Raw genomic sequence first — 71,446 nt, 5'->3', positions numbered from 1 at the left:
TTAGGCATAGATGCATGCTGGATGGCGGTCTATGTTCTTTGTCGTAATGCCCTAAGTAAATCTCATAGTAGTCATCATGATATGTATGTGCATTGTTATGCTCTCTCTATTTGTCAATTGCCCATCTGTAATTTGTTTACCCAACATGTTATTTATCTTATTGGAGAGACACTACTAGTGAACTGTGGACCCCGGTCCATTCTTTTACATCTGAAATACAACCTACTGCAATCATTGTTCTCTTTTGTTTTCTGCCAGCAAACATAATTTTCCACACCATACGTTTAATCCTTTGTTTTCAGCAAGCCGGTGAGATTGACAACCTCATTGTTAAGTTGGGGCAAAGTATTTTGATTGTGTTGTGCGGGTTCCACGTTGGCGCCGGAATCCCTGGTGTTGCGCCGCACTACACTCCTTCACCAACAACCTTCACGTGGTCTTCATCTCCTACTGGTTCGATAACCTTGGTTTCTTACTGAGGGAAAACTCGCTGTTGTACTCATCGTACCTTCCTCTTGGGGTTCCCAACGGACGTGTGCTTTACCGTCACAAGCAGTGGTACGCTAATTACCCAGCTTCGGAACACCTGCTCGAGGATAGGGCCTACTGCTGCTTGTCTGGAATTATCTGGGCGCTTTCGCGTTGTTACAATGGGTTGTGGTTGTGCCTCTAGAGCTCACAGGATCCGGCTTATAAAGGCGCCAGGATCTAGGGTTTACATGGAGATTCTAGTCGGATTACAAACTTGTCTAACTACGGAACATTACATTGCCGTGCACGTCAAGGATCCGCCTATCCCTATACGCCGTACTGGATCCGGCTACCCCTGTTGGGCCAGACCGGATCCGACTTCCAGAGTAGGTCGATGGATCCGGCTCCTTGTTCCTGGGCTGGACTTCCTCCATCCTGATCAACAGCAACTGGACCGTCCGATGGGCCGTATGCCACCATCACCATCTGTGGACCACCCGAGCTTGCCGGATCTAGCCACTGTCGAGGTACACCCATGAAGTATACCCACAATAGGCCCCATTCATGTTGCTCCACTTCTCATAGCCACAAGATCGACGCGTGTCACGCGGGTGATCCCACACCTGAATACTAGAGTTTTCCATAAACCGGGCCAATAATCAGAATTTTTCTACAGGTTAGCCCCAACTCTGTTGCGCATTATCCCCACTTTTCGACGCTTTCGTGTGTGGACCCGACACTAGCGCACCGCTATCTTCCGCAACAAGATCCTCTCTCGATTAGCAAAAAAATACTATTGCAAAAAATCATCACAACATTCTTTCTAAAAAGATGTTACAGCTGCTAAAAAATCAAAATATTTAAAAAATGCAGGGCAAAAAAATTTCGCAACATTGTTTCTTAGACTATTAAGAAACAATCATAAAAATCACAATTTTTTAAACTATGCCAAATAGTTTCGCCGACTGGCTTGAACCCTCTCACGCGGCCGACTTAGTACCGTGATCCGCCTTCCGACAGCTCACTCCGGCTGGCGGGAGCAAAAGCTTAAGGATCCGGCACGCGAAAAATAACTAAGGGAAAGAGCAAAAGCGAGTCGAATCTCATCCAAACTCTGCCCCCTTGGCTGAAATATTGTCAGCCTCAATCAGCAGCCCACTCTTGACCCAGCTATAGACCGCAATTCAGTTGTCCGGCTGGCAAGAGCAAAAGCCAAAGGGTGGGACGGATGAGAAAAAGCAAGCGCGTGGAGGAAAAGCGAGCCGGAGCGCAAAATGATTAACAAACACACTAAGGTGCTGCATAATAAAAACATAGTAATGTTGTCTTTACAGCTACACCCGGCATCCCAGGGATTTAATGATTGTCTTGTTGCAAGCCAAAAGAAAAAGACATGTAAAATTTCAGACGCCGGCTAGAGAAGGACCAGCCAGGGGAGCCTCCGAGCCGGCAGCCGGATCAGCCTCGGGCACAGCGGCCTCCTCCGCATCAGCCATCTCCTCATCTTCTCCCAGCCCCTCTTCAGGAAGGTCGGGGTCGTTGACGAAGGTGTTCTGGTTGACGTAGTCAGCGATGACGCATGCCCTCGTAAGCCGGCGGGTCTTGGTCTCCGCGTTGAGCGTGTCTTCCACGCCGGCTCGACGAGACTCTAGCTGGTCCAAGTCGACCTCCTCGTACCAAGACATCACGAAGGAGAGGGCCAAGTTGGCACCAGCGCGGGCGGCGGATTCCTTCCAGTCCAGCAGGCGGTCGGGCGCGTTCTCGGTCGGCCAGAGCATCTGGTAGAGATCTTCGGCTGTGGCCCGAAGCTCGTGTCCCAGCATGGTCATCGGAGTAATCATGGAGTGCATGGACACCAGGTGATCCTCCATGCTGAAGAACGGCAAGCTCTCCTCGCCGGCTGCTCGGCGCACCTCCCGCGCCCTGCCCATTGCCGCCAACGCCTCCTCCTGAATCTCGGGGAAGGCAACTGAAAGAAAGAAAAATAAAAAAACATAAGAAACTTGTGTATCCGGCTGAAAGCAACCGACAGAGCCCTACCACCAGTCTCAGCCGGAAGCCGAGGAAAGGACAGAAAAATGCAAATTTTTGAAGTCGAAGTCAGCCTGGTGCCAGCCAGCAAAGAACTTGCCGCCTACCACCAGCCGGAGGCTGGGAATATTTGAAGTCTACAAGTCAGCCTGCCGACAGCCAGCAAAATGCCAGCCGCCAGCCGCCAGCCAGAGGTCGGGGGATATCTCAAAGTTTTCCATTTGTCGGCTGATGGAAAAATTCTGTCGCCAGCCGCCAGCCGGAAGCCGGCAAGAGGAAGGATAAAATATAACTAACTCAAGATTACCTGCCATGCCGCGGTCCAGCGCGCTGATATCCTCGACCCAGCGCTTGGACGTCTCGGAGAGCACCTTGCACTGGGTAGCCATGTCGCTGCTCAGCTTCTAGCACTTCTCGTCCACCTCGCTAGGCGCTGGTTCAAGCTGTTCACCTTCTCCTGCTCAACCCGTTTGACAGAGTCGAGCTCGACGATGTGGTTGGCCTCCAGCCGGCGCAGGCGTGCCAGCTCCCCCTCGGTCTCCTTGGCCTGAGCGGCCAAAACCTTGGCCGTCTCCTGGCTCGCGGTACACTAGGCACGCGAGAGCTGGAGCTCCTCTTGCAGCTGGGGGACCTGGGTGGCGACAGCTGCAAGCCGGCAAAATCAAGGCGTCAGCCGGCAGAAACAGGAAAAACGGAAAATCCACAAGACAACTGAAAAAAAAAGTAAACGTACCTCGGGCGGCTTCCAGCTCGCGCGCCATCTCGGCACGCTCGGTCTTGGCCTTCTGCTAGCTACCCACGAGCCGGTTGTACAAGTCGGCCCACTTGTCGGTGATCGTCTGAAGAAAAAGAACAAAGTTAGCAAAGGGCGAAACCCAAGCCAGCTCCACGGCAGCCGGCCCGTGCCTCGGAGGGATACCAGTACAATACCAATTGCAAAAAATGAACTCGGTCAGGAATGAACCTTGGCAACCTTATCAACCCGCTTGAGGCGGTTGTTGGCTTTAGTGGCGGAGGCGGCTAGGAGGGAGCGGTAGTCAGAGAAGAACATCTCCATGGAGGCCACTCCCTTCCACCCCCGGCTCATCACCTCGTGGCCATCGGTGTCACGCCACTCCTTCTCCATGGTGCCCACGGAGCCCAAGCTGGAGTCGGAGGCGGAGAGGACATTCGCCAGCTGGATAGTCGGAGCCACGTGCAGGCTCACCAGCGGCTGCGAAGCCCCCTGAGGCTCCACCGCTAGCCCCTTGGCCTTGACCAAGGCCCTGGCGTTCGCGCTGGCCGAGCGCGTCTAATCCTCCCTGGCCGGCTCCGAAGCTGGAGGCGGCACGACCTGGCCTGCCGGGTCTGAAGCCAGCGGTGGCACAACCCTTGGGCCCGAGCCGGCACTGGCTCCAGGCGCGGCCCCACCTGCTCCAATCGGCGGCACCTCTGAGGGCACCGATGGTCGGTCGGCTGGTGCGGTGAGCCGGCTCGTCCTGGGAGCCGGAGCTGGAGCTGGCTGGAGGCGGCGCAGAAGAAGAAGTCCCCGCTCCCACAGAGGGCAGCGGGAAGACCGGTGGCGTGCGCGCCCGCTCCCGAGCCAAAGGCTACGGGGTCAGCTCCCTCCTCGCCCGTGGCGGAACAGGCGGCGGTGAGACGACGTCGAAAGCCTAGCCGGCCCCCGTGCCCTTGGAGAATTCGATGGAGGAGCTACACCAGGAAAGAAAAAAAGAAAGAAAAAAAGATATGCAAGAAGATAGCAAAGTGGAGGGAAAGAAAAGGAATCAAACAAGTTTGAGAAGAAGAACTCACCCGGCCGCCTTCGGGACCTGCTTCGGCTGCAGCCGGCGCTACTTCTTCAGCGCGGCCTCCAGCTGCGCGGTGGTCCTCTTCCGCGCCCGGAGCGGCTGCGCGTCGTCAGTTGCTGGAGGCACTTCGGCTAAGGGAGTCACTCAGAGTGGCCCCACAACGGTAACCTCCTCGTCGTCCGGTTGCGGGGGAGATGAGGGCTCACCTTGCTCCTCGCCGGCTGGAGGGTTGACCTCCAGGTTCTCGTCCTCCCCGGCGGCCTGGTCCCTCTCGTCCTTGGGGCCAGCATGGTCGCCCTCCCACACCTTCTCCGCCAAACCGCCGTCTTCGACGATCATCCGCGGGAAGTTCTGCAGCCGGCAAAAACAACAAAGCTATAACAGCTAAACGAAGCAAAGGAAAAATAGCCACAAGCCGGCCAAAATATTGATGACTTACCAAAGCGGGAGGCTCACGCCGGCTGAAGGGCTCCATCCCCCAATGCCAGTTGTCCGACAGCTTGGCTTGGGAGATGGCGTTCACCCGGCGCGCCACGCCCTCGAAGGTGAGCTGGACCTTGGACGTCCGGGTCGGGTCGAGCCGGCTACTCATGTAGCAGATCTTGTGGGCCCGCCGCTGCAGCGGCAGCACACGCCGGCTGACGAAGGTGCAGAGCAGGTCCGCAGCCGTCAACCGGTCCTGCGTGATGCAAGTCCACAGGAATTCCAGCAGCATGTTGACCTCGGTCACCCGGTCAGTCGGCTTGAGGAAGTAGCCCATATTCATTTTGGTGGGCGGTGCCAGTGAGAACGACGACATGTTGAGGAGATCCCTGGCCGGGTTCTCGTTCTTCACGTAGAAGAACGAAGCCTGCCACTTCTTCACCGAGTCCACAGTCGGGATCTTCGGGATGAGTATCTGGTGCGGGTACAGAGAAGCCGCCCCACACGCACGCAGCTCACCATCGGTGGTCCGCGCCTTGATGTAGAAGAGGAGGCTCCAGAAGTCGATGTTGGGCCAGACGCTGGCGTAGCCCTCGCAGAAGGCCACGTAGCAGGAGAGTGTGACGAAGGCGTTCGCTGGCAAGTGGTGCGGCTGGAGACCGAAGAACTCCAGGAAGCCCCGGAAGAACAGGCTCGCTGGCAAGCCAAACCCGCGGTCGAAGTGCGCGACGAAGACGACGCGCTCGCCGGGCTGCACCACCGGCACCGTCTCGTCCCCTGGCATCTAGAACACCACCCCCGTCGGGATGCGTTGTGTTCGGTGGAGGCGCTGGATCTCGTCGATGGTGGTGGTGGTCCCCTCCCAGGATCCGCTCGTGTGTGCCATGTCCTCCTCTGACGACGGCGTGGACGACGGTGTGGCGGGCGGCGGAGAGAAGCGGGGCATCGAGAAACGAGCTCCCCAAGCGCCGAACCGGCTGCGCGGCGGCGGCGTGTCGAAGAGGAGGCTCCGCTGCGTCCGGGTGCAAGTTCTCGCCGGAGTTCACCGGTGGGAGCGAGCTCTACGCGAGGAAGAACGGAGAATAGGAGAGAGAGGCGCGCGGCAAAGATCAGAGGAGGAAGATCCTCGAAGCCTCCCCTCACCCCTATTTATGGTGGCCGGTGAGTGGGGATCGTGGGCGGCGACATGGGATTAACTTCGCCCATGATCTCCACTAACTCCGTGCGTTACGAGTAACTACTCGTGGAGCCGGCGGACTTTCCGGGGGCCACGTCAGCCCTGGCCACAAAAGATCTTGGGCCGGCAGCGACGTGACAACACACTGGGCCTGGCCCAGGGAATCTCACAGAGCCGGTCGTGTCAAGGCCCGCGCCCCGAGGCAGCACTGAATTTGGAGCAGGTGAGTCCGAGTCGGCCACGTTGTTCTAGAACCAGCCGACACCTACTCCATCAAGCTGGAAACTTCTCCAATACTTAGAGCAAAGAAACTCTACAAATCGAGCCGGCATCTGGCTCGAGGATAGTCGGACTGCGCAAGCCGGAAAGGGTGCAGCCGACCGGAAGAAATTCCCAGCCGGCCCCTTCAAGTGCTTTTCAGCAAGATCCATGAGATCAATAACGAACGGTCAGGAAAAACCTGCCCAGGCCCTTCTCTACGCAGGGCCTCACCAGCTTCAGGGGCTAATGTCGGGGGGAAGACCCCGGGTATGGCAAAAGACTGGAAACAGTTGGCTCAGGGCCGGCTAGCCCGCGGCAAGGCCGGCTGAGGAGCAGCCTGCTGGAGCCGTGGCCGGCTGCCTTGTGGGCCGACTAGAACCAGGTCTACGCCGGCTTGATCATGGCCGGCTGCGCCGTGGTCTGGGCCAGCTTCAACATGTCATATCCGGCTTGGTTCATCTTTCGCCTGGTCGGCTCAAAGCTGGTGATCCTTGCAGGAGAAGGCTCCGAAAAGGTCATCCGGGTCCAAAAGTCCAGCAAGGACATCAAATCCCGCAGATCCTGGAACACTGTAGAGCAACAGTGGTCCGCGTCTGGACATGCCATCATGGCCCGACTTCTACGGGAGCCGTAGGCTACGGCCGCAAGCTAGATCCGGCCTACGGCACGTCGCTCGGCACGTCCTGACCCTGCCGGCCGCAACAGGAAGTACAAGACAGGCCCGACAGCCGGGGGATTGATGCGTGTAGTTGACACGTCCGTTGGGAACCCCAAGAGGAAGGTGTGATGCGCACAGTAGCAAGTTTCCCTCAGTAAGAAACCAAGGTTTAATCGAACCAGTAGGAGCCAAGAAGCACGTTGAAGGTTGATGGTGGCGGAATGTAGTGCGGCGCAACACCAGGGATTCCGGCGCCAACGTGGAACCTGCACAACACAACCAAAGTACTTTGCCCCAACGAAACAGTGATGTTGTCAATCTCACCGGCTTGCTGTAACAAAGAATTAGATGTATAGTGTGGATGATGATTGTTTGCAGAAAACAGTAGAACAAGTATTGCAGTAAATTGTATTCAATGTAAAAGAATAGGACCGGGGTCCACAGTTCACTAGAGGTGTCTCTCCCATAAGATAAATAGCATGTTGGGTGAACAAATTACAGTCGGGCAATTGACAAATAGAGAGGGCATGACCATGCACATACATGATATGATGAGTATAGTGAGATTTAATTGGGCATTACGACAAAGTACATAGACCGCTATCCAGCATGCATCTATGCCTAAAAAGTCAACCTTCAGGTTATCATCCGAACCCCTTCCAGTATTAAGTTGCAAACAACAGACAATTGCATTAAGTATGGTGCGTAATGTAATCAATAACTACATCCTCGGACATAGCATCAATGTTTTATCCCTAGTGGCAACAGCACATCCACAACCTTAGAACTTTCTCGTCACTGTCCTAGATTTAATGGAGGCATGAACCCACTATCGAGCATAAATACTCCCTCTTGGAGTTAAGAGTAAAAACTTGGTCGAGCCTCTACTAATAACGGAGAGCATGCAAGATCATAAACAACACATAGGTAATAGATTGATAATCAACATAACATAATATTCTCTATCCATCGGATCCCGACAAACACAACATATAGCATTACGGATAGATGATCTTGATCATGTTAGGCAGCTCACAAGATCCGACAATGAAGCACATAAGGAGAAGACGACCATCTAGCTACTGCTATGGACCCATAGTCCAGGGGTGAACTACTCACTCATCACTCCGGAGGCGATCATGGCGGTGAAGAGTCCTCCGGGAGATGATTCCCCTCTCCGGCAGGGTGCCGGAGGCGATCTCCCGAATCCCCCGAGATGGGATTGGCGGCGGCGGCGTCTCGCAAGGTTTTCCGTATCGTGGCTCTCGGTGCACGGGGGTTTCGCGACGAAGACTATATGTAGGCGGAAGGGCAGGTCGGGGGCCACACGAGGGCCCCACACGCCGTGGCCGCGCGGCCAAGGCCTGGGCCGCGCCGCCCTGTTGTGGCGGCGCCTCGTGGCCCCACTTCGTAAGTCCTCCGGTGTTCTGGAAGCTTCGTGGAAAAATAGGCCCCTGGGCGTTGATTTCGTCCAATTCCGAGAATATTTCCTTTGTAGGATTTCTGAAACCAAAAACAGCAGAAAACAAGCAATCGGCTCTTCGGCATCTCGTTAATAGGTTAGTGCCGGAAAATGCATAAATATGACATAAAGTATGCATAAAACATGTAGATACCATCAATAATGTGGCATGGAACATAAGAAATTATCGATAAGTCAGAGACGTATCAGCATCCCCAAGCTTAGTTCCTGCTCGTCCCGAGCGAGGTAAACGATAACAAAGATAATTTCGGAGTGACATGCCATCATAACCTTGATCATACTATTGTAAGCATATGTAATGAATGCAGCGATCAAAACAATGGTAATGACATGAGTAAACAAATGAATCACAAAGCAAAGACTTTTCATGAATAGTACTTTCAAGACAAGCATCAATAAGTCTTGCATAAGAGTTAACTCATAAAGCAATAAATCAAAGTAAAGGTATTGAAGCAACACAAAGGAAGATTGAGTTTCAGCGGTTGCTTTCAACTTATAACATGTATATCTCATGGATATTGTCAATGTAAAGTAATATAACAAGTGCAATATGCAAGTATGTAGGAATCAATGCACAGTTCACACAAGTGTTTGCTTCTTGAGGTGGAGAGAGATAGGTGAACTGACTCAACATAAAAGTAAAAGAAAGGCCCTTCGCGAGAGGAAGCATTGATTGCTATATTTGTGCTAGAGCTTTAGTTTTGAAAACAAGAAACAATTTTGTCAACGGTAGTAATAAAGCATATGTGTTATGTAAATTATATCTTACAAGTTGCAAGCCTCATGCATAGTGTACTAATAGTGCCCGCACCTTGTCCTAATTAGCTTGGATTACCGGGATTATCATCGCAATACACATGTTTTAACCAAGTGTCACAAAGGGGTACCTCTATGCCGCCTGTACAAAGGTCTAAGGAGAAAGCTCGCTGATACGTCCAAAACGTATCTACTTTCCCGAACACTTTTGCTATTGTTTGGCCTCTAATTTGTGTATTTTGGATGCAACTAACACGGACTAACGCTGTTTTCAGCAGAACTGCTCTGGTGTCTCGTTTTTGTGCAGAAATCCAACTTTCGGGAAAAACCTCGGAATTTATGCGAAGGCCCTATTTTCCCAGGAAACTAACGGAGCCAGAAGGGCAATTGAAGTGGAGGCCCGAGGGCCCCACACCATAGGGCGGCGCGGCCCAGGGGGTGCCCGCGCGGCCATGTGGTGTGGCCCCCTCGGCCGGCCTCCGACGCCCCCCTTCGGACTACTTATTCGCCTCGACCTAAAAACGCACAGGGAGAAGTGGAAGTCGCCGTAAACCCTCCGAACGCCGCCACATCGCGAAACTCCGTCGCGGGAGCCGAAGTCTCCGTTCGGCACTCCGCCGGGACGGGGAATTGGAGGAGATCATCACCGCCATCACCGCCAACGCCTCTCCATCAACCAGCAATGTTTCCCCCATCCATGTGTGAGTAATTCCCCCGCTGTAGGCCGAAGGGGATGGTAGGGATTGGATGAGATTGGTCATGTAATAGCATAAGATTGTTAGGGCATAGTGCCTAGTGTCCATAATTGGCACTTTGATGATATTGTTGCAACTTGTTATGCTTAATGCTTGTCACTAGGGCCCGAGTGCCATGATCTCAGATCTGAACATGTTATTGTTTCATCATGATATTCATTGTTTATGGTCTTACCTATAAGTTGTATACACATGTCGTCTGTCCGGAACCGATGGCCCCGAAGTGACGAAATCGGGACAACCGGAGGGAATGGTAGTGATGTGAGGATCACATGTGTTCACGGAGTGTTAATGCTTTGCTCCGGTACTCTATTAAAAGGAGTACCTTAATATCCAGTAGTTTCCCTTGAGGCCCGGCTGCCACCGGCTGGTAGGACAAAAGATGTTGTGCAAGTTTCTCATTGCGAGCACGCACGACTATAATTGGAACACATGCCTATTGATTGATTAGTACTTGGACACCGTCTTATTATTATCTCGCAAATGCCCCGCTATGATTGTTACATGAGTTTCTCTCATCCATGCAACGCCCGTCATCCGTCCCCGTGCCTACGGTATTTTAATCCTGCTCGTTTACTAAAATCACTACTGCTGTCTTTGTTACTCGTCGCTGTTATTTCACTATCGCTATCGCTATAAAACTGTTACTATCGATAAACTCTTGCGAGCAAGTCTCGTTTCCAGTGCAACTGAATTGACAACTCCGTTGTTAAGGCTTCCAAGTGTTCTTTGTCTCCCCTTGTGTCGAATCAATAAATTGGGTTTTACTTCCCTCGAAGACTGTTGCGATCCCCTATACTTGTGGGTCATCAAGACTATTTTCTGGCGCCGTTGCCGGGAGCATAGCTTTATTTGGAAGTTCACTTGGATTAATATTGTTCGCTGCAAATTCTCCATCATGGGTAAACCTCGCGATACTAAGATCGCCATATTACCATCCACTACAAGAAAAGGTACAATTCGAGTACCTCCGCTACACTTGATTCACCATCCGTGATTGATAAACTTGTTTCACCGCCACATGCTTCGCATGCGGGTACATCTCGCTGAATCTGAACACTCTCATAATATTGATAATGTTTCTGCTGTGCTTGATGATAGTGGTTCATTGGGATCTTTTCTAGATGCTACAATTGCTAAATCTAGACAAATTGAAAATACTGAAACTCCTGATGCTACTACACCTGTTAATTCACCTGAATTTGAATACTCTAGTGATGATCTTGATGAAGATTATGTGGAACTTGATGATGATTTTATTGAAAAATGCAATTCTACTACTGATGCAAGAAAAATTAAAAAGTTGCTTGCGTAACATACCGTTAGATATAAACTGTCTCCCGATCCTAAATTTGCCACATCTCCTATAAACATTAGGGATAAAGATTATGATTTTTCTCTTGATCTATCTCATATAGCTATTGTTGAGAAAACACCTTTTTGTGGTACCGAAAAAGAAAGTGCTCGTTGAACACATGACTGAGTTATCTACTTTGAGTAGCTTGTTTTCTGATGATGTTAAGAAGCGTACTTACTTTGTTGCTAAAATCTTTCCATTCTCATTAAAGGATGACGCTAAAACTTGGTATAATAGTTTGCCACCTAGTTCTATTAAAAGTCCGAAAGAATTGCTTGATGTTTTCTTCCGCAAATACTTTCCTGCTAGTGCTCAACATGCTGCTTTGCAGAGTTTATAATTTTGATCAGGGAGATGAGGAGAAATTGCCCGAGGCTTGGGCGAGATTTTGCTCTCTTATTAGAGCTCTGCCTGACCATGATTTAGAAAAGCATGATTTACTTGATATATTTTATAGTGGACTAACCATTGAGTCTAGGGCATACCTGGATAGTTGTGCTGATTGTGTTTTCAGGAAAAGAACTCCAGACGACGCTGAAGAATTATTGGCTAAAATAGGCCGGAATTATGATGATTGGAATACGCCTGAACCAACTCCAACGCCAATAGTGAAGAAGAGGGGTTTAATTAAATTGAATGATGAAGATATGAGGGAAGCCAAGAAGTCTCTCAAAGAGAAAGGTATTAAATCTGAAGATGTGAAGAATCTACCTCCAATAGAAGATATATGTGAGATAATTCCCCCTTCATCCATGATTGAGGTAAATTCCCTTCAACGCTTTACTAGGGAGGATATTCCGTATTCAAAACCTCCTGCGCAATGCTTAGATGAGTTTGATAATTATATTGTTAAGCAAGAAAATTTTAATATGAGAGTAGAGAATCATCTAATGGAAAATTCTCAAGCTATTAGTCAATTGCATGATATTGTGGAGAGAACCTCCGATGATGTTAAGATGCTTGTTAAACATTTTCATATGGTTCAAACTCAAATTGATCAACTCACTAAAGTGCAAAATGACTTGTTAGGAAATAATGCTAAAGAAAAACATGCTTATGAAGTAACAACTAGAGGTGGTGTCTCTACCCAGGATCCTCTATATCCCGAAGGGCATCCCAAAAGAATTGAACAAGATTCTCAACGCATTGAACCTAGAGCTCATTCTAGGAAAAAGAAGAAGAAACATAAAAATGTTGTAGAATCCTCCGAACCTGTTAATGATCCTAATAGTATTTCTATTTCGATGCTGAAACCGAAAGTGGTAATGAACATGATAATAGTGAAGATAATGATAAGAATGATACTCCCGATAAAGAAGAGGTTGAAAAAGAACCCGAAAAGCATGCTAAAAATAAAAAGTATACTAAAGAAGATTTTATTGCTGAGAAACATGGTAATGAAAGAGAACCTTGGGTGCAAAAGCCAATGCCTTTTCCTGCTAAGAAACTAAAATCAAAGGAAGAAGAACACTATAATAAATTTTGTGATTGGATGAAACCTTTATTCTTGCAAATCCCTTTGATCGATGCTATTAAATTGCCTCCTTATTCAAAGTATATGAAAGATATTGTTACTAACAAAAGGAAAATCCCCAATGAGGAAATTTCCACTATGCTTGCTAATTACTCTTTCAATGGCAAAGTTCCAAAGAAGTTGGGCGACCCAGGTATACCTACTATTCCTTGTTCTATTAAGAATAATTATGTTAAAACTGCTCTATGTGACTTGGGAGCCGGTGTTAGTGTTATGCCTTTTTCTCTCTATAAGAGACTTTATTTAGATAAGCTGATACCTACTGATATATCTTTGCAAATGGCTGATAAATCCACTGCTATTCCTGTTGGTATATGTGAGGATGTTCCTGTTCAAGTTACTAATAACTGCTTGATATTAACTGATTTTGTTGTGTTGGAAATGCCTGAAGATGATAATATGTCTATTATTCTTGGGAGACCTTTTCTTAACACCGCAGGGGCTGTTATTGATTGCAATAAAGGAAATGTTACTTTCAATGTTGATGACAAGGAACACACCGTCTATTTCCCCAAGAGGATTGAAAAAGCGTGCGGAGTTAATACTATTTCTCATGTGAGAACTATCAAAGTGGGAACTATCGATTGTCCTATATATGAGCCTAAAGAAGAATATCAAACTCTTGTGATTGGATCCATATCAATACAATTCAAGGTAACATGATTGATTTGAGGTTTATTTTTTCTTATGCTATGTAAAATTTATTTGGTGGCAAGACTTGATCAACCTTGTTAACAAATTCACTTTACATGCATAGAGGAGCTAAACAACATCTCTTTCTTCCTCCACTTGTTTTACTTACTGTAGCAATACATTTGTATCTTTACTTTATTGCATTATTGTGCCAAGTAAAGTCTCTAATAGAAGGTTGATGCTAGATTTGAATTTCTGCGCAGAAACAGATTTCTATCTGTCACGAATCTGGGCTGTTTTCTCTGTAGGTAACTCAGAAAAATATGCCAATTTACGTGCGTGTTTCTCAGATATGTACGCAACTTTCGTTAGTTTTGAGTTTTCTGATTTGAGCAACGGAAGTACCTGTTTAAAATTCGTCTTTACTGGCTGTTCTGTTTTGGCAGATTCTGTCTCTGTTTTTTTTGCATTGTCTTTTGCGGACTTTAAGTGAGGCTTTCTAGACGTGGAGAGCTGTAGCTAATGTTTTATTGAGTTCTTGCAATGTGTCACTACAGGACTAAAGTGGATTAAAGTTTTTGAGTACTAACCCCTCTAATGAAGTTTATGAGAAGTTTGGTGTGGCAGAAGTTTTCAAGGGTCAAGAGAGAAGGGTGATATAATGTGATCAAGAAGAGTCAAAAGCCTAAGCTTGGGGGAGGTATACCGGCATCACTCATTCTTTGCATATTATGATTGCTGGATACTTGTACATACTTGTTTAGTCTCTTTGAGTGGTTTTCTAATGAGAGGAAGATGATATTTGGGGAAGTGCTGCCTGAAAACAGATTCTGGGCTGTTACCGTAAAAATTCGTGCACACAGCCAGAACGTTATTTTGAGTTGAAAATTTTTGTGCAGGTTCCCCAGGTTGTTATCTAACTTTCATTAGTTGAACACTTTTTGAACTGAGCAACGTAAGATTTTTGTAAAAATCGATTTCTGTACTGCTGTCAGGTTTTGGCAGATTTCTGCCATCTCGCTTTTCTGCATTTCTTTTAGTTTGCTATTTCTTGTTTTTGCTTTGTTCCTTTCCAAAACACAAAAAGACCAAAAATATTTCTGTTGTTTCTCTTCACCATTTGTTTGCTTTGGTTTCTTGCATTTGTTTCGCTTTATTTGCTATTGCTAGTTTGCTATAAGAAAATCCAAAAAGATTTTGCTTTGTTTGCTTGTTTCCTCTTGTTCTTATTTGCAATTTGAAAACACCAAAAATATTTGCTGTTCTTCTTTGGTTTGTAAAGTTCTTTATGAGTTCAATGGTCTTCGGTGGCTGGAGCGTGGTTTTCATTTCATATTATCCAAGCTACACAAGTGAAAAGGCAATAATGACGATCTACGACAATCCGATTGTGGTGAGAGGCTGGTATGAACTCTATTTGTTTTCATTTTTGTACATATACTCATCCATGTGAGCATGCTTAGTTGGTTCATGTGAGGTATATGTTATTTGAGAAAGTCTAGTAGTTTATGATCTCTCATGTTTAGCTCCAATCTATTAATATGAGTAGCATGTCATGGATGTTTGCTTGCATTGTTTTATTCATAAGTAAGTATGGCATTGTGGTATCCTCCTCTGAATAATTCATTTATATCGACTTGGCACATGCTCACGCATGCATATGACTGAACAAAAAGTCAATTAAGCCTCGATGATCTATATTGCTTCAGAGTTCTTGTATCACTTTTATGCCTCTCGTTAATTTATTTTGCCGCAAGCATGATTATGACAGATTCTTGCTCTCTTGATTTGTCGCTCCCTAGTCTTTTTGCTAGCCTTCACTTGTACCGAGCGGGAACGCTGCTCGTGCCTCCAAACACATGAAAACCAAGTTATTCCAGAGTGTCCACCATAAATACCTATGCATGGCATTTCAAACCATTCCAAGTAAATTCTCATGCGCTACCTTTAAAATCTTCAAAATGCTTCTTAATTTGTGTTAATGTTTCATAGCTCATGAGGAAGTATGTGGTGTTTAGCTTTCAACCTTGTCATTTACTTTTGACGGACTCTCATATGGAATAGTGGCACATCCGCTTATCCAATAATTTTGCAAAAAGAGCTGGCAATGGGATTCCCAGTCCCGAATTAATTAACTTAAATAGACACTCCTCCATGGTTTGTGATTGTTGGACGGCACCCGAAGGATTCGGTTAGCCATGGCTTGTGTAAGCAAAGGTTGGGGGGAGTGTCATCATCATAATAAAACTAAAGTAAAAAGGCACTCCTTCATGGTATGTGATTGTTGGCAGGCACCCGAGGATTCGGTTAGCCATGGTTTGTGTAAGAAAGGTTGGAAGGAGTGCCACATAAACATGCAAATAATTCATGGGAGCCGCTCTTGAAAGTCCGGTTGGCGAGGTAGTTGGTGTACCCATTACCATTCGTTGACAACAACAAACACCTCTCAAAATAATTTTACTCCTACTTTACAAATGAAAAGCTCTAGCGCATGTTAATCCCCGCTTCCCTCTGCGAAGGGTCAATCTTTTACTTTTATGATGTGTCTCCATTATTTCTTTGAGCACTTTCTTGAGAGCACAACTGTCATTCTTAGTATAATATGCTTGTCTCAAAATATGATTGATTGTGGTATAACTTTGATGCTTTTATCTTTGACAATCACTACTTCTAGTCTTTCTATGAACTCCGGAGGTGCCCGGGCATTTATGTTTTGCCAATCAAATACGAGCAAGCGAGATACCACTTTATCATACTCTCTTATGAACATTGCAATCTTGCTTATGTACATGATTCTTGATGCTTATTATTAATTGTTGGTACCTCTCCATGATTGACATAGCTGTTAGATGATCTTATTTGCATGTGTCTCATTATGAACTGCTTAAGTATTAGCCATAACATGAGAATATATACATCATATGAGCAAATGTGTTCGTGAAAGTTCTTTTATCGCTCAGTTGTTAACTGAATTGCTTGAGGACAAGCAATAAGCTAAGCTTGGTGGGAGTTGATACGTCCAAAACGTATCTACTTTCCCGAACACTTTTGCTATTGTTTGGCCTCTAATTTGTGTATTTTGGATGCAACTAACACGGACTAACGCTGTTTTCAGCAGAACCGCTCCGGTGTCTCGTTTTTGTGCAGAAATCCAACTTTCGGGAAAAACCTCGGAATTTATGCAGAAGGCCCTATTTTCCCAGGAAACTAACGGAGCCAGAAGGGCAATTGAAGTGGAGGCCCGAGGGCCCCACACCATAGGGCGGCGCGGCCCAGGGGGTGCCCACGCGGCCATGTGGTGTGGCCCCCTCGGCCGGCCTCCGACGCCCCCCTTCGGACTACTTATTCGCCTCGACCTAAAAACGCATGGGGAGAAGTCGAAGTCGCCAGAAACCCTCCAGAACGCCGCCACATCGCGAAACTCCGTCGCGGGAGCCGAAGTCTCCGTTCGGCACTCCGCCGGGACGGGGAATTGGAGGAGATCATCACCGCCATCACCGCCAACGCCTCTCCATCAACCAGCAATGTTTCCCCCATCCATGTGTGAGTAATTCCCCCGCTGTAGGCCGAAGGGGATGGTAGGGATTGGATGAGATTGGTCATGTAATAGCATAAGATTGTTAGGGCATAGTGCCTAGTGTCCGTAATTGGCACTTTGATGATATTGTTGCAACTTGTTATGCTTAATGCTTGTCACTAGGGCCCGAGTGCCATGATCTCAGATCTGAACATGTTATTGTTTCATCATGATATTCATTGTTTATGGTCTTACCTATAAGTTGTATACACATGTCGCTGTCCGGAACCGATGGCCCCGAAGTGACGAAATCGGGACAACCGGAGGGAATGGTAGTGATGTGAGGATCACATGTGTTCACGGAGTGTTAATGCTTTGCTCCGGTACTCTATTAAAAGGAGTACCTTAATATCCCAGTAGTTTCCCTTGAGGCCCGGCTGCCACCGGCTGGTAGGACAAAAGATGTTGTGCAAGTTTCTCATTGCGAGCACGCACGACTATAATTGGAACACATGCCTATTGATTGATTAGTACTTGGACACCATCTTATTATTATCTGCAAATGCCCTGCTATGATTGTTACATGAGTTTCTCTCATCCATGCAACGCCCGTCATCCGTCCCCGTGCCTACAGTATTTTAATCCTGCTGTTTACTAAAATCACTACTGCTGTCTTTGTTACTCTGCTGCTCGTTATTTCACTACTGCTATCGCTATAAAACTGTTACTATCGATAAACTCTTGCGAGCAAGTCTCGTTTCCAGTGCAGCTGAATTGACAACTCCGCTGTTAAGGCTTCCAAGTGTTCTTTGTCTCCCCTTGTGTCGAATCAATAAATTGGGTTTTACTTCCCTCGAAGACTGTTGCGATCCCCTATACTTGTGGGTCATCACTCGCATTTGGATTTCTCGCTTTTGATTATTCTCAACTTAGACATCCATACCGGGACAACATAGACAACAGATAATGGACTCCTCTTTAATGCATAAGCATGTAGCAACAATTAATGTTCTCATATGAGATTGAGGATGTATGTCCAAAACTGAAACTTCCACCATGATTCATGGCTTTAGTTAGCGGCCCAATGTTCTTCTCTAACATTATGCATGCTCTAACCATTAAATGAGTGGTAAATCTCCCTTACTTCGGACAAGACGGACATGCATAGCAACTCACATGATATTCAACAAAGAGTAGTTGATGGCGTCCCCGAGAACATGGTTATCGCACAACAAACAACTTAATAAGAGATAAAGTGCATAAGTACATATTCAATACCACAATAGTTTTTAAGCTATTTGTCCCATGAGCTATATATTGCAAAGGTAAAGAATGGAAATTTTAAAGGTAGCACTCAAGCAATTTACTTTGGAATGGCGGAGAAATACCATGTAGTAGGTAGGTATGGTGGACACAAATGACATAGTGGTTGGCTCAAGGATTTTGGATACATGAGAAGTATTCCCTCTCGATACAAGGTTTAGGCTAGCAAAGTTATTTGAAACAAACACAAGGATGAACCGGTGCAGCAAAACTTACATAAAAGACATATTGTAAACATTATAAGACTCTACACCGTCTTCCTTGTTGTTCAAAACTCAATACTAGAAATTATCTAGACTTTAGAGAGACCAAATATGCAAACCAAATTTAGCAAGCTCTATGTATTTCCTCATTAATGGGTGCAAAGTATATGATGCAAGAGCTTAAACATGAGCACAACAATTGCCAAGTATCAAATTATTCAAGACATTTTAGAATTACTACATGTAGCATTTTCCGATTCCAACCATATAACAATTTAACGAAGAAGATTCAACCTTCGCCATGAATACTATGAGTAAAGCCTAAGGACATATTTGTCCATATGCAACAGCGGAGCGTGTCTCTCTCCCACACAATGAATGCTAGGATCCATTTTATTCAAACAAAAACAAAAACAAAAACAAACCGACGCTCCAAGCAAAGCACATAAGATGTGATGGAATAAAAATATAGTTTCGGGGAGGAACCCGATAATGTTGTAGATGAAGAAGGGGATGCTTTGGGCATCCCCAAGCTTAGACGCTTGAGTCTTCTTAAAATATGCAGGGTGAACCACCGGGGCATCCCCAAGCTTAGAGCTTTCACTCTCCTTGATCATATTGTATCATCTCCCTCTCTTGATCCTTGAAAACTTCCTCCACACCAAACTCGAAACAACTCATTAGACGGTTAGTGCACAATAAAAATTTACATGTTCAGAGGTTACATAATCATTCTTAACACTTCTGGACATTGCACAAAGCTACTGGACATTAATGGAACAAAGAAATTCATCCAACATAGCAAAAGAGGCAATGCGAAATAAAAGGCAGAATCTGTCAAAACAGAACAGTTCGTAAAGACGAATTTTAAAGTGGCACCAGACATGCTCAAATGAAAATGCCCAAATTGAATGAAAGTTGCGTACATATCTGAGAATCACTCACGTAAATTGGCATAATTTTCTGAGTTACCTACAGAGAATTAGGCCCAGATTCGTGACAGCAAAGAAATCTGTTTCGCGCAGTAATCCAAATCTAGTATGAACCTTACTATCAACGACTTTACTTGGCACAACAATGCACAAAACTAAGATAAGGAGAGGTTGCTACAGTAGTAACAACTTCCAAGACTCAAATATAAAATAAAAGTACTGTAGTAAAAACATGGGTTGTCTCCCATAAGCGCTTTTCTTTAACGCCTTTCAGCTAGGCGCAGAAAGTGTATATCAAGTGTTATCAAGAGATGAAGCATCGACATCATAATTTGTTCTAATAATAGAATAAAAAGGTAACTTCATTCTCTTTCTAGGGAAGTGTTCCATACCTTTCTTGAGAGGAAATTGATATTTAATATTACCTTCCTTCATATCAATGATAGCTCCAACAGTTCGAAGAAAAGGTCTTCCCAATATAATGGGACAAGATGCATTGCATTCAATATCCAAGACAACAAAATCAACGGGGACAAGGTTATTGTTAACCATAATATGAACATTATCAACTCTCCCCAAAGGTTTCTTTGTAGAATGATCAGCAAGATTAACATCCAAATAACAATTTTTCAATGGTGGCAAGTCAAGCATATTATAGATTTTCTCAGGCATAACGGAAATACTTGCACCAAGATCACATAAAGCATTACAATCAAAGTCATTGACCTTCATCTTAATGATGGGCTCCCAACCATCCTCTAGCTTTCTAGGAATAGAAGCTTCACGTTCTAGTTTCTCTTCTCTAGCTTTTATGAGAGCATTCGTAATATGTTTTGTAAAGGCTAAATTTATAGCACTAGCATTGGGACTTTTAGCAAGCTTTTGTAAAAACTTTATGACTTCAGAGATGTGGCAATCATCAAAGTCTAAACCATTATGATCTACAGCAATGGGATCATCATCCCCAATGTTGGAAAAAATTTCAGCAGTTTTATCACAGGCAGTTTCAGCGGCTTCGACAGCTTTGCGGGCTTTGCATTAGAAGTGGAAACATTGCCAACACCAATCCTTTTACCATTATTAGTAGGAGGTGCAGCAACATGTGGAGCATTAGCATTGCTAGTGGTGGTAATAGTCCAAACTTTAGCTACATTATTCTCTTTAGCTAGTTTTTCATTTTCTTCTCTTTCCCACCTAGCATGCAATTCAGCCATCAATCTTATATTCTCATTAATTCTAACTTGGATGGCATTTGCTGTAGTAACAATTTTATTTTCAATATCCTTATTAGGCATAACTTTCGATTTTAAAAGATCAACATCAGAGGCAAGTCTATCAACCTTAGAAGCAAGAATATCAATTTTATCAAGCTTTTCCTCAACAGATTTGTTAAAAGTAGTTTGTGTACTAATAAATTCTTTAAGCATAGCTTCAAGTCCAGGGGGTGTGTTCCTATTATTGTTGTAAGAATTCCCATAAGAATTACCATAACTATTACCATTAGCGAAGGATATGGCCTATAGTTATTACTAGAATTGTTCCGATAAGCATTGTTGTTGAAATTATTATTTTTAATGAAGTTTACATCAACATGTTCTTCTTGAGCAACCAATGAAGCTAACGGAACATTATTAGGATCAACATTAGTCCTATCATTCACAAGCATAGACATAATAGCATCAATCTTATCACTCAAGGAAGAGGTTTCTTCGACGGAATTTACCTTCTTACCTTGTGGAGCTCTTTCCGTGTGCCATTCAGAGTAATTAATCATCATATTATCAAGAAGCTTTGTTGCTTCACCAAGAGTGATGGACATAAAGGTACCTCCAGCAGCTGAATCCAATAGGTTCCGCGAAGAAAAGTTCAGTCCTGCATAAAAGGTTTGGATGATCATCCAAGTAGTCAGTCCATGGGTAGGGCAATTTTTAACCAAAGATTTCATTCTTTCCCAAGCTTTTGCAACATGCTCATTATCTAATTGTTTAAAATTCATTATGCTACTCCTCAAAGATATAATTTTAGCAGGGGGATAATATCTACCAATAAAAGCATCCTTGCATTTAGTCCATGAATCAATACTATTCTTAGGTAGAGATAGCAACCAATCTTTAGCTCTTCCTCTTAATGAGAAAGGAAACAATTTTAATTTTATAATGTCACCATCTACATCCTTATATTTTTGCATTTCTCATAGTTCAACAAAATTATTAAGATGGGCAGCAGCATCATCAGAACTAACACCAGAAAATTGCTCTCGCATAACAAGATTCAGTAAAGCAGGTTTAATTTCAAAGAATTCTGCTGTAGTAGCAGGTGGAGAAATAGGTGTGCATAAGAAATCATTATTATTTGTGGTTATGAAGTCACACAACTTAGTATTTTCAGGAGTACACATTTTAGCAGTAGTAAATAAAGCAAACTAGATAAAATAAATGCAAGTAACTATTTTTTTTGTGTGTTTTTGATATAAAGAACAAGGCAGTAAATAAAGTAAAGCTAGCAACTAATTTTTTTGTGTTTTGATATAATGCAGCAAACAAGAAAGTAAATAAAATAAAGCAAGACAAAAACAAAGTAAAGAGATTGGATTGTGGAGACTCCCTTGCAGCGTGTCTTGATCTCCCCGAGCAACGGCGCCGAAATTTGCTTGATGCGTGTAGTTGACACGTCCGTTGGGAACCCCAAGAGGAAGGTGTGATGCGCACGATAGCAAGTTTCCTCAGTAAGAAACCAAGGTTTAATCGAACCGAGTAGGAGCCAAGAAGCACGTTGAAGGTTGATGGTGGCGGAATGTAGTGCGGCGCAACACCAGGGATTCCGGCGCCAACGTGGAACCTGCACAACACAACCAAAGTACTTTGCCCCAACGAAACAGTGAGATTGTCAATCTCACCGGCTTGTTGTAACAAAGGATTAGATGTGTAGTGTGGATGATGATTGTTTGCAGAAAACAGTAGAACAAGTATTGCAGTAAATTGTATTCAATGTAAAAGAATAGGACCGGGGTCCACAGTTCACTAGAGGTGTCTCTCCCATAAGATAAATAGCATGTTGGGTGAACAAATTACAGTCGGGCAATTGACAAATAGAGAGGGCATGACCATGCACATACATGATATGATGAGTATAGTGAGATTTAATTGGGCATTACGACAAAGTACATAGACGCTATCCAAGCATGCATCTATGCCTAAAAAGTCCACCTTCGAGGTTATCATCCGAACCCCTTCCAGTATTAAGTTGCAAAGAACAGACAATTGCATTAAGTATGGTGCGTAATGTAATCAATAACTACATCCTCGGACATAGCATCAATGTTTTATCCCTAGTGGCAACAACACATCCACAACCTTAGAACTTTCTCCCATATTTAATGGAGGCATGAACCAACTATCGAGCATAAATACTCCCTCTTGGAGTTAAGAGTAAAAACTTGGCCAGAGCCTCTACTAATAACGGAGAGCATGCAAGATCATAAACAACACATAGGTAATAGATTGATAATCAACATAACATAATATTCTCTATCCATCGGATCCCGACAAACACACCATATAGCATTACAGATAGATGATCTTGATCATGTTAGGCAGCTCACAAGATCCGACAATGAAGCACATAAGGAGAAGATGACCATCTAGCTACTGCTATGGACCCATAGTCCAGGGGTGAACTACTCACTCATCACTCCGGAGGCGATCATGGCGGTGAAGAGTCCTCCGGGAGATGATTCCCCTCTCCGGCGAGGTGCCGGAGGCGATCTCCTGAATCCCCGAGATGGGATTGGCGGCGGCGGCGTCTCGATAAGGTTTTCCGTATCGTGGCTCTCGGTGCCGGGGGTTTCGCGACGAAGACTATATGTAGGCGGAAGGGCAGGTCGGGGGCCACACGAGGGCCCCACACGCCGGGGCCGCGCGGCCAAGGCCCGAGCCGCGCCGCCCTGTTGTGGCGGCGCCTCGTGGCCCCACTTCGTAAGTCCTCCGGTCTTCCGGAAGCTTCGTGGAAAAATAGGCCCCCGGGCGTTGATTTCGTCCAATTCCGAGAATATTTCCTTTGTAGGATTTACGAAACCAAAAAACAGCAGAAAACGAGCAAGCGGCTCTTCGGCATCTCGTTAATAGGTTAGTGCCGGAAAATGCATAAATATGACATAAAGTATGCATAAAACATGTAGATATCATCAATAATGTGGCATGGAACATAAGAAATTATCGATACGTCAGAGACGTATCAGGGATCCAGGCTCCTCGGGAAGGCACGACCAAGCCGGAGACGGTGGAGCTGGCACCTTAGGCTATAGGGACTTCTATGTAATTGTTCCAGGCTCTATATAAGCCGCACTACCCCCTCATGTGCGGGGATGATCGATCCATCCTTACTCATTCACACTTATCACTGCTCGGGAGAGAGGCCTTCGTCTACCTCAAGTCCTCTCTCAAGCCGGATACATCTCAAGGAGCACCATTGTACTATCTCATACATCATATACACTCTAGAGCAGGAGTATGGGTGTTACCTCCATACGAGGGCCCCGAACCTGGGTACGTCGCTATGTCGCTCGTGCTCATATCCGCATCCGGAGACCGCCGTAGGCCAAGGCCGGAACCACCCGACTTTAGCCATCCCATGGCATATGCCGTGACGATACCACGACACCGCCGACGATGATGGAGATCATGCCCGTTGATGATGGAGATCATGAATGTGCTTTAGAGATGAAGATCAAAGGCGCGAGATAAAAGGGCCATATCATATCACATTATGAATTGCATGGGATGTTAATCCTTTTTATGTATCTTGTATTGCTTAGATCGCGACGATAGCATTATAAGATGACCCCTCTCACTAAAAATCAAGATAATAAAGTATTCGTCCTTAGTTAGCACCATTGTTAAAACTCATTGTTTCGAAGCATCACGTGATGATCGGGTGTGATAGACTCAACGTGTGCATACAACGGGTGCAAGCTAGATTTGCACATGCGGAAACTAAGATTTAACTTGACGAGCGTAGCATGCACAAACATGGCCTCGAAACACGGCAAACCGAAACGTTAAGCATGAATCATATAGATGATATGATGGACATGTCGATGTTCGCCATTGAAGCTACATCATCTCTCGTGATGATCGGACTTTGTGTAGTGAATTTGGTTCATGTAATCACTAAGGCAACATGAGGGATGTTGTTTTGAGTGGGAGTTCACCTAGTTAATTTATGAATTAATAGTAAACTCAATTTATCCTGAACAAAGTCTAAATTGTATTTGAATTAAATTTTTGTAGAATTGGCATCCGTTTTCTATTTTACACTAGGCTTGTAATTGAGATAGAAACACTGTTAAATCTGACAAGTAACTTTACGGACTGGTACCGTATCGTTAAAGAATCAAGAAATGATTGTCCTATTGCAAACTTTTGGTAATCCTCAAATTGCTGATTCGAAAAGCAATGATTTTAATTAGTATCTAAAATTATCTTGTCTCCGTGAAACTTGATGTTCAAATCCGTTTGAAAAGTAAGGAGCTGAAAAGTTTGTTTTCAGAAATAAGCAAGGTGTGAGATATATGTGATATCTAAGATCTTATTACAAGATAATAGAATATAATTTAGTGAGACTCATAAACTCATGTAAGTTTTATAGGAATGTACGAAGGTTAAAGACGCTAGGCGTCCCGATCTTCCAACTAGTTGGGCACTAACGTTATTCGCATATCCATGTAAGCCATAGTAGATTCATCATGAAGTTGTCAAGATTTGATGGATAAAATTATGAGTGAAATTTTTCATCACATTAAAAAGTTACTAATAGTGAAATCCGGAACATTTGACATGTGATGATCAACTTCAAAGTGCGAACCTCAAGGTTATTGGTATTTGACCAACAAGGCTAGAAGTTATTGATGTTGAAGTGTTTTCTGAAATATGAGGAAAGTCGAAAGAGAAACTATAAAAAGATTTTGGAGAAAGAAAGAAAAGACTAGAAAGTCTAGCTCAGGTGTATATAGATGATATACATGTTATGAATGTATTCTTTGATTGGTCACACAATGTAATTCTTGGGTATTTGTACCATATTGGTTGGTATGAGATGTCATACAACACAACATAGTAAAAGAATACAATGGCCTAAGTGACTGACAAAGAATGTGGTAATAATGCACGTATGGAACAAAATAAAGTGTTATTATGTTCGTCATTGGCATTCTACCTATAATAAAGAACTTAATAATTGTTATTTTGCTCTGGTCAAATAAAAGCAACGAGTTGTTCAAATTATGATCATACTCCATGTACGATGGATAAGTTATTATAAATCTTAATGGTGAAACACACATGCATAACACTGAGGCTAAAATGTCATAAGGCAAATGATTTAAATTCCACTTATGTGTGGAGCGGCTATTTAGGTCATGTTAGAAAGGAACGCATGAAGACAAATCCATGCAAATGGATTTTTTTGGAGTCATTCGACTTTGAATCGTTTGGCACTTACAAATCTTTTCTAAAAGAAAATGACTGAAATACCGTTCATAGGCCAAGAGTTAAACGGGCAACTAACTTAGTGGAAACATACATGATGATGTATATGGTTCATTGAGCATAGTTGTGTGCGGAATATTCTTCTACTTCATGAAAGCTTCCAACAATGAATTGAGTGTATAAATATGGATATATTTAGTCAATGAGGAAAAGGTCTGAAACATTTTGAATAGATTCAAATAAATTTCAGCATGAAGTGGAAATCATCGTAATAGAAAAGTCAAATATCTATGATTGGATCATGGTGGAAATATTTGAATTACGAGTTTTAGCAAACATCTAAGAGAGTTACGAAATAGTTTCACAACTCACATTTCTCGGAACACCATAGTTATGATGGAGTATTCGAGAGACGTATCCAAACCTTGTTGGATTAATGATGATATAAAAAAATGATGCCATTCTATTTTTTTTAGGTTATGCTTTAGAGACTAACGCTTTTACACTAAATAGAGCGTCATCATAATCCGTTGAAATGACACCATACGAGTTATGCATTGGTATAAACCCGAACATTCCTTTCTTAAATTTTGGTATGCGTAGCATAAGTAAATGAGTTTACAATCAAAATCAGATGAATGTCTTTATTGGTTATCCCAGAGAACAAATTGGGAATTCTTTCCACTATGAAGTCAAAGACAAAAGTGTTTGTCGATGTTTCTTGCTTATTTCCAAGAAATTGTTTCTAGCGAAGTATTTGAGTGGGAGGAAAATGAAACTTTATAAGGTTGATGAACCTGAGCATGATGATCAGAGTAGCACAGCATCGGAAATGGTTCGGGAAGCGGCCACGACGATCATGGCTCCCATGTCTACAAAGTGTTATAGTCATGGAGATCGAAGTACCTATTGAACCTTGTAGGTATGGTTTACTTTGTGATCAAATAAATGATTTGTGGACAAAAGATTGATTTTGAACAATGATAAACCAACTACATACAAAGAAGTTATAATGGACCCTGACTCCGTTAAAATGCCTAAGAGCCATGAAATCCAAGATAATATCTATAATCAAGCTTGGAGCTTGGTAAACCTTTTGAAGGAATAAATACTTTTTGAAAGTAAATAGATCTATAAAATTAATAGACTTGGATATAATATCCTTGAAGAAGCTCGACTTGCTGTTTGCAACAAAGTTCAAAGAGTTGATTGCGATAAGATTAGATCTTCAGCAACGATGCTTATAGTCTATGCGGATTGTTCTAGTAATCGCTACATATTTCTTTTATAAGATATGTTATTAGGATGGCACAATACATTCCTTAACAGAAGTGTGTATTAAAGGTGTATACAAGATACAACTGAGAGTTTTGCTAGTCCGTAGAATACTAGATAGGTATACAAACTTTACTGGATGAAGTGAGTATCACGGAGTTGGAATCTTCACCGGATGAAATAATCAAAGAGTTTTGATTTCATCAGAAACGATGAAGATGCTTGCATTTGTAAGAAATTAAGTGGGAGCACTGAGACATATCTATAATACTGTATGTAGATGACATATCGTTGCTTATAAATAATGTAATAATGTATCTGATGTGATTATAAGGTTTCATTGAAAATTAGCTGCAATGAAAGGATATGGACTAAAAACATATTTAGCGTCAAGATCTATGAAGATAGATTGAAGCGCATAATACGTTTAAGTCAAAGTACACAGAATGTATATTGAAGTAGTTCAATATGAAAATGTCAAGAAGGTGTTCTTTTCCATGTGGAGGTTTAAACAAGTTTTGAGTGTATTTGACACTCAATGAGTAAAAACACATGAGTGATTTAAGATCACGAATAATATGTACACAATCAGATGTCCTATGCTCTAAGGTGTTATGAGCATATATCAGAATGATTCATATGATGATCATTGAACAACAGTAAGAATATTCCTGAGTGCTTTGTGAGAGTTGAGGATATAAATATGTAGTTTTATATGGGGTAATGACAAACAAATCGTTGTAAGGTGTTACACCGATATTAGTTTGATCTTATACAAAAACAAATTTCAATCTCAATTAGGCTAATGTGTTCATTAAAAGGTAGCACAATCGGCTAGAAGAAGTCTTTGCTAGATTTAGATAAGTTCTAAATATTGTGACGGATTCTACAAACGAAGGCAGAGTATATCATTGTTTTGACAATGACCGAGGGTGTTTGAGTCGAGGAGTTCTTTGAGAACTTGGTGTAGTTCCGGTAGTGTCAGAAATATGAAACTATATTGTATGTGACAATATTGGTAACATATTTCAGACCACAGAATTACGGTTCCACCAGAAGACCAAACATATACGTTTAATGCCGACTCATTTGAAAAACTGAGTGATGCGTAGAGACACAAATGAATTACAAAATACATACGTTTCTGAGAATGTCAGATTCGTTGACTGAAACCTCTCCCATAAGCAAACATGATAAGCACCAAAAGGCCAACGTGTTATATCTTTACAAATGTAAACTAGATTATTGACTCTAGTGCAAGTGGGAGACTGTTGGAGATATGCCCAAGAAGCAATAATAAAAGTGTTTATTGTTATATATTAGAGTTCATGATAAATATTTACATCCCATGCTATAATTGTATTAACCGGAAATATTGATACTTGTATGTTTTGTAAACATAAAGGAGTCCCTAGTAAGCCTCTTGTTAAACTAGCTTGTTGATTAATAGATGATCATGGTTTCCTGATCATGAACATTGGATGTTATTAATACCAAGATCATATCATTGGGTGAATGATGCGATGGACATACACCCATAGTAAGCGTATCATATGATCAAGTCATTAAGTTTGTTTTGCTTCAAGCTTTAAGATACATAGTAACCTAATCCTTCGACCATGAGATCATGTTAATCACCTACACCGAATGGATGCTTTGATGACACCAAACACTACTTCGTAAATTTGTTGTTATAAAGGTGGCATTAAGTATTCGGAAAGTATAGGGTTGAGGCACGTAGATCAAGAGTGGGATTTGTCCATCCAAATGACGGATAGATATACTCTGGACCCTCTCGGTGGAATGACATCCAGCTAGCTTGCAAGCATGTGACTGGCTCACAAGGAATGACATATCACGGTACGAGTAAAAAGTACTTATTGGTAACGAGGTTGAACTAGGTATGGAGATACCGACAATCAAACTTCGGATAAGTAAAATATCGCGAGACAAAGGGAATCGTTATTTTATGTAAATGGTTTTTTCGATCACGAAGTCATCGTTGAATATGTGGGAGCTATTATGGATATCCAGGTCCCGCTGTTAGTTATTGATCAGAGAAGAGTCTCAATCATGTCCGCATAGTTCTCGAACCGTAGGGTGACACACTTAAGTTCGATGCCGTTTTAAGTAGATATGGAATATGAAATGGAGTTCGAATATTGTTCAGAGTCTCAGATGAGATCCAGGACATCACGAGGAGTTCCAGAATGGTCCGGAGAATAATATTCTTATATAGGAAGTCACTTTCCAAGATTTGATGCATTTATGGAAGGCACTAGAATGTTTTAGAAGCATCCGGAATAAATCACTATGGAAGTTGGAGTCCCGGACGGACTCCACCAACCCTAGCCAGCCAACCAAGAGGGAAGGTGGAGTCGACTCCACCACCTTGGCCGGCCAAGGTACAAGGAAAGGGAGCAATCCCAATCCACCTAGGTTTCCCCATTATGGCAGTTTTTGAAGTTAGACTTCAAATGTGTTTTGGGGCAACCCTAGGGGGTTCCACCTATATAAAGAAAGGGAGAGAGGAGGGGGTAGCATACACTTGGCCGCACCATCCAAGGGGCACCAAGGCCGGCGCCCAAGAGGCCCCTCTCCCAAACCCTAGCTACTCCCTCCTCCTATTTCTACCGTGTTGCTTACGGCGAAGCGCTGCCGGAGATCTCCACCACCACTGTCACGTCGTCGTGCTGGCGGTATTCCGAGGAGGATCTACTACATCTGCTGCCCGCTGGAACGGGGAGAAGTACGTTGTCATTAACACCGTACGTGTGATTGAGTGCGGAAGTGCTGCCCTATTGTGGCATTGTCAAGATCTTCTACGCGTTTCTGAAAGCGGCAAGTGATCGACTACATCCACCACGAGATTTTTCTCGTTAACGCTTAGCGATCTTCGAGGGTATGTTGATCTTCACCTCGTTGCTACCATCTACTAGATTAGATCTTGGCTTGTTACTCGTTCTGGCTGCAGGATTTTTGTTTTGTTTTCTATACTACGAATCCTACACAAAACACAAACAAATAGAAAATTCCATTGATATACCCCTTTCAAAGCATTTGAAAGGGTAGACAACACGGGCCCACACGGGTTGAGACTTGAGACTGGTTGGAAAGCATTTGGTCACGTCATATTTACTCGTTCTATGTCGTTGTGTTATCACTATTATTTACTCTGTAAATATTTTTTCGGAAATATAATCCTCTTTGCATGTGTATTGTACGTATATATAAATTTATAACTATTAGGGTATGAATCCGCCTCCCTTCCTAAGTTTTCATCCGACATAATTTGCATTCCAATCCGCATCCGTGATCCGTCTCCGAATCTGATAAATATTTATCTTTGTTCTCCCATTTCGAGGTTAATGCAATGACACGAGCGGATCTCAAATAGGTTCTAAGAAAGATAAAATACAAATGGTAATAAACACGATAGAAGCAAAATCCAAGAAAAATAGAAATGGAAAGAAACACGATATAAGAGCAAAATCCATCCCGTTTACACCCGTAGAGTCAACAATGGTTCCAAAAGAAAACAAGTGGATCCGACTATATTTCCAGGGACCAAGACGCAAGAAGAGCAAAATCTTCTTCTTACACATCTCTCCCCCTCTTTCCGCGTCACCGCCCGTGCGTGTACTCCTTCCTCACTCGCCTGCCTGCATCGCGATCACCTCACCTCCATCTCGCCGGAGATCGCAAGGGCCGCCGCCGCCCGTCCCCCCCGCCCGCGATGGACGCCTCCTACCGCCGCTCCGGCGCCGGGGGAGGCGGCGGCGGCTCCGCCCCCCGCACCGTCGAGGACATCTACAAGGACTACCGCGGCCGCCGCTCCGCCATCCTCCGCGCCCTCACCAACGGTAAGCGCCCTCCCCTCCCGCCGCTCCCTCCCCGCCGCCTAAACCCCAAACCCTACCCCTAACCCTAACCCTCCCCCCCTGTGCTCCGCAGACGTCGAGGAGTTCTACGGGCAGTGCGATCCAGGTGAGTCCCCGTCGCGATCTCTGCCCCCAAGCACTACAGTTTCGTTTCGATTGGCCGCCTCAGACAGATCGCGATGTGGCTTTGTCCCGGCAGATAAGGAGAACCTCTGCCTGTACGGCTACGCCAACGAGGCCTGGGAGGTGGCGCTGCCGGCGGAGGAGGTGCCCACCGAGCTGCCGGAGCCGGCCCTCGGGATCAACTTCGCCCGCGACGGGATGAAGCGCACCGACTGGCTCGCGCTCGTCGCCGTCCACTCTGACTCATGGCTCGTCTCCGTCGCCTTCTACTATGCCGCCAGGCTCACCCGCAGCGACAGGTACTATCTGATTACGGAGTTCCTTCCTCTCTGTTACTTTGAATTTCAGAGATGCTTTTACTGCAGTACCACCATAACGCATTCATGTTAAGCTTCTTAAATCCGTGCAAAGTTGTTTCCTTTTGGTGTCGTGCATAGACAAGGGGATCTGTGGGCATTCATGTTAAGATTCTTAGTAAATCCAGGCCATATAGGATTCTATTATTAGCTCATAGAGGCAAGTTACTTGTTCGTGCCTTGTATAGTATATATGGTCGATGTCGGAAGTTACGTGCTATTTACGTGCATCTGAAGGGTGATCTGCAGGCATGTTTTGATTTAATTTTTGATTTATTGCGTACAACTATGATACTAAATATATCTCTAAATGGTGAATTTTCGGGTCTTTCTTACTGGCTATTCTGTTATCTCATGGAGAAGGAGATCTAACCCAGTCTATATCATGGTTGTCTCTTGTGTACATGCTCCATCAAGTAACGAAAATAAATAGCTAAGTGGAGAAAGATTAAGGTTATTAACTCATGAGTAGTAACCTCATTGAAATGAGGCGAATCTATTCGTTTTTCTATCTTGTAGTTGTCATATGAAGTTCCAACCATGCCTAATATCCCCATGGATTTCAGTCTTGTGCCTAAGGCTATCGCGTGTAGTCTGGACTGTCCTAACTGGCCATGGGGAGATGGAGGATAGTGCGGTATTTGAGCTCAGAAAGTTATGTTTTTTAGGAACACATCCATGTTTTTGGTCTGTCCCTTTATGTTCGGTACCGTGTTAGCTTTCAAAGATGTATGTAAAGAATAAACATTTCTTATTCAGCCAATAATAATGTTGACATCATATGTTCTTTCTTCTGTGAAGAAGGATAGTTCTGTTTGCTACTGTGGAAGCGGTGTCTCACTCAATGTCTCCATAAAATGTCAATGTTGCTGCGATGCCCCACAGATGCCTCATTGTTCCTGGTTAAGCCAAGTTTTAGGTTGTACCTTGTATTTCCCACAGAGATGTATTTTTCTCTTGTGTAAAATTTGCAGAACTTCCAAAAACACACCATCCCGGAAATCGTATTGAAACATATTCTTTACATAAGAAGATATCATGTCGGAAAATTCTTAGATTTAAGGTTGGGCCATTATATGCAACAATATTGAGGATGTGCAAAAAACGGTTCCAACGGTTTGCACGGTTTAGGCTAGTTCACTTTTTTTTTATACTAGTTTGAAAGTGAATTGAAACTATGAAAGGAGTTGAACTAGGTTGCTACCGGCCAGTTTGTATGGTCTGGTGTTTTGCACATCCTTAAACAAAATACTAACACACCTGGTCAACTTGTTAGCCTCTTGGCCTTGCACCTTCCTATAAGAGAGGTTCGACCAAGGTTGCAACCGGCTGGAGTTGGATCTAGAGGATTTCATGTGGGCTGGTTTTGTCATTATGGGTGCATGTAATGTTTAAGTCTTAAATCTGGAGAAATGTGGTATGGAAGCTTCTTGAATCTACAGCTATGTGAAAGAACTTAGATCTGAAGTTTTGTGATAGTTTGTACAAAATACCTGTAGTTTTGCATAATAGTCTCGTCTTTTTGTTAGCCTGTTTCTTCTGTGAGAAACTTTTTCCAACTTTATGATCCTTTAGATACACTGTACTAAAGTTTTCTTATCTATGCTCTTTTTTCCATTCTTCGTGTTCATACCCTGATCGAAGAAAAGCTTGAACTGAAGGGACTAGCATTATGGGACTAACAATTGCAGTTGCTTTTGGTATCCCATAATTGCTCGTTATTTTAGCACCTTTTTTCATTATGTCTTCCCAGTGTTAATTAAATCCCGTAGTGCTAGCCTTTTCCCTCGAAATTGTATTTCCCTTTCTTTTATGCTTTGTCAATTTTGGTTTGAATTATGTTCTGCAAACATTTATTGTTTCTGCAGTAGAGGTATCTCTAAATTTATTGGGACCGATAGTTTACTGTGTTCTGTTGAGCTAACCAATTCTATTTGTGTCAACTGTCCTATTAATCTGTACGGCTTGTTATCATATTAAACCTTGACCAGTTGTCAATTAGATATAGATGGTTTTTTTTTAACTCAGTTATGGATTAAACACTAACTATTTCTTCATCCCTCCCTGATAAAAACATTTTCGGCTGAACGTCATTGTACTTCTTTGCTACAGAAAAATAAAGCGTGGCATGAGATCTCTACAGCAACTGCATTCATTTGTTTTGCATTATAAATGCCTCACGTGAATAAGCTGTATTAAACTGTGGAGACTATATTTTATAGATCGATCGGTGATGTACCATTAGTAGATCAGCAACTAAAAACCTCTTGTATGCTAGTAGATGATGACAAGTAAGTCTGTATTTCTTCATGTGGCATCACCAACATAGTAGTACTGCCCTTTGTCAAAGGATGCCACAAAGGAATCTATACCGGGTTTTCTGATAGAGTCTGAGATTTGTGAGAACTTGTTGAATATTTTGGTTTGGATTTGAAGAACAGAAGGACTAGCACACAAGCTAAGGAAGAACAGTTAGGGGTGGGAATCAGTTGGTCTAGGTTGGTTTCTTATGGGGAGTGAAACTTTGTTGTTTTTACCCATCTTTTTCACTTCGAAACTCAAAGCAATTGGCTGCTTTAAATGTTTCTTTAGAGCTTCTAGCTTGGAATTTCTTGGTGGGGATCTGAGTCTTTATTTAAGCAATAATTATTTTCCTGATCATATTGGTATCTAAGTAGCTACACAATTATAAGCAGCCTTGGCTTGATCCCTCCTTTGTGTTTTTTGTGGCATGTGCTTGCACAACTAGATCATGCGTTGGCCTAGTCCAACTATAGAGGTCATACAGTTTATCAGGATAATATATGTAGTCGTGAATCAGTTTGACAATGGTCTAATTACCACTGCGGATGCAAATACAAAAGAACCCTTTTATAGCATTTCCTATCGTTGCAAAGAGTAAGTTGTCATGATGTTATCTTACTTTCACTTGGCAATCCAACAGGAAGCGTTTATTTGGCATGATGAATGATTTGGCAACCGTTTATGAAGTCATCTCAGAGATGAGACAATCGAAGGAGAGGGATAGATCGGTTGGTATTGACAACAGCGGTAGACACAAGCTGCCAGCCAAGGTAAAATAAATTCTTTGCTGTTGACCTCCACGGCTCCTCCCTTCTCTTATGTGTGATTGCATTCTGTCTCCTCAGCATGCACGTGAGGCGCCGCCGCCACCACGTGTGGAAAATAACGCCAGGGAGGCTGATGAAGGCTACGATGAAGATGACGGCGACCACAGCGAGACTCTTTGCGGGACATGCGGTGGGATATACAGTGCGGAGGAATTCTGGATCGGGTGCGACGTTTGTGAGAGGTGGTACCATGGCAAGTGTGTGAAGATAACTCCTGCCAAGGCGGAGAGCATAAAGCAGTACAAATGCCCGAGCTGCAGCTCAAAGAGACCTAGGCAGCAGTAGCCCTCCACCGGGGAGGCCGGCCCCCATGGATGGGGGACCTTGAAGCAGCAGCGGTTGAGACTTAGACTCCTTGTGCAAGGCTAACTACTGCAGTCTTGCTATGTTTACTGTACTTTCGTTCAGGTTTACAAATGGTGATGATGCTAATGCATGTGAGGAAAGATCGCACACATTTTCATAGCCTTCTAACGTTGTCCTGAAGAGGAGTTAAAGGTGTATGTTGCTGGGAAAGGATAGTAGAATGACGAAAATATGTGTAACTTTTCGCGGAAAGTTCAGTCTTCCAATAATCGGAGAGGTTTATTTATGATATTCTATGTTAATATATGTATTGGTCCTTTCAGCTGTAATGTGGAACCTGTGGTGAAATAGCAAATTTGGTTAGCTTGAAAAAACTGCAATACTCACAATTAATCTTTAGATCTAGTCTGTAGAAGTATGAATCAACATCTACAATGCCAAATTAGTTCGGTTAGTTTCATCATAAAATGTACTTCTAAATTATATGCTATATTTGATGTTGTAGATATCTGTATTTTTTTTATGTAGGCTTGGTAAAACTTAAAGTTTCGTTCAAGACAAGCCTAGAACTTAAGTCATTTGCAACAGAGGGACTAGTTGGCTTACTGGCTTTAGGAGAGTCTGTTTAAAGTATAACTGTTAGCAAACTTCTAAAATTAACCGCATTTTGAACGAGTAGTTTCACTTTGCTTTTATTATGGTTTATATATAGAAAATATGTTTACACAGTTTGATGTTTGCTTCAGGGAGGACAAGTAAAACCTGGATTTTTAGAATATAAGGTTTTGTCAAACACATGAACTTATAAGTATCCAGCCAAAGAATAAACACCATTATGTAAAATGAAGGACTGTCTGTCGAAACTCAGCTGTCTGAAGGCCTTTGTCTGAGGGAATCAAGCTCCTGATATGCTTGTTCAGGTAGAGGAATTCCGAAGAGATGTGCCAGCTGATATAGCCCCGTGCAAGCAAGCATGGTGTGCAAAGAAACATCTGTGTCAAGGGCATACGGGTACAGTCTCGCAAAATCAGTTGCTAACCGAGACTCAATCCAGAAATCTATCCAAAAGAGAACTGCGGTTCCATTGCCTGGAGAACATTTCGATGCACCACAGAAAGAGGTAAGAAGAGAGCAAATATCTAGCCACTAGAAAATCATAATCTTGCAAGTTACTTGCGGAACTGAATTTCGATAGTAAGCCTGCCAAACCATACTAACCCAGGGGTTATCAAAAGTAAGGCATCATTTGTAACTCCAAACTGGTAACTCACAATCCCCCTCTAGCTTTTGGTCTGCAAACAAAATCTCATGTCCCTCATCTTATTTGTTTGTCCAAGAGGCAGGGCCTCCTTACACGATCAACTTGTTTGATGATTGTTTTATATTAAGCTTCAGCAAGCACATAAAGAAAGTTGGAAGCGGATAAATTACTGAATTAACATATACTGTATAAGCTTGCCTCCACAGGTACGGAAACAAGAGCAAGTGTTCACCCGTCCTTCCAAACTGCCAACCAAAGATACCAATTCAAGTACTGTGGGTCTCAAAGTAGTTCCTAATGGCAAAGCGATGTAGGTGGAGGGCGGAACCATCCAAAGAAATTTGCTAGTGCAGTAGCATAAACCTCGTCAACATCCATTGGCACCAAGCAAGATTTATGAAAATATGCCCGAAGCCCCGTGGCAGCTTGGAGCGACACTTATACCAGTTAAGAATGAATATCCACAAATACACCGGAAATCACAGTGATAGGCGAGGATGAAATCAAAGTAATTCATTGCCTCGAGACTGGTGTCCTATTCATAGCATACCACCGTAGGGTTTTTGATTCATATACATACGAGCATTCAAAGATGCATGCGTGAACCACTAAGCCTTGACTAATAGAACCATCCATTAAGAGTTAAAAGTAATCATACATGGAAAAAATTATACTTTACAACGCGGTTTAAATGTTATATGAATCAATGATCTACAATGCACAAGTTAGATACAATCATTTAAGACATGACACTTAGGTTTAACCTAGTCTCAAAGCACTAATTACCAATCAATTAGATCGCTTAGTAGAAAATAACTCACTAATGAGATGTTCAATATTCCATCCATTCCAAATTAGTTGACCAATATATCTAGACACATTTCAGTAGGTAGGTTCGCTCATTTTGGAAAAACGCTGCATCAACTAATTTGGAGTGGAGGGAATACAAAGATGGAGCATTTTGTAATTCTTTAGATAATGAATAATACTTACCTGATATATACAAATACATTGAGAAATTTCCTTCATCCTATCTTACTTTTAGGTCAAACCATGTTTTATTTTACCATCTCACATCATTTGAAAAAAATTCAAAATTTGGAGAACAAAGCATCCACCACTTTCATTACATATGAACCAATATTGATTAACTTTTTGCCTGATTAATGCCAGTTTTATCACAAGTTAGATTTTATGCCAAAATAACTAAAATTATCACATACAACTACCAATATTTAGAAGTTCAAAGTTATCAGTTATCCACAAATGCAAGTAACTAACTTAAATTTACTAGAACTTAGAAACTACTGTGTCCAACTACAAAATATGTTGCTTTGGGATCGGCAAGCTATAATTCTTATTTCTGACTGCCAATATGTCTTTATAACAATTTTGCCTCATTTGTTTCAACCATGTATTCTAGATTCTAATAAAGTATGCATGCACCCATCTACTACGGCATTAAAAGGCTGCGGCCTTGCCTTCCACCTACCATGACGTATTTTTGTGCCGGCATAGAATCTACCATGCATCGTTCTTCCCATGAGGAATAATAAGTTGATATGCTGCAAAAAAAAACTTTGGAAGGCACTTTATTGATGTGAAACTGTTGGAGCCCCATATGTGGTTTTGGTAATTAATGAACCCTATCGTCTAATGTTTTCATTCAGTCATATTTGAAATATCCTTTTCCATGGGCAATGCTTGAAGATCATATGTTGGATTCAAGGTTGAAAGAAGAAAGTAAAATAAGATGGATTACTTGTGAGGAACTCAAAGGAAGCCATGCTCTAGCTTATGTTTTAAGTCATGGAGGTTCAAGATCCGTGAGTTTGATTACAAGAGAAGAATTCAAGACATGCCTCTAAGTCAAGGTCATGATGGAATCGTGATTTGAGCTATGATTGACCAAGACTTAGAGCGTGCAATCAAGTGAAGATTTTTTTTATATATCTCAAGAGATTTTGAGAGATTATGAGAAGATACAAGGTTGACAAAGACAAAGTGCAATGAGTGGAGTCAAGTTGGTCAACACGCAAAGCATAACAAATGTACCACATGTGGGATCATGTGAATTATGGCATCTTTCCATGGGCTCCCATCAAACGGATATTTCTGTAAATCCCATGAGAGGATTTCATCAAGTGTTGATGGTCATCAAAGTTGAGAAGTGCGAGTTCAAGATGAGAATATCAAAGAGATCATATGCTTGAAGCTTGGCTTCTATTTTATGGTAATGGACATGTGAAGATATTCCTAAGTGAGGTTTCCCATAGAGCTTATGGGGAGGAACTTGTGAGTCTTCACCAAGCTAGCACAATCAAGAAAGGTGTTTTAATTTGAGGCAGACATATGATCGCCATCTTCTAGTTACGTCTAACTGGATTGCGCACGGCAAAGGGATGACCTTGAAAGATTTTCCATTTTACCTATCTCAAGGTTGTTTTTGGAGACTGGAATATAGGTTCGATAACCATACTATCAAGCGGGGCTCTCAAATGTGTAGCTTGATCACATCGTTTGTAGAGATCTCAAATTAAGCTTCGCATTCTTGGCATTATCTTCTTGGTTGTTATTTTTCTTCTATCCATGTGAAAATTTAGAGCTCAAAACAAGCTCAAGTTCATGAAAAACATATTATGTATTAATTGTTGTGTTTTTTTTATGTTGGAGTGTTTGCCAATTGTTATTTTATAGACAGGTCAATCCTTTCCTCTTGTTGCGTTTTATCCTCCCTTATTGAATTTTTTTTCCCTGTCTGAGGTTCTAGAGCTTGTTGTTGCTTCAAAATAAGCTTCGGTTCATCAGAAACAAAGTTCGTATATATGCAAGAGAAATCACCTTTTCCGTGAGAGTGGTTTTCCGGCAGTTAAAACGGACTTGGGACTGGGACTAATCCAAAACATCTCAGTCCGGTCTATTTCTAGTTAGATCTAGACCGGAACCAGGATTTTGCTAGGACCAAGCCTAGGACCGGAAACAATCGGGAGCACCTAGTTTTGTTCCAAGGGGCAGTATTTTTGGGATTTCCTATAAAAAGGCTATTCTTCCCCAATGGTTTTCTAAGGTTATTGAGCTTATTTCCCCTACCATTGTTGATCTTCTAAAGGTTTCTTCCTCCTCATCCCTCTAATGATTTTTGCATTTTTTTTGAGGGAACTAAAATAGAGAGGGGATCTAGATCCACTAGTCCACCAATAAATTCCTCTTCTAAGTTCTATGTGAAGGGAAGCATTTGGATCTAGATATTGGAGTCACTGGTTGACCTTCACCATTGTTCTTCGTCCTCAATTTCTTCTCAAAATTTGTTGTTTCTATGGGATTTGTGGGAGAAGGATCTTGATAATTTTTCTTGGTATTTCTTGCATTGTGCACTACTAGAGTGGTTGTGCTTGGTACTTGCTAAGTGGCATACTATCTCGGTGATTCATATGTGGTATGTTCCTATATGATGCCCACTTTACTTATTCATATGTCTTGTTTTATTTGGCCTATGATTAAATCATGGACAACATGATCAAGGGGTGGAGTCACCAAACCATGTGCATTATACAAACACAAATGGTGTGCAGTGTACTAGATTCGCTAACTCCATCTCTGAGATTTGTGTGCTCAGTGTAAGTAAAATATGTTCATTGCATTTCCGCTTTCTTGCAATGGCCAATGATAAAATTAAGTAGTACACAAGGTGAGTTAAGGATGACCTTGCAATACCTAGGGCCGTGCAAAAAGACATTAGTATTGCATGTTCCTTGGTCTTGTAAGACATCTCTTAGCTTGTGGATGCTACTTCATAGGAGGCTCCCATTGTGACTTGTGTGAGATGCAATGGCTAATGATTGAAATGTGTCACCTATATTGGGGCCAATTGCATGGGATTGCTTATGTAAGACCTTTTTGATTGGTTATTTCTTCTAATTGGTTGTATGAGTCCAATGGTTCAAATGTGGCACAATACAAGGAAAATGGTTCTACTTAGGGCATGTACAATGGCATACAGTCAGCTGCTGTAATGAAGAACACGTAGGATTCTTATCTAGGTCTAGGTGGAAGGGAGAGAATAGAGAGAGGAGGGCAACCCGTCTGTATAATTACCGACGGTCTAATCCCACTAAAATTGGGGCTTAACGACAGCCTTTCTACCATTGTACGTGGGGTGTCTGCTGCTTACAGTTTTTTCCTTTTTGTTTCGGTTGCTGCTCACCGCTGGACGTGGGTTTACCTAGCGTGATTATAGGCCTCGAGTAGACAACTAAATAGACAGTTCGTTGTATAGGGTGTCTATAGTGTGATCTATATATGACATAGCACGATACTACAGACAGCATTCGTCTAAACTGTTGTACAAGCCCTTACACCTTGTGTTACGTGTGCTTGCGCACGAGACTTGGTGTGGGGAAAATCCCATTACCTTTACACACACCCTATACACGAGTATTGGACTCAAAACCGGCTTTCTAAACCGGCCCATTCTTCCGCAGCAGACAACGCCGACGAAAGAGGCTGCCGCCGCCGACGAGATCTGAGACCCCAAGAGATTTGATCCCGACCATTCTGACTCCACCCGAAGGGAAGCGGAGATGAATCTGTTCCGGCTTGCCGGGGACATGACCCACCTCGTCAGCGTGGTGGTGCTACTCCTCAAGATCCACACCATCAAGTCATGCGCAGGTAACTCGGTAGACACCCCCTGGAACCAGAAATATGAGTAGGAATAGGCCAGAGCGAAAAATTCAGCGCGTTTCTTCAATTTTATCTGTTGGTTTTCCTCGTTTCCGTGTATCCAAACTTGGAGCGCTCGATACTGGGGATATGGTGGCGTGTGCAATGCACTTTCAGTTAGGTTGAGTCAGGAATTTGTTGGTAGAAACGAGGGAAGGTCGATTTCACCAAAATAAGTTGTTTTCTTTCTTCATAAAACTGTGGCAAAGAACCATAAGTTAAAGTACAGATGACACCATTGTCTGTCTTCCAACACAGCTAGGAACCTCGACATCTACTTCCACCAATTAATTTCCCAGTTGATGATAATTAGAAGCATATCATGCAAGGAGCATAAGTTGTAATACTGCTGGATACGCCAAAGCAAGGATTCTTTTTTTGTTTTTTGTTTTTTGTAGAGTTCTACATAAGAACACATTAGTTATTCAATACAATAAGAGTGGAACAGTAAGTTTCCCACTTATGAGTTAATATTTTATCATCAGTTGTATATGCTTGAAAGAGAAAGTCAGACAAGGATTTGAATGCATGAACGGCGCATATTAGCTGCCCAAATATACTTATACTCTCCTGTTCACTGTGCCACCGGTGCTTCTTTGATGAATCAAATCAAGTACTGAAGGGTAAAGAGTTAAACAACAAACACAGCCTAGCACTGATGTTTTGCCCTGACCATCGGAAGGCTCGGAGGCAAACCCATGAACACCCAAATTGGCGGAGACGGCGGTCCTTCAACTGGCCATTCAGGAGGTAGTATATACTGGATGACCCTGTTATAACCGTATAGACCACTCAGAGGCTGATGCTCTGTCTCTGTCTCTGTCTGCTGAACATCAGATGTTTTATTTTGATCATATCACCATATAAACGCCCCTCACTTAAAATATTTCAATAAAGGAGTCCTTATAATGGAGAGAAAGTAGATACATCCCTTTTACGATTGTATTGAACTAAATGCCTTTAAATTTTAGAAGCTTAAAACTATTAGGTGCTTGATTCAGACACTTTTTAGTCTGCACCGAGAAGATTCGGTCTGTCCGAGGATTTGTTGACATGTTGGATAGAGTACAGTGTGTGCAGCCAGAAGTTCACTCTATTTAACTATGTACCTATACTTAGGCCTTATTAGTTTCTTTCATGCCTTCGTGGGCCACAAGCGAGCTAGCTAATCTTGAGCGCTGAATATCAATCTGGAGGAGGAATTTTCCCTCGAATTTAGAAACTTAATATAATTATCAGCGTTAGACAGTTACCCGCAGTGTCCTCATGCTCAGAATGTTTATGGCTTGGGCAAGCTATGTCTTGAGGGAACTCTTAGGTAAGAATAAATGGCACAATGACACTGCTTCTAGACTTAGCTGTAGGTCTATATAACAGGCTAATAGCACAACCGCTGAAGAGCCAAATTCCGTATAAGCCACATTGCTCCGTAAAAACCTGAAGTTGGTTCTTTCCGTGCTTTCTATGTACACTCATACTACTATCATAAGTCTATGTTAGCACTTAGTTTGATGGGCTTCTGTATTTATATTTGACAACTTATTGCAGGCGTATCTCTGAAGACGCAGGAGCTATATGCACTTGTGTTTGCAGCTCGTTACTTGGACTTGTTTGTTCATTTTGTATCTTTATATAACACTGTCATGAAGCTGGTCTTCCTGGCAAGCTCTTTCACAATAGTTTGGTACATGAGAAGGCACAAGATTGTGCGTAGAACTTATGACAAGGAGCATGACACCTTTCGTCATCATTTCATAGTGCTTCCATGTTTGGTTCTGGGTCTCCTCCTCAATGAAAAGTTTACTTTTAGAGAGGTCAGTTTTGTTGGTTCCTACATTCTCACTGATGCTATTATGATGCCAAATCTAAAATCTTTACACACTTAGTTTGTAGTAGCACTTGAGTCTTAGTTGTTAAAGCCATTGTATGGTGGTGTGATGTGATGGGTGTTACCAGATACTATTGTTGAAATCTTATTGTCTGGACTGCAGTGTTGTGATCATTTGTGCCGTTAATCTGGACAGGTGATGTGGGCATTCTCCATTTATTTGGAAGCTGTAGCAATTCTGCCACAACTTGTGCTGCTACAGCGCACGAGGAATATTGACAACTTGACTGCCCAATATGTCTTCTTTCTGGGGTAACGTCTGCTCTAGTTTATTTGAAGACACAAACTTTATTTTGCATTTGCATGGAAACAAATAAAGCTTAGGACTATACTTTGTACGATAAAAGCTGCCTATATATAACATACCGGTGAATGTACCCTTTCTTTACAATTGTGTTCTAGTATAGATTCCTTGGTTAATTATATGAATTTCCTAATGCCGTGCTCTTGTATTGAATTATCATCTCGAGACCTCATTCTCCCTTTTAGAGCTCGAGGAACGATTCTACTACATAAATGTTTCTGACATATTTACCCTGATGTTGATGCAGTGCCTACCGCGTACTTTATATCTTTAACTGGATTTACCGATACTTCACTGAGCCCCATTTTGTTCACTGGATAAGTATGGACTCTATGCACCATACCTTCCCGTTCCTATAGTGGATGTGACCGATTACTCATTTTGTAACTGAGATCTTTCAATGCAGGCTGGATTGCGGGTATCGTTCAGACTCTGTTGTATGGTGATTTTTTCTACTATTACATACTAAGGTATTTCTTCGCTTCACTGTATCATTTCTGTACTAATATGAAGCACGAGTTGGATTTTATCTAGTCAATCCATACAGTCCAGAAATATTAATCCAATGGATAGCCTTGTGTCCTGTAATAACTCACTCACTAATTAGAGAACATATTTTGTGCGATATGTACTATGTAGCACGATCACCGTACATACGTGGTTCCTAGTCACCACAAATGTTTGCTTTCCACTGACCGTACATTCTAAACAATTTGCAGCTGGAAGAACAATGTGAAGCTAGAGCTACCAGCCTGAGCTTGCTCCTCCCTTCCAAGATACACTAGGGTGTTAGCTTAACTTAATGGACAGACAGACATGAATCACACCATACAGATGGTTTCCTGGGTTTTCTTGTTTCCAGTATTTTCGGAGAGAAAGCTAGGTCGCCTTGTATCTTGTAAAACATAACTGAGTGTATGATCAGCACTGGGAGGTTCTGTACTCTGATATTTTCTGGAACTCAATGACAGTGTTGCTGTACTCCCTTGTTGAGTGAATCTGATATGGTTCATTCGATGGATGCCGTGCTATGTCGTAATGTTCATGTATGTTCCTCATAAGAAACCGAACTCACGTTGTAGCCCCTACGTGGTGGGTGTCAGTGTGTCACTGTCATCCATAGATCTGCCCCTAGCTCCGGTTCTAGTCCTTGTGGAGCTTGTCGGAGAGTCGCTGCCGTCACATAAGGTGCTCGTTAGCCACGGATCTGGCGGCCAAGTTTTTTTTTAGGGAAACGGGTGTACTTTATTAATCAATAAAAAAGGATTCGACACAAATAGTGCTAAACAATGTGCAGCAACATTCGGCGCACGATTAGTGTGAATAAAAGAGCACGAGCTGAAGGAGACCACAATCCTCTTGATATCTTTAATCACCGGAGCACAGCTAGTGAGCTGGATTGATCAGTCGAGGAAGAACGCGTCGGCTGCACCACAGATAGGCAATCAGTGGCAATGATAATGTCGTCCATACATTCTTCCTGGGCAAAGACCTGAGCACGCCGAATGGGCTCAGCTAAGTTAGTGCCTTGAGGAGACATAGTATAGGAAACCCTCCCCCTCCCCCCTCCCCCGAGGGAGGGTTTCCCCCATCCAGTCGGCCGCCGCCCCCTCCACCGAAGCCTCCCCTGTTGTCGCCGCTGGCAGAGGTCGCCTGGTGAAGCACATGTGATGCCGCTGGAGGCGGCTCATCTCTCCCAGCATTGTGGGAGGACGTGTCAATCTGCGCCGCCGTATCGCGGAGTCCACCGACTTCGTAGTCGTGGATCATGCATGCGCATGTCCGAACACCGGGGAGGGAGCTTGTCTGCGGAAGCCTCCGATGGAGGGGGTGGAGGTGACGAGGAAGACATTGAGGCGGCGGTGGATATAGGTGAGATTGTGAGAGGCTATGTCATTGAGGGAAGAGAGGGTTGTGATTGGAAGTGGAATGTGTACATGAGAGTAAATGAGGCGTCTTCCACGCTTCTACACGCATGCAACGGTTACACGATGGTGTGCAGTTTTCCACAACAATAGACGAGGCTTCATAGGAACGATCAATTCGACCGTTCCTCCCGAGATTTTTTATAAGGAATTTAAATTAGACTCGTTTGGAAGCCAAGCTTTCATTTCGTTTGTAGCATTTTAAAATGAATACATGCATTCATTTCATTTACATTGTAATTTTAGAAATAGACACTTGTTTGGTTGCCACAGGAATTGCAAATGACAGCAGAATTCAATATTGAATGTGTAGAGGCTTCCATAGAGAATTGCAAATGACAGGTCTCAGCTTGGAATCATGTTTACCCATGGAGTCATTTTGCTGGAATTCCTTTTTTTTTTCCTAAATGAAATGACAGCACAATTCTGTGGCAACCAAACAGCCCACCTATGAAATTCCAAAATGAATTCTAGAATTCCAGGCCCAAATGATGGATACCAAACGACCTCTAATTTTTTTCTCCCAAACCTAGGTTATCTGCAGGCTACCAAACGCCCCGAACCCGAACACTGTGTATAGTCTCGAGCTTCTGTTAAAGGCACCGTGTGGCCTGACTATCTGGGCGTTTTTGGACCGTAGAACGCTCGGCTCAGCCAGGCAGGAATCGCTACCGAGCAAATTCCGTGTCAGGGGCTCAGGCCCACCGGAAACGAGGGACGGCGACGGTCTTCCGGCGGACAGCGGTGCCGACAAAATGGGTCATGCTGCGAGGCAACGCCGCGGCTCCGTCCGCCACGACGGCAGCGAGCGAGCTTGAGGCCGGAGCCGGCCTGCGAGAGCGGTCGCGGCGGGGCTCGGTCGTCCACCGGCGGCTGCAACGGGCGACCGGTAAATCGAAACCTCGACTTCGTCGTCCTTTGGCTTTTACCAATATAAGTTCATGTGTGAATGGTGTTTGAGAATCTAGGTTATTTATCTTAACAATCGCGAAAATCTTTCACTCGTGTTTGACATGTCTTTTGTCTTGGACGATGCCCGTTCCAGTTGCCTATAAATTTAGATTCAGTATTTGCGATTGTTAAGATAAATAACCTAGATTTGCATTTGTGCAATAACATGTCTTTTGTCTTGGAACCGGTAAATCCAAATCGCGGAAACCTCGACTTCGTCGTCCTTTGGCTTTTAGCAATATAGTTCATGTGTGAATGCTGTCTTTTGTAACTAAAATTCTTGCCATCTTTCGAAAAGTATTTGCATTTGTGCAATAACGCTTGGGAATTCGCTCGTGAACTGATTTTCTTACAGCGAGCCTTACTCTTTATACTGCTATTTATTTATATATATTTTTAATAAAGAAATAGGAAGCTGCACTATTTCTATTAGCAGAAACCAAGTTGTCATTTTTTTAATACAAAAAATCGAGTATTACAAGATACTCTTCTGCTGTTTCACATAAAGAAGTATGTATAAGACCCAAATCGTAAAACCGTAGAGAAATACAATCTACCTACTCAAGGTAGTACTTTGACTCAAAATGAGGATGGTTGGGAGGAAATATTTGTCAGGTTAATCGCTGAATTGCCTAAGTAGCACTAACCCTATGAACTATGATATGCAATACATCCAGCATAGATTAGCAGTAACAGAGATTCCAGCAGGCTAGTCCTAGTATAAAATATTTATGAGATATGTCTCTTCCAAAAAAATATCATCCTGGAATGTGTAAATGCCAAGTTACAGAAAATATATGCTTACACTGATTATGGACCATGGAAGTATATGCTTACACTGATTATGGACCATGGAAGCAGGTCCATACAAATAATAATGGGATCGGTCCCTCCCATAGTATCATCCTTGGATGCGTCAAAGATAAGTTACAGAAGGTAGATGCTTACAAAAGACTATGGACCATGGACGCAAGTCTCAACGAGTACCCATATCTTAATCTTAACCACTACAACTTAGCCTTCACACTGAGGATATAGCCAAGTTTATGGTGAGTTTCCTGCAATAGCTTGAAGTATTCTTGGTATTGGGGGTACTTCCACTTCTAACAAACCCTCGAGAATTTGAACCACTTCACCCATGGTTGGTCGATTGGATTCGCTGTCTTGGATACACCAACAGGCCACCTTGCATACCCTCTCAACCTCCTCCAAGTTAACATCACCAAGTAACTTGTCATCCAGCAAGCTCTCAACGTGTCCCTCGAGAAGTTTACTTGCGACTTGGACTGGGAAATATGCTGAATTATCACTAGTGCTACTGTTATCTTTGCATGTACTGTTACTCTGACCCGATACTATTTCAAGCAACATCATCCCATAGCTGTAGACATCCACTTTTGGTGTAATGGCCACTCCGCTGATCCATTCGGGTGCAAGATAACCTATAGTTCCTCTAAATGTAGTCAAAACTCGGCTAAAGTCCCTCCCTAGGAATCTGGCCATACCAAAGTCTGCGACTTTAGGTACGGATGAGCTGTCAAGAAGTATATTTTGTGGCTTAATATCACAGTGTATGATACAATCACTGCAACTCTCATGCAAGTATGCTAATCCTCTTGCAGTTCCAAGGGCTATTTGGTAACGGGTACTCCAAGTTAGTACCTTTGTGTTGCCGCGGAAGAGATGTGCATCTAGGGAAAGATTTGGCATGTACTCGTATACAAGCAATCTCCTAGTGCCCTGAGAACAAAAGCCAATAAGCTTAATCAAATTGATGTGTTTGATAATTCCAATTGAACTCACTTCGGCTCTGAATTGCTTCTCTCCTTGATGGACACCATCAAGCCTTTTCACAGCAATAGCTGTTGAGTCACTTAGTAACCCTTTAAACACAGATCCAAAGCTCCCTTCCCCTAGCTTCACTGAGAAATTCTTGGTTGCATGTTGCAGATCAATGTATCTAAAAGCCACGATTACATTGCCACCTTGTAGATTATTGTACATGCAGGCAGCTTGCTTCCTCTTGCTCTTCCATATCAGCAGAAACCTCATGACAACTGTCAACAAACCCAAAGCAACAACACTTGGAGCAGTGGCAGCCCATATAACGTCTTTGCCTCTCTTTTTATGTCTCCTACTTTCTGCTTCCTTGGCAGAGATGCGAAGGTAGAGGATTCCTCCGTCACTGGTAGTTTCAGTTTTATCCTCTTTGATGTTAAGCAAGTCATCATACCACAGGGAGCATCTGTTGCCATAGGAATATGCAGTGCAAGAGCAATTATGCAGGCAAGCTTGTGCACAATCGTCTATGCTCCCAACAGCTTCTGTAACTGTGGGCATTGAAGGCAGTGTAATTCCTATCATGGAGTAGAACTTGTCCGTCGTAGCATTCCTGCTTAATTTGGTTCCTGGTACCGCAATCCAATGGCATATTTCTTATGCACCCGCCAGATCGATCCTGTATCTCCCAATCCTTAGGTGATCTAATTGAGAAGCCCTTCATGCAATTACACACTTGGGCTGTGCTGCTGTTGCAGAGTGTGAATGGTCCACATGTAGCATAGACATCACATTGATCTCTAGGATGGGTGAAGACCGTCACCCAATCTTGTAAACTTTCAAGCCAGATGAGTTGTTTTTCCTGTCCAGAGATGTCCAAAACATTAACGGATATGAGCTTGTCATCTATCAAATGGTACATGAAGTACTCCTCTTTGTCGTTGTTGACAAATTCAAAGGTATAAAGATAGTGTGTAGACATTTCTGGCATCGAGTTGAAGTATTGACCGTTCCATTCCCCAGTAGACCAATACACTATGGAAGAGTTGCATAGTTTGTAGAGGAATTGGCCAGGATCAGTAGTGCCTAGATCTACACAATAGCGGCCAGGAGCTGGATCAATCAAGCTCTTCTTGGAGACAAGGCGACGGTTCAAACCAGTGATCTTATCGAAGCCTTGCTTTGCACCAGGGAGCAAACCATCAGTGGGGTAGTCAAAGCTCTGCCACATGATGTTGGATGAGTTAGATGCATCTCTTAACATGAGGTTCCCATTGTCCAGGAGCACAACTGTATTGTTCTTGGCTCTGATATTAGCATGGGTCGACCAAATTATCGACTTGGTGTCTTGGTTTAAGATGACAAGGTTACCATCATTGGAGACTGTGAGCTCCGAAATCCTATGGTCTACAATCGGGCTGTCCCTATTTGCAACCCATACTGGGGTTAACTTGGTTATCTTATCAAACCATATGCCTAGGTACCAGTTACTGGGTATCTGTTGGGAGAAGTACTCACTGCCTGGTTGGAAGAAGCCGAGCACAAACTTCCCATTCTGTGAGACAAGCTTGTCTTCCCCGGTGAGGCGCTCACCGGCTGAAATCATGCTTCTTGCTGTCGAACATGGGATGTGCAGGGTCGAGAGAAGAAACACAAATAGGATGGCAACAAGAGGCATTGTGAGCAAAGGTTGGATGCGTTTCTGGATCACGCTTTAATATCTGGAGAAGGAAGAGTCTTCATGATACATGGCGGTATGATATGGTGAGACCGTTGGCTGTGGAGTGACTATACATCCATTCTTGATTTTGTATGTGTGTTACTTCATGAATATAAGCCTAACTTACTCTACAAATCTCAACTATCATTTCCAGATCGTGGAATAAAATGAAGATGATATCAATGAGACGATAGCAGCCTGGCAGGTGACGGGCAGAGCACAACCACATGGGTACTACCGGAAGAATATTCTACGCTGTTGCAGGTTGAGTGCCAGGAAAGGGTAACTGCACTGTATGAGTCTTACTGGTAGAAGAATATTTGGTTGTTCCACATTTTCTTTGACTGGAAGAGATACAAAAGTCCGAACTTGACCAGTTCCACACAAATAATGATGGTCCATGAAAGAGGCAGGTTTGTTTTACTGCAATTAATTGCATATGCATCCCACTTCAACGATACGCACCCCAAAAGTAAAAAAAAAACATTGAAAACATTATGCATAGAAAACATTGTATGTCTTATTCATTTGCAATATTAGAAATATTGTGGCCATTTGGGTATTGCACAGGAAAAACGTGAGATGAATGGCTGGTATAACAATTATATTTGCACACGGTTATTTTTTCTGTATTGTTCGCAAATGATAATATTTTCACGACCTTCTGGAAGAGACTTAGTAGCTTGCTGCATGTCAGTGAACATGTTCTCTCTTGTTTTGCATGAAAAGGTCGTTATTTTAGTATTGTTCACAAATGATCATACTATATATATGTCTTGCTGCATGTCAGTGAATATGTTCTCTCTTGTTTTGCATGAAAAGTTCGTTATTTTAGTATTGTTCACAAATGAACATATTTCCTATTTCCATGATCTTTCTGCAAGGAGACTTGTACACCAATGAATATACTATATACGTTTTGCACAAAGCAGTGAATAAATTCTGATCTATATATAAGCTGGCGGGCAAGGCATAGACCATGTAAGTTCAACTTTTCCATAAGTTAGATCAAAGGATATTTTTGCCTAACAAGCAGCTTCGCTGTTCTAATGTGGAAGCATTTTGGTACATCTACCTGCCCCTGGGCACCAGACAGATCAAATAACAGCTGTATTTTTTATCTCATGTTGTTTCTATGTGGTAGATTACTACGGTCCCACAAGCGTGACGCCCAAGCACAGCTGGCTAAAAGTTAGGATTGGAGCAAACAAAAGGGATATTTGTCATCAACGAAAAAAAAGGCACGATCTGTATCATGCTAGAGCCTAGAGGTATAGCTCACACAGGGAATTTCTCCTGAATTGTATCGGTCCATTATGTATAAGCTGGTACGATTCAACACAAACACTGGTCATGAGGTGACTCCATGTGATGTACTACTACATATAAATCCAGCTCCGACCTCATTCACCTTGCAACTCCTTTTCTGTTGCATTTATTCCTATCTTACTCATACCTACCAGAATACAAGGTGGGGTGACTGGGGTCTGTATTTGGAAGAAGTAGAAAGAATTTTGCTACAGGGGTTTAAAGCAGAGGTACAAAGAGCAGATGTTGCATTACTCATACACACCAGAAACACAAAGGGGAGGGGGAAGAATTCAAAGTCGAGCTTTTGCCAACACAGCGGATTTGAAGCTCGCAATCCCGGTGATTTCTCTTCCAGTAACCAGGGCGTTGATGTCGTAGGTACCCTCATACGTGAAAATTGGTTCCATATCACAGAACGCCTGCAACAGTTAGAGATTGTTATGAGCGTGATGTTTATGTGACAAAGCAAAATGGAGAAGACACAAGCTACTATGGCTAATAATTAGCCATCAAGAAATCGTAAGAGGTAGTACATAAATTCTCTAACCCAATCCACCATGTTCAGAGAGAATTAGAGATGTAGGTCCTTTTACCTTTGCTACCAGAAAATCAACCAAGATTCCATTTCCGCCCAATAGCTCTCGACCTAGAGAAACTACCTCCCTTGACTTGCTCGATATCCATGCCTGGATTCAATTGTTAATCAGTACTCCCTCAGTTCCATATTAGTTGTCGCTGATTTAGAACAAAGTGGCACTAAATCAGGGCAACTAATATGGAACAAAAGGAGTATAATCTACAAGTGTCAAACAAGGAGAACATTTGCTAGGTACTTCGCAACTTATGAACCTTCGCTAGACTAGCATGGCCTGGTGTCATTTTACCCGACTCATAGAGCTTGCATAGGCGCCAGCCAACAAGAAGCATTGCCTGGATGTTACCGAGCATCCGAACAAGTTTTTCTTGGTTGAGCTGAAAGGCAGCAAGTAGAGCTCCAAACTGTTTCCTTTCTTTCAAATACCTATCCAGAGACAAATGTGCAAGTCAAATAGGTATTGATTGGTAGAATGGTTATTGCATACAGCTAAGGAGAGATGAGATATGCACCTATGACACATGTCGTAGACGCCCATCGATATGCCAATTGGCTGCCATGCCACCAGAACACGCGATATCGCGAGGACCTGTTTCAGCGGTTCAAGAGTAAATAATGAGGACCAAGCAGCTCATTCCAATAGGCTTACAGCGAGCGGGGAAGTTAGGGGTGTCAGGTACCTTGCTTATATCCTGAAATGAATTGATGCCTGTTATTCTGTCTTCTTCCGGGACAAATACTTTGTTCAGAAGAACATTGCCATTCTGAACCATTCTGAGTCCAATTTTGTTTTGAATTTTTGTGGCTCTCAAACCAGGAGCTCCCTTCTTCACAATGAATCTGGAGAGAGTATATCATCGACAGCCAGGGTAGTTTGCATTAATCAGCAGAAAAATAACTTCATACAAACATGTACATGATATCAAAGCCCATGCTATCAACAATAGTCCAAAACAAGATGATTACCCATTTAGTTGCTTTGTGTCTGCATTCCTAGCTAAAATTATGAGCACATCTGCGAAGGTGCTGTTACCTATCCAGCGCTTTTGGCCATCTAAATGCCAACCGCCAGGTACCTTAAGAAAGATAAGATAACATAACATGATTAGTTTTTTTTCAACAAAGGGGAACTCCCGGCCTCTACATCGGTCGATGCATATAGTATAATACGATTAGGTAAGTAAACAAAGGGGTTAAATTGTTCTCAGATACAGTGATAAGTATTGAACCTTGGTTGCTGAAGTTCTCAAGGAGCTTGCATCACTGCCGTAATCGGGCTCTGTTAAAGCCTACAAAAATTGGACACACATTTAGGAAGAGAATATAGTAACAATAGCACAGTGAATATTGTACACATAAGCTACCGGATAATGTAACTCACCCAGCAACCAACAGTTTTTAACTGAGCTAATGATAGTAAATACTTCTGCTTTTGAGCCTCTGATCCACAAAGGGCTGTTCTTCACACAACATCCAGAATTGAAACACGAGCTCAAGTGTTGTTTTTGGTCATAGTCTAACAGAATATAAAACATGATCTTTTTAAAAAGTTGCTTTACCAATTGTGGACATTGCCAAAGAGGAGTGGACTAGAATAAATGCGGAGCAGCTTGCATCGACCCTTGAAACTTCTGCTATAGATATAGCACTAGCTGTAACTGAGAGCCCTGGGCACCCATATCCCTGTAACGTCACAAAATTCATGAAGAAAAAAAAAAATCTTGCACTGTATTTGCGGGTCAAATCCAACATTACAAGGGGCTGCCCTAGCTGGCGCTCGATCGCCAGAAGGTTAGCGAGCGATCACTTTCCGACATGATTAGGAGTAAACGCGTTTTTCCTTGCCGTACATTTGCATGCATGTAAAAAGAAACAAATTTGAAAGTTTAAAACGTTTTAACTTTCAAACGACAACTCCAAATTAAGATCCGCTTTCACCAATAAATCCGTCTCGACGAGATCTTCAAAACTAGCACCCATGTTAATATGTTTCGACGACTTTTTTTTTGTGCTAAAAGTTATCAACCCTCTTTATTTGAATAATCAACTCCTCCGTACTTGAGTGATCAACGGTAAATGTATAAAATTATCAACCTGGTGCAGGGTATTGAGAGAAAGTTCTGCATGCATGCACAAAGAGACGAATCTGCTGATGTCAGCGGAATCTTTTCCAAATTTCAAAATTCAAAACGTTTTAACTTTCAAACGACAACTTCAAATTAAGATCCGCTTTCACCAATAAATCCGTCTCGACGAGATCTTCAAAACTAGCACCCATGTTAATATGTTTCGATAAACTTTTTTTCTGGCTAAAAGTTATCAAGTCTTTCTATTTGAATAATCAACCCCTCCGTACTTGAGTGATCAACGGTAAATGTATAAAATTATCAACCCAGTGCGAGGGTATTAAGGGAAAGTTCTGCATGCATGCACAAAAAGACGAATCTGCTGATGTCAGCGGAATCTTTTCCAAATTTGAAAATTCAAAACGTTTTAACTTTCAAACGACAACTCCAAATTAAGATTCGCTTTCACCAATAAATCCGTCTCGACGAGATCTTCAAAACTAGCACCCATGTTGATATGTTTCGAGAAACTTTTTTCGGGCTAAAAGTTATCAACCCTTTCTATTTGAATAATCAACCCCTCCGTTCGTGAGTGATCAACAAGTAAATGTATAAAATTATCAACCTCGATGCGAGTTATTGAGGGAAAGTTATGCATACATGCACAAATAGACGAATCTAGTGATGTCACTGAATCTTTTCCAAATTTCAAAATTCAAAACTATTTAACTTTCAAACGACAACTCCAAATTAAGATCCGCTTTCACCAATAAATCCGTCTCGACGAGATCTTCAAAACTAGCACCCATGTTGATATGTTTCGAGAAACTTTTTTTCGGGCTAAAAGTTATCAAGCCTCTCTGTTTTTAATAATCAACCCCTTCGTAATTGAGTGATCAACGGTAAATGTATAAAATTATCAACCCCAAAGTTAATTTTATTTTAAACATTTTGGCGAATCTTTTTTAGTTTACAAGCTATCAACCCGGTGTCCTGATATTTATCAATAGTAAATATGAATAACTACCAACCCTAAAAATCTAAATTTATTTCAAATATTTTGGCGACTCTTTTTAGTTTACAAGTTATCAACCCGGAGCCCCGTTATTTATCAATGGTAATTATAAGTAACTACCAATCCTAAAAAGTATTTCATTTAGAAATATTTTAGCGAACATTTTTTAATTTTACAAGCTATCAAACTTGTGCCTCGTTATTTATCAACTGTAAAAATAAATAAATAATAACGCTAAAAAGTATTTCATTAAAATATTTTAGCGACTCTCTTTTAGTTTACAAGCTATCAATCTGGTGACCCGCTATTTATCAATGGTAAATATAAATAAATATCAACCCTAATTTTTTTATTTAATTCAAAATATGTAGCGTCTCTTTTTTTGTTTACAAGTTATCAACCCGGTGCCCCGTTATTTATCAATGGTAAATATAAATACCTAGCAACCCTAAAAAGTAAATTTTATTTAGAATATTTTAGCAACTTTTGTTAGCTTACAACTTAAAAACAGTACTTAATTTTTTGTAGCAAGTGGTAGTTTATTTGAGTTGCAAGTGGATCTTCCCACCCGTTATTTTCCCCCTTAAAAACCACTGGCCCGAAAAAGGGAATTATAAAAATTAATCCAAAAAAACATGAATTATCGTACGAAATAACAAAATAAAGGGAATTGCAAAAAGGGAATTGTCAAAAGAGAATTGCAAATAAAGAGAATTGAAAGTATGCGTCGTGCAGAGTGAGATGCTCTGTGCATGCATGCAGCGAACTTGTGAGAGCTAGCCTCGTGCCGAAAAGTTGGCTCATTAAATGCAAACCCATGAGATACTTTATGCATGCATGCGATGTGAACGCTGTTGATCGTATGCAACCTGCAAGTGTGAACGTGAGACTGTTAGTGTGAACACAAAGCTACATGTGTGAACGTAATTAAACACTACGAGACAAAAAAAGGGAATTGATTTCGCGCATGGCGCGAGCGCTGCCGCGCAAGAAAACAGATCGCTCGAGCGATCGATTGCCAAGGAGGGAATTCGCATTACAAGGTATATCATGAATATTAACCTAAGAGCATCTCCAGTCGCGTCCCCCAAACGGCGTTTGGGGGACGGCGGACAAGAAATGGGGAAAATCGCGTCCCAGTCGCGTCCCCCAAAGCTAAATAGCGCCTCATTTTGTGTCCGGCGTCCCCGGTAGAGACTCCATACTAGAGTCTCTACCGGGGACGCCGGACACAAAATGAGCGCCCACATGCATGCATGCAGCCCCTTGTCCCCACATGCTAGTCTCTCTCCCCACACTTTCTCTCACCTACTTTTCCCTCATGGGGTGGTCCCCTCTATTAAAATGCATGCATCCGGACGCTGTTTGAGGGACGCGGCTGGAAAGGGCCTCTTTTTTGTACAGATTTTTTGTCTCTTTTTGTCCGGCGCGGTCCTAAACGTCCCCCAAATCATTTGTGCCGGACGCTTTTTGAGGGACGCGACTGGAGATGCTCTAACCGTTTTGAGAATGCTTGGATGAGCCAGCTTGTGCACAGAATACACAGAGGGAACGCGTCCATGGCGATGCGGGGGGAACTGCCGTCCCTGCCAGCCTGATCTCCCTCCACCGGCGTCCTCTCCCACCGCCGCGACCAGATCCGGACTCCCCTCCGCGACCTCTCTCCATCCACCCCGACGTCCGGCGCTGCTTCCCCGGGTCGCGGCGGCCGCCTTTCATCCTCGTCGGCAGCTTCCTTGGCGGGCGGCTGACTCACATGCGCGGCATGTAACGGCCGGGTTTGCTGGCGTCGCGGTGCTGCCGCACCGGCTTCCGCTCCAGGCCCTGCACACCCTCCTGCGAGCCTGTGCCCTCGACGGCGGTCACCCTGCGCTCCCAGGGTAGGCTCTCAATGGCCACTTCGACGGTGCTCCCCGTGCAGGCCCCGCCGGCCGCTCCGGCCCTGCCAGCCGCATCTTCTTCCGCGTTGGCCGCAGCAGCCCTGGCTTCCCGCAAGGCCGCCCCGGCCATTGGTGGTCGTTTGTCTTGTGCTTGCCGCCCTCATAGGCCTATGGCGGCGTCCGCACTGCTCCCCTGCCCGCCCTCTGTCCCTGCTGTTGGGGCCATCATCGAGCAGCTGAAGCCCCTGCCAACATCGAGCAGCGCTGCTTCAACTCAGGTGGGTGATGCTGTTGCAGGTGCTGTGGTTGTGCGGTCTCCGCAGCTGCTCTCGGACGCTACGCAGAAGGCCAACTCCGATGGGATCCTCCTCCAAGCACCGCCGGCCCCCTCCACCACGCCGTGGGCTGCTCCGTTGGTGCTGGTTGGTGGTGGGCCTGTGCAAGCTGCGGAGTCTGCGCCTCCAGCCCTCCTCGCGTCGCCTGCCCCTGCGCCCATCGTCGCGTCCTGGTTTGGGTTCTCCGATGGGGCCGATAGCGAGGAGGACGAGGAAGAGCTTGTCCCTCGGACGCCGGGGTCTGTTGATGATGGCGCTCAGGTGGGAGATGGGGCGCCGCCCCTTGCTGCAGTGCCATGGCCGCCATCCTGGGTATCCGCCGTGGACAACGATGATGAAGGCGATGACGAGGTTCTAGTTCCCAGAACGCCGCCAGCCACCAAGACCTTCGACGCTGCGGCTGCTGCTGTCAGGGTTGGTGGCAAGGAGGTGGAGTGTGTGGCGGACAGGCGTGGTGGATGGCAGAAAGTGTTGCCGCGACACGGCCGTCGTCGCCCGTCCCCGCAAGTCTTGCCAGCTGCTCGGCGTCCTGTCCCCGCTTGGCTTAAGGGAAGATGTTGCAGATGTTTAGCTCCTGGTCACCGCGCTGTGGTTTGCTGTGATCCCTTCAGGTGCTCTCGTTGCCTGGAGAACGGACATCGGGCACGTGACTGCCATAACGCTTGGCGCCCTCTGAGCTCGTTAGCATGCCATGTCGTGCCATCGCCTCGCCAAGCGCTTGCTCCTCGCCGAGCCCAGGTTGAGCCCTTGCTCTCGCCCAATGTGCCTCGCCATCGGTCTTGGGCGGCAGTTGTGTCTGCTCCTGTTGGCTCTTTGGCCTCGGTGGATAGGAAATCCCCTTTGGAGAAGCAGGCAGAGTTATTTCAGGAGGCTATCCGTCCTCTCCACGAGGCTGTTGACTCCTTGCACGGCTGGTTGCTGGCGTTTGGGGGTTTTCTGGATCGTGCAGAAGCTGTGTTGGGTAAGCTTTCTCGGATGCCTGGCGATCCTTTGGTTCCGCCTGATGGTGGTAAAGTGAGCGCGAGCGAAGCGAGCCTTTTTGGTTGTTTTTCTCCACGCGCTAAGGTGGGATCGGTGGTCACGGCTCCGGTCATGCAGATCATGCCTGAGCTTTTGGATTTATGTGGTGATGTGGTGATGCCTCCTTCAGTCGACGAAGCGAAGTCCGACTCGCATGAGATTTTAGATGTGGCTTCTCCGCCGAGTCAGGCACTTGGCTTTGAGAGGAGTGGTGTTGTTGATGTTGATGTCTCTCTTTCGTCCGGGTCCGAGAGGCAGGTGGTTCCTTTTGGCATTGGGGTTGCTAAGTCTGGACTGTCGGTAGCAGCGCCTAGAGCTGTCGTCGCTAGAGAGATTTGTGATTTTCTCGCTACATTGGCTACTGCCTACCCTGGATCCGGAGTGGTTTGATGAGTGCCCCCAATGTCATGATCTGGCTCTATTGGTGCGATGTTGGTGTGGCATGTTTGGGTGTTTGTACGTGTCGCCATGTGGTCTCATGTGTTGGCTGGAGTGGTGTGACCCTGATGTTTTGGGTCTTCTTTACTTGGATGTGGTTGTGTGGGCTTGGCCCGGTGATTGTAGGTTTTTGCCCGGTTTTCTCCTAAAAACTGAGCACTCTCTTCTTAATTAATGAATGAGGCAAAGCTTTTGCCTCCGTTTAAAAAAAAAAAGGTATATCATGAATGAGAACGAGCGTGCAGCTCGGTGGCTGTGGTTGGCGGTGGCCACACAGCCCGCCCGGGATCGACTCCCAGAGGGAGCGATTTTCCGGGTGTCTCACCGGGGGCTCTGCCCCAGAATAAAAAATGTTAATTTCCTCCCGCGGTTCGGTTAGAGGTATTGCAGTGCTTCCCACTGCCACAGGGTTTAACCCTGGAGTTGACTAGGCTCGCGGTTTAGTACGTGTGCTATCTAGCTTGTGCACTAGGGGTGTGTGTGCGTGTGGTGTGCGTGTGGAGTGTGTTAGTGCATAAGTTCAGATACTACAGCTGTACTAAGTTGAGGAAATCTCAAAAAAAAAAAAGAAAAAAAAAAGAAGGTATATCATGAATAAAAGATTGAGTGGTTTGTACCTTCGTTGTAAGTCCGGTTAATCCAAGAGTTGCTAGTTTGGGAATGGCATGAAATGGAAATTCTGCTTTCTCCCAGTACTACAAAAGAAATATAACAAAATTTATGACACACCAGGCATTAGTTTAGCACAAGAGCTGGTACAAAGAAGAGTAGACATCCAGATATGACAAGACAGCTAGGAACAGTATGTAATACAAGGTTTCAGTAAGAAGACATGTTTGATGTTGCACCATAAAACTAGTCTAGATTCTAGTATGCTATTTCTCTGAGAACATGAAACTGGTTGGGAAATGCAAGCAGCAAGAACATACTTCGGTCATAATGGGTGCGATTTCTTTTTCCGAAATAGCACGGACTTTCTTCCTAAGCGCCTTCTCTTCATCAGTGAGTAAATCATCAAGCTGGTAGTAGTCCGACACTGCAAGCAACAATTCATGAAGTTACAACAAGGTAATGTGTAGCACAGTGCATACTTCACATGTTGTAGACTAATATGTACTAGTAATCAAAGTCCGCAAGAAACAAGATACAATGTTGAATTATATAACCGACAAAAAAAATTAATTTATATATAGTAGGCTTATAAGCAGGTTTAAGATTGTGGAACGACCACTTTCATTTTTTTTTTCACTTTAATTCTTTGTGAATATATCCAAGTCAAACTACTTTGACAACAATTTAAAGAAAACAACCTGTCAATTCCAGTTTGGCCGTACAAGCGAAGTTGCTAAAATAGTTGTGAAAGCGACCAATCCAGAGAAATATTAAATTCACAAAGCATACTATCACGTTTACTTTACGGAAATTCAGGTCACTTATTTTACTACTCTCGCAGCCTAAAATATAAAACAATGTGAAACAGTATGTACAACCAAAACCTGTAATTAAACCTTATAAAAAGGGCAAGGAAGACGAGGAAATGAAGCAGGGCCGAAGATCTCACCGGCGGGAGGGAACAGGGACGCGGGCGTGGCCTGCGGGAACGCGAGCGCTACTTCCAAAGCCGGTAGCCCGACCATCTCTCCGTCTTCGCTCCTTCCTTCTGCGTCACCGCCGCCGCTGCCTGCACGACAACGAAAATAATATAAGTCCCCTAGCAAAAAAAACGAAGTGGCTCAATCTCAGTCCGCCACCCACCTCGTAAGCTCCCCATAGCCGCGGCGCAACCGAGGGCTCGCGTGCTGCTCGTCCGGGGATCCAAGCTGCTTCTTCCGCTCGAGGTGGAGGAGTGGTGGAATGAACCGTTTCTGCACCTACCTCAGCTACCGGCCACCGCCCTGCCGGATGGCCATTACTGCTGCTGTGGTCGTATCCTCACAAGTCAAGAAGATATACCATGAGCGAGCAGATGGTGTCATCCCGGTTGGTGAACAAGGGTAATGCATCATGGCAACTTATGATGGGGGACGACATCGACTTGGACCACGAGTGATTGAAGATGGGAATACAATGTATCTGCTTTTAGCTGAAGGTGTTGAGTTTTGAAATTATTTAGAGTCATCCAGCATATGACAATCTAGGAAAAATCTGCAAGTTTTTTTTTTCGCGGGCATGCGCAAAAGCGTGCCATATCTTTATAGAAGGGAGCAATAAAATTACAAGAAATCAAAGAGGATGCGAACATCTGCCTTGGGCCAACCCACGCACACCACCAAAGAAAACCTAGAGGTCTACTCTCGCAACATGACTCTCTGCTTCCCTCCCCTCGTGGCCCACCAAAGGCCAAACTCCTCTAGGACTAAGTCTAGGATGCGAACTGTCTCTCTAAGTTTCCGAAAACACGGGTATTCCTTTGCTTCCATAGCGTCTAAGCAATGAGCAGGGCGAACGTGTCAAAACCTCTCCTGTCCTCCCTCCGCAGTCTCTTCCTTGCCTCCGTCCACCATCTCTCTAGGTTCGTGTTCTCCTGCGGCTCTTGTAGCTGCAACCCCAGTCTTCTCAAACAGCCAAACCAGACTATCTCTGCATAAGGGCACTGCGAAAGGATATGGTCAACATTATCCTCGTCCTAAAGGCAAGTAGCGCAGGGTCTGGGCGATCATGCAGGCCATGCCGAGCTCTCCTATCCGAAGTCCATAACCTGCGTCTTATCGCCAACCAGTCGAAGATTTTGCACTTTAGGGATGCAAAGGATCCCCATATCGGCTTGGTCATACTCCATGTGACCCTCCCTTGGCAGAGCATGTGGTAGCTAGGTTGCACTAGCAGTATACAGGCTAGACGCCGACCCTTTCCAACCGATCCGATCCGGCCTGTTGCCATAGCGAGATGCTCTCCAATTGCTCCCAAAATAGGGTGCATTGCATCCACCCATCAATGGATAGCTCTCTAGACACATCTGAGAGCCAAGAATCCTCATGCAAGGCATCGCTCACCTTCCTTGCGTTCCTCCTTCTCGTTGGGACCGAAGCCGCCACCTCTGGGGCAAATCTGTAAGTTTCAGTCAGTGTTTTGACTGTTTGATCTTGGCATCCAAATCCAAAGGCCTGTGCTGAAATCGGCCAGCCTGCGCTAGAGCAGATCATCTGAGGTAACGCCCACGCTGTGATCCAACGTCACACAATCGGAATCCCTAGCATTCGGGCCCTTGCTTTAGCTGCTTGTTAAATGTGTGTCAGGTAATGTTTTGTTTCATATGTGTGCTCATGTGATACAAAGTTTGGCTGTGTTTGTACTGATGGTTGTTTCACCTCTACTCACTTTGGTGAATTTAGAGTATCTCCAGTCACGACCCCAGTTAATTTGAGATGTGTCGGATAATTTAACTGTCCCAACGCGTTTAATATAATCATCCATAAATACTTCCATAATTTTTTCAATATAATCAGCAAATATAGCATCTATGCATCTTTGAAAAGTAGCAGGAGCATTACATAAGCCAAATGGTGTTTTTCTATAAGCAAAAGTACCAAAGGGTAAAGCAGAAATTCAATTCGGCTCCCGGGTGCGTATGCTCCCTCTACCAACAAAACATATTTCGAAGTGTGGAAAATTTTTGATAAAAAATTCTACATGTACATCTCCATAATATATGTGTATGCGTCAAGTTTCACGAAAAAATAATATTTTTTGTGGCCTATGTAAAAAAGAGAAAACTTATCGTGTGAAAAGCATTGTTTTCAGCACTGAATTTTGTCTTTTTTACACACGTCACATGATAAGTTTATTTTTTATGAAACGACTTTGTGAGCGCGTAGCACGTGAAGATGTACGTGCGAATTTTTTGTTTCAATTTTTTTAAAAATTTAAAATATACGTAAGATGCATTTCAAAATATAGGGAGCATATGCTCCCATGTTCCAAAACACCACTCCCCAAGTAAAAGTAGTATTTTCTTGATCATCTTTGTGCACGTGTATTTGAGGAAAACCGGAATAACCATCAAGATAACAAAAGTGTGAATGCTTAAATAATCTTTCTAACATTTGATCAATAAAAGGCAAAGAATAATAATCCTTACGAGTACCTTTATTTAATATTCTGAAATCAATGCGCATTCTATAACTAGTAACAGTATGCTGAGCAACAAGTTTATTTTCATCACTTGGAACCACAGTGATTCCACCTTTTTTAGGTACACAATGAACATGACTTACCCATTTATTATCAGATATATGATAAATAATTCCATCCTCAATGAGTTTAATTACCTCTTTCTTACCACTTCCCTCATTTTTGGATGAAGACAACGTTGATAATCAACAATAGTTTGCATCTTCTTCCAAATTAATTTTATGCATGCATAAAGTTAGAGTTATACCTTTCAGATCATCAAGAGAATATCCAATGGCCGGCCTACTAGCACGCAGTACTTCAAGTAATTTTGTTTCTTCTTCTCCTGAAAGATTACCACTAATAATAACAGGATGTGTATTTTTCTCATCAAGTTATGCATATTTCATATCATCAAGCAAAGGTTTTATTTCGAAAACTAGGATCTCATTTGGGTTGTGTTAACACTCCAAGATTATCAAGTAAAATATGCAATTGTAAATGTGGTGGTTGTTGAGATAAAATTTGTTCTAATGCTTCTCTTTCTTCATTACTATATGGTTCCTCTTGATTAAGTGCATATCGTTCCACCGCGTCCGATGAAGCAACTGTCACGGAAGCACGAGTTTCCACAATATCTTTTTGAAACTTTCTTTTCTAAATGCTTATCAGTAAACTTGGAAAAATTAAATTCTAACCTTTCTCTAGCACATTTAAGAAACACTCTCTCTTTTCGCAAATTAATTTCAGCACCAACAGTATGTAAGAAAGGTCTACCAAATATAATCGAAAAAAATGCATCTTGGAAGCAACCAAGCACAATAAAATCAGCGTGATACTTAATCTTTCCTACTAATACTTCAACATCTCTTACCATGCCAAGAGGACGGATGACTTCTTTATTAGCAAGTTGAATAGTATAACATCCCAGAACTTAGGACAAACGCGGGGTAGATTTAGAAAAGGGTTGTGCATTGCATCGCAAAACGGGGAAATTTTCGTGCTTAATTGCATAACACCTAAGAGTGGTCGAGGTTTCTCTCTCGTTGCTAATAGGGTTAGAGTGATGAGAGTGCTATGAATTTCGACATGACCTCTTTTGAAAGTTTGGGTTTTGAGAGGAGTTTGAATTGGCATTTCAAATTTGAATTTCAGACATATAGGAATATAAGTAAACAATAATTCAAATGAATTCATAATTCATAACTCAAACCAAAATAACATTTATACAACATATTCCATAAATGAATTATAAATATTACAAATAGCTCATAAGGAAAACTTGAGATTTATTGATAAATCACACATGATACATTGTCTTTACATAATTCATTGATATTACAATAAATATGATCAAATACAAATAAGAAATGAGTAAATAAAAATGAAGATTACAACATGAATTATTTCCTAGACTAAGTTCTTCTAAAAATCTTCACTTGATCATCTTTACTCTTGATTCCATTTGAAATCTGCAAGATACACAAGAAAAGAACCAAGTTTGTCTAGTAAAAATAAGGAGAATTAGGAAGATAAGCTCAGGCCGGGGGATCAAGTCCTAACCAGAGCCAAAGCCTTTGGCCACATATCTTTTCCCATGACTCACCATCATGGTGAAACATGGAGAGGACACCACGGCATAGAACCAAGTGTGTGCTGTCGACCAAGCATAGCATCCAGGGATGTTATAAATAGCACAATAAACATTAGATAGGGATGAACTCTCCAGGAACATCAGTTCATCAGCAAGAACACAACAAAACCTCACAGTTCATCCAGTTCCATCAAACCAAACCACACCACACCAAACGAAACCAAACCAACAGTCATGGTGACATAAGTCAAGAACATCCAGGAGCTGGGAGGAGAAGGGCCAGTTGATCAAATCAACCAACAAAGCTTCTTCATCAACAAAACAATTAATCTAGGAGCTGGAGCAAGGTATAACTAATACCTGGAAAGGATCCAGAGGATCCAATCCATCATAAGCATGCTCATACACACACATGGTGTGGAGCAGATGCTCCATAGGGATTTGTCATCACTTGGTATAGACCAAGTGATGCTGGCAAGAGAGAAGCCGGACCAATACTAGTAAATCCAGTAAATGGACATGCATAAGTAAACCAATATACCCAGCCTATCCAAATTATCCAGATAAACTAGTCTTAGTGACCAACTAAATCACCTAGCATCACTTAGTGTTCAAAACCATTAGAAACCATCCTTTTTCTTTAAAAGGATACCACAGGGCATTCATTTACATGATTCCCTACTGTGGATATCACTATTTTCATAAAAGGATACCACAGTAGCAGGATACTGAGGTCACAGAACAAGCAAGCAACATAACCAAGCAAGCAACACAGACAAGCAAGCCATCATAACCTTGTACAGGTTTAGACATTTATTTATTCCAATACAACATGGAAACAAATGGATATCATTTAATCCAACCGAATCACTACCAACACATGGTTCATCAATTACAAGTGGCAGTAAACCACCACAAGCCAACACATACATAGGATCCAGTAAGCATCATTAGCTCACTAGTTAGTGATAAGCAAGTACACAGAGGCATAGCCAATTACTATTGCTTAAGACAAGCAACTAGAGCACATTCCAGTAACAAGTATAGCACTAATTGATAAAGCAACAACAGCATGACCTACACATGATACTCTACTGAAGCCAAGGCTTAGTAAAGCAAACAAGGCTATCATGCAGTGCTTGTCAGGCAACCACTCTAAGCAATACAAGCACAACTCATTCGCTGAACACATGCAAGTAATTAGCAGTCAATTATAATTGGATTAGACATCAATTACAACCTGGCACAGGTGAGGATTGAATCACCCAGTGCTCAGAACCCAATCACTTGCAAGGATTCAGTAACCATGGCAAGATAATTGAAGTAGATAGCTTCACATGGTTGCAGAGAGGAGGTACAGAGCAACCAACCAGACTAGTAATGGAGATGCACATTTGAGCAAGCTAAAATCATCTCTGGAACCACTAGAAATACCAAAACAGCTTGGTACTGCAAGCAATTCATAGCAACTAGGCTAGCCAGAGAGGGAATTGGAAGCAGCATGGCAAGGAGAGCATTCATGCATGATCTTTTGATCATCATGAAGCATGAGAAGTAGAGGAGCAAGGTAGATGCCTAGTAAAACATAGATGTGAGAGGAGAGGGAAGTAAGGATCTTACCGTGTGCCTGGGAGCAGAAGCTACAGCATGGCGAGGCAGTGCTCGCGCGGTCGCTGCAGCTGCAAGCCCAGGTAAGACGCCGGCTTTACGCCGATGAGCTCCATCACCACCATAGGCACCAACAGGCCTGGAGACGACGGCACAAGTGGCGCTGATACGTTGCAAACGTATCTATAATTTTTGATGATCCATGCTTGTTTTACACCAATTTCTTTTTGTTTACACTTCGTTACACTTTTATACATTTTCCGGCACTAACCTATTGACAAGATGCCACAGTGCCAGTTCCCAGTTTTATGTTGTTTTATATTTCAGAAAAGTTGTACATGAAATATTCTCGGAATTGGATGAAACAAAAAGCCAAAGTTCCTATTTTACCGTAATAAAGACGGAGTCCAGAGGAGAGATGAAGAGGCGCCACAGGGCGGCCACACCAGGTCATGGTGCGGCCTAGGCACTGGCCGCGCCATGGGGTGGTGTGGGCCCCCAGGCGTCCGCCGACCTCGCCCTTCCGCCTATTTATTCACGATCTCGGGAAAAACCTAAACACCCGAGCCTCCATCGACGAAAAGTTCCGTCGCGGCCGCCATCGCCGACCCTAGCTCGGGAGGGTTTCGAAGCTCTTCCCGGCACTGTAACATCCCAAAATTTACCATTTTGGAATGTTAAATAAAATAAATATTTTATCGAATGAGTGCTTTGATGTGTGTAGAATTTCCGAAGAAATTAAAACTTTTTGAGAGCTAATTGAATTTTCTTCTAAACCTTGTTTAAATCAATGAACAAAGGGTGACGAACTTCTATGTTCATTCCAATTGGATTTTATTTGATTGCATTTGGATTTATTGGATGTTCTTAAAACTTTTCTAAATTTTTCGAGAGAGGATATGAAATGACTTTTCCAAAGGTTTGCAAAGGAAATGTATTTATAAAATTTCATTTGGGTTGGAAACAAGTTTCCCTAGCCCTATATACTTATTTTGATTTTATAGAATTTGTTTCTGATATTATTTTTACAGAAAACAATTTGATGTTAAAAGCCCTATGTATTTTTCTAGTGAAAAAGAAAAAGATACAACAAACAAAAAAACAACACGAAAGAAATCAGAGTAGAAGTCATACGTGCACGTGAACTGCCACTTCCAGTCACGCGTACGATGCACCACGTTGGCTACACCGAATCAGTCGTCTCCCATCTCGTTTCTTTTTCCCCCTCTTCTATACTTTTTCTGTCGCACCGATAGCTAGGCCCCACCATCGTCCCCTACCTTGGGTCGTTCCTTGAGCTGAAACGAACAGAACTGAAACGAATCGCGGAAACCGCATGCACCCAGCGCCTCCTGGCTTTTCCCTCGCGTCTAGGTGCAGCTTCCTGGGGAGGGATAAGCGACGCCACCCCTATTCCCGCGCGCGCCGACCCTATCCCCTCCGAATCCACCCGCGCGCCGCGATTTCGGCAAGTCGTTCTGCCGGCCGCCGCCGCGTTTTCCTGCGCGGTCGCTCGACCTCCTGGCCTATAAATAGGACCCCCGAGACCTCCTTGACCTCAACAACACCACGTCCCACTCCCATCTCCCCTCGGGCTCCCAGTAGCCCGAATTTGGTCGAGGAACCGCCGCCGTTTTCTCCGACGCCGGCGACGATTTCAGTCGCTGTAAAGGTTGTCTCCTCGTTCTAACGCCTCCCTGGTCTTTTCCGTGTCCTTCCGCGTCTTCCTAATGCCCTCTTTCTTCCATAGGAGCTCGGGAGCATCCGCGGCAACGGGAGCCAAACACGCCGGCGCTGCGGACGTCGCTCTCTTCGCTGTCCAACCTCGTCGGGAGCTGACCACCGGTGGAGCTCTGTCACGTCTACCAGCACCGCCTCCAAGCCTCGCCCAAACCGTTCGACGTTTGTAGCTCCGTTTTCGTCTACGACCGAAGCTGCAAAATCCATCGCCGGCCACACATCGTGAGCACCCAGCGTCATTCCCTTTCTTCTCAGTTTCTTTTGTTTTGTTTTTGGTTTCAGCCTAGATCAGATCAAAAACGGATGGCCTAGTCTAGATTCCTGTAACTCTTCACGAGTAGACACTGATAGCCCGAACCAAAATTTGTACAGTTTTTGGCAAACTTCAAATGCATATATCTTAGTCAGTTTTATTCAAAATTTCGAAATGAAGCCAGGACCTCTGTTCTTGTACCAATCAAAAAACTAAACCTTCGAGCGGAGGGGAGCGGAGGGGAGCGGAGCCCGCGGAGATCTCGAGGTGAGGAACCCCGCCGCCGCCGCCGCGCCGGCGTCGGCCGCCAGCCAACGGAGCGAGAGGGAGCGCAGCGAGGGGAGGCGCAGCGAGAGGGAGAGGGCCCTGCCCTGTCCAAAGGCGGCGCCTTGGCCATGACGTCGCCTACGCCATCACCGTCTCCGTCCCCGCCGCCGGCCGCGGGCCCGTGCGGACGCGAGGATAGGTGGCGCGGCGGCCGCGGGTCGGACTCGGAGGAGACGCCAGGATCGCGGAGCGGCGGGCCTGGTGGCGGGCGGATGGTGCGCAGCGACCGGCCGGAGTCCTCCTCTGCTCGCGGGGAGGTGCGATCCATGGTCGTGCGGGAGGAGGAGAGCGCCGCCTTCGACGCGCTCGACGACTCCGACGACCCGTTCGAGGAAGAGGATGGCGTCCCGTGGGAGGAGCCCACACACGTCACCCGCAAGCGCGGCCGGAGGGCTGGGAAGAAGGTGGCGGCGCGGCCGTCGCGCCCGGAGCGCGTTCCCGGCGCCTACGACGACTACCGCGGGCTGTGCCTTCTCTGCACACAGCCTGGCCACCGCGCGGCGGAGTGTACCGTCGGGCCGGTCTGCCTGCGCTGCGGAGAGGCTGGGCACATGGCGAGGGAGTGCTCGCTCCCCCGCCCGCCGAGGCCTGCGTCGCCGCCGCCGGAAGCCATGGAGACAGCCAGGCAACGTGGCGACGAAGTGGGCCGCGGCCGTAGGGTGGTTGACGGCGCCGGTGACCACCGCGCGCGTGCGCCGGAGGTACACCAGGCTGCCAGGGATGTGCGCCGTGATGCTGGTCGCAGGGTGGTGAGGAGACGGGTTGACGCGCCGGCCAGGGCTGCAGCTGCGCCGCGCCGGGCCATGGATGCGCCGCGGAGAGCTGACCCGCCGCAAAGGGCTGCCTTTGGGCGCCGGGTCGCGCAGGTGAGCATGGTGGTCGCGGCTGCGGGCGACGCGCGGGCGGTGGCTCCTGTTCCTGTGGGGGAGAGGGCCGTCGCGCCGGTGTTGCCTCAAGCGCGCCGTGATGAAGAGCCGCCGCGGCCAAGACGTGGCGCGGATGGGCAAGTGGCCCCCTTGGCGCTGCGAGCGCCGGCGGTGGGTGGCGAGCTGGCGCGCCGCCCTGCGCGCGCGGCCTGCGTCCTGCCAAGGACTGTGGAGATCGACGAGGCGGAAGCGGCGCTCTCCAATGCGCTGCTTGCTGTGATCGTGGGGGTGCGCCGCGCGGTCACCACGGAGGAGGTGTCTATGGCACTCGAGGACATCCACCGGCTGCCGCCGGGGAGCTTCTCCTTCCACTGCCACCGGCCGGAGGATTTCCTAATCTTCTTCGCCACCAAGGAAGTCCGTGACAGGGTGTTGCGCGAGGAGGTGATCGCGTCGCCGTTTTTCCGCTTGCTGCTCAGGCCATGGGCGCGTCGCACGCACGCTGCCTCCGGTGGCCTCTGTGTGCATGCGGAGATCGAGGTGGAGGGAGTCCCTGCTAACGCCTGGAACCTGGCCATGGCGGAGACGATCTTGGCGCCGGCGGCGTGGGTTGAGCGGCTCCACCCGCTCACCAGGAGCCGCGCGGACATGGGGACGTTTCGCTTATCGGCTTGGTGCTTGGACCCTGCACTGATCCCACGGGAGGTGGACCTGCACATCGTCGAGCCCGACGAGCCGCCGTCACTCGAGGACTTGGCGGCGCCGGCACAGGCGGTGATACCACCGCACATCAACACACTCGCATTCCCGCTGCTCATTCACGTCACGTCGACGGCGGACTTCCGCCGCAGCACGCCGCGCCAAGGCTCGGGTGATCGCGTGGTCGATGGCGATGGGAGCACGTCGGCATGGCCGACCCGCAGACAGTACACGTATACCAGGGGGATACCTGATGTCCTTCCAGGTAACGGAGGCAGCGGCAATGGTGCCGTTCACCCTGCTCCTTCTGGGCATGGAGGGGGAGGCCATGGCGGGAACACACGAGTGCTGGCGTCCGGGGCAATCGTTGGCGAGCTAGCCGTCGACCAGTCACGGCGCGTCAAGAGGAGGAAGCGTGGTGGACGCAAGGTCCGCGAGCTTAGGGCTCGCGCCGCTGCCAATGCCGCCGGCGAGGAGACCGTCGTTGAGTTGGCCGCCATAGGCGCCGACGATGATCAGGTGGTGGCTGCTGAGAGCGCCGCCGCCGCCATGGACGATGGGCGTTCAAGGACAGGAGACGGAGGGGCAGCCGTGGGCGCCGCGGATGATCGGGTGACACATGGTGAGAGCGCCGCCGCTGTCGGTGCTGTTCGGGTGGTGGCTGCTGCGAGCGCCGCCGCCGCGGATGACGTGGGTATCGGCGCCCCGGTGACTGCGTGCCATGCACCGCTGCATGCATCGGTGGACCTCCTGGTCCATGGCCCGGCGCAGCGGCCCGTGGACCAAGTCATGGTCGCACAACGGGCGGTCGTGGCGGACGCGCGAGTCGTGGTGGGGCCTCTGACGGATAGCCCAGCTTTTCCGGTCTTGGGGGCATCTGCGGCTGTTTCAAACCTGGCGGAGACGGACGGTGGGGCCAGTGGGGGAAGCTTCCGCGTTGGTGCATTCACGGTGTCGTTTCCCGCCTCGCCGCCCGATTTTTCGGCCAGGGAGCCCCCTTCCCTCCAAACGCTGGATAGCGTGGCAGGCCCGTTCGTGCCGCGCATGCAGTTGGGCCTGGAGGCCTTTGCCAACCTCGACTCCCCAGTTGAAGCCCACCAGGACGGGCCGTTCGGGCAGGAGGTTGCTGGGCCGTTCGGCCAAGATGATGCTGGGCCCGATGATGTAGACAGGGCGCGCTGTCAAGCCCTGATACTGTCTGCTCCCCCCTCGCCGACTTTGGAGGTTGCTAGGGTGGTGGAGACGGGTGCTACTGAGGAGGGTGTGAGCGATGACGAGGCGGTTGATGAAGAGATCGTGGCAGACCCACCCCCTTCTCAGGAGGAGACCGGGGTACCCCTTGCCACCTCTCCGTCGACGTGCCGCTTTGCCTCACCTCCGTTGGTGTTCCAGAGAGCGCGACAAGCATCGGCACCTAGGGCGTCGGTACCTTTGGCGCGACCACGAACTTTGGGAGAGTTCCTTGAAGCCGCGAAATCGCGCTCGGACGCTATTCTACGCACCCCAGCTGTCAGGCGGAGGTTGGTTGAGCTGAACTTCCAACCGCGTCGTAGCTCAAGGATCGCGAAGCAGCCTGGAGGGATGGATGCTGAGATGAGGGCGGTGCGGAACCTGATGCGCAAGCTTGGCCTTCTCTCTGGGGATGAGGCGCCTACAGCGGCCGCTCTAGAAGCTTACCACAAGATGTATGAGCTCCCACTCATGGATGATATGATTGAGGCGATCGCGGAGTTCTACGGATGGACGCTCTCCTCGATCAGAGGGTGTTCCCCCCCGCTGCTGGGGATGTCGGGTGGTCGCCTTGTGGCGGCTTGACCCTGTCACGGGTCGCTCGGGTGCTGGATGAACGTTCTAATGTTGTACGAACCAAAGATTATGGTGGCCAATGTGCGAGGCCTTAATGATCGCGCAAGACGGGCGGGTGTTAGGAGTGTAGTAGGTACTACGGGTGCGTCTATTGTGTGTCTCCAGGAGACAAAGCTAGCGGTTGTAACCCCTGACATTGTTGTGGAAACGCTGGGCGCGGACTTTGATGCTTATTTACGCTTGCTCGCGTCCGATACTCGGGGTGGGGTGATTGTGGCCTGGATGAGCGGGGTGGTGCAGCTTGACGAGCGCCCACATAGGGGATAACAGTATCACTGCCAAGGTGGCACCTTTTGGGGGGCACCATGGTGG

General features: G+C 44.7%; 3 protein-coding genes and 1 pseudogene across 3 annotated transcripts; 2 read left to right on the top strand and 2 right to left on the bottom strand.

The window, feature by feature from the left end:
* The first annotated feature begins 30,782 nt into the window (after positions 1-30,782).
* On the top strand, positions 30,783-35,190 carry LOC124707269 (PHD finger protein ALFIN-LIKE 1-like). Its single transcript, XM_047238933.1, has 5 exons — positions 30,783-30,927; positions 31,019-31,051; positions 31,145-31,367; positions 34,369-34,498; positions 34,574-35,190. Exons 1-5 carry the CDS (start codon positions 30,801-30,803, stop codon positions 34,838-34,840), a joined length of 780 nt encoding a protein of 259 aa, XP_047094889.1. The 5' UTR covers positions 30,783-30,800; the 3' UTR covers positions 34,841-35,190.
* Positions 35,191-40,589: 5,399 nt separating this feature from the next.
* Positions 40,590-44,020, top strand: LOC124707270 (ER lumen protein-retaining receptor-like). The gene is made up of 6 exons (XM_047238934.1): positions 40,590-40,793; positions 42,393-42,658; positions 42,869-42,984; positions 43,284-43,357; positions 43,443-43,506; positions 43,756-44,020. Exons 1-6 carry the CDS (start codon positions 40,703-40,705, stop codon positions 43,790-43,792), a joined length of 648 nt encoding a protein of 215 aa, XP_047094890.1. The 5' UTR covers positions 40,590-40,702; the 3' UTR covers positions 43,793-44,020.
* Positions 44,021-46,956: 2,936 nt separating this feature from the next.
* LOC124646665 lies at positions 46,957-49,369 on the bottom strand (annotated as a pseudogene).
* A 1,343-nt stretch (positions 49,370-50,712) lies between these two features.
* LOC124646664 (acyl-coenzyme A oxidase 4, peroxisomal-like) lies at positions 50,713-59,842 on the bottom strand. Its single transcript, XM_047186753.1, has 13 exons — positions 59,827-59,842; positions 59,633-59,752; positions 59,001-59,107; positions 58,689-58,766; positions 52,877-53,000; positions 52,699-52,772; positions 52,547-52,606; positions 52,284-52,393; positions 51,998-52,157; positions 51,830-51,906; positions 51,572-51,743; positions 51,316-51,408; positions 50,713-51,141 (listed from the first exon to the last, which is right to left on the bottom strand). The coding sequence occupies exons 1-13, from the start codon at positions 59,840-59,842 to the stop codon at positions 51,013-51,015; spliced, it is 1,320 nt and encodes a 439-aa protein (XP_047042709.1). The 3' UTR covers positions 50,713-51,012.
* Between the last annotated feature and the right edge of the window lie 11,604 nt (positions 59,843-71,446).

Source organism: Lolium rigidum, chromosome 4 (assembly GCF_022539505.1).
Source record: "Lolium rigidum isolate FL_2022 chromosome 4, APGP_CSIRO_Lrig_0.1, whole genome shotgun sequence".
In the NCBI taxonomy this organism is placed as follows: Eukaryota; Viridiplantae; Streptophyta; class Magnoliopsida; order Poales; family Poaceae; genus Lolium; species Lolium rigidum.
The sequence above is the reverse complement of the archived record's forward strand: the minus strand, read 5'-3'. Positions and strand labels throughout refer to the sequence as shown.

What these genes read in the sequence shown, in the direction of transcription:
- LOC124707269 (XM_047238933.1), top strand. Translation starts at nt 30,801, where the DNA reads ATGGACGCCTCCTACCGCCGCTCCGGCGCCGGGGGAGGCGGCGGCGGC. An exon ending in CTACGGGCAGTGCGATCCAG is followed by an intron (nt 31,052 to 31,144) that starts GTGAGTCCCCGT and finishes TTGTCCCGGCAG; the next exon opens with ATAAGGAGAACCTCTGCCTG. An exon ending in GACACAAGCTGCCAGCCAAG is followed by an intron (nt 34,499 to 34,573) that starts GTAAAATAAATT and finishes CTGTCTCCTCAG; the next exon opens with CATGCACGTGAGGCGCCGCC.
- LOC124646664 (XM_047186753.1), bottom strand. An exon ending in GTCCCTGTTCCCTCCCGCCG is followed by an intron (nt 59,108 to 59,632) that starts GTGAGATCTTCG and finishes TGTTGCTTGCAG; the next exon opens with TGTCGGACTACTACCAGCTT. An exon ending in TTTGGCAATGTCCACAATTG is followed by an intron (nt 52,773 to 52,876) that starts GTAAAGCAACTT and finishes TGTGAAGAACAG; the next exon opens with CCCTTTGTGGATCAGAGGCT.
- LOC124707270 (XM_047238934.1), top strand. Translation starts at nt 40,703, where the DNA reads ATGAATCTGTTCCGGCTTGCCGGGGACATGACCCACCTCGTCAGCGTG. An exon ending in AAAAGTTTACTTTTAGAGAG is followed by an intron (nt 42,659 to 42,868) that starts GTCAGTTTTGTT and finishes TAATCTGGACAG; the next exon opens with GTGATGTGGGCATTCTCCAT. An exon ending in CCATTTTGTTCACTGGATAA is followed by an intron (nt 43,358 to 43,442) that starts GTATGGACTCTA and finishes CTTTCAATGCAG; the next exon opens with GCTGGATTGCGGGTATCGTT.